Source organism: Aquarana catesbeiana, linkage group LG12 (assembly GCF_042186555.1).
Source record: "Aquarana catesbeiana isolate 2022-GZ linkage group LG12, ASM4218655v1, whole genome shotgun sequence".
Taxonomy (NCBI): Eukaryota; Metazoa; Chordata; class Amphibia; order Anura; family Ranidae; genus Aquarana; species Aquarana catesbeiana.
The window spans coordinates 198,990,810-199,062,898 of record NC_133335.1 but is presented as its reverse complement, the minus strand read 5'-3'; the positions used below and the strand labels follow the sequence as shown (position 1 = coordinate 199,062,898).

The 72,089-nt window shown below is 44.0% G+C and overlaps 1 protein-coding gene across 2 annotated transcripts; it reads left to right on the top strand.

Moving 5' to 3' along the window:
- Positions 1 to 32,410: 32,410 nt before the first annotated feature.
- On the top strand, positions 32,411 to 48,210 carry FAM83D (family with sequence similarity 83 member D). Of its 2 annotated transcripts, none has more exons than XM_073606406.1 (4): positions 32,411 to 32,923; positions 44,003 to 44,170; positions 45,236 to 45,360; positions 45,762 to 48,210. In XM_073606406.1, the coding sequence occupies exons 1-4, from the start codon at positions 32,471 to 32,473 to the stop codon at positions 46,735 to 46,737; spliced, it is 1,722 nt and encodes a 573-aa protein (XP_073462507.1). In that variant the 5' UTR covers positions 32,411 to 32,470; the 3' UTR covers positions 46,738 to 48,210. The 2 variants fall into 2 exon arrangements, with proteins under 2 accessions (XP_073462507.1, XP_073462508.1); XM_073606407.1 differs by having other exon boundaries at positions 45,792 to 48,208.
- Positions 48,211 to 72,089: the final 23,879 nt, after the last annotated feature.

The window sequence follows — 72,089 nt, the reverse complement described above, 5'->3', positions numbered from 1 at the left end:
ATCTCAGACTCCGGTAAGTATGAGGTCTCTGCATCAGGCCTCTCTTGCTAATCATTCCATCTGCCCCATTTACCAACCACATACATTTATTGATCTTATTACTTACATTGCAGATACAACATTCATGCATCCGCCCCTGAAGAGCGAGCAGGGTCTCGCAAAATGCATAGGGCTTTATTGATGCTTATTTTATGCCGGTACATGCTGGGTATTATTGATGTCTGCATTATGTTTACATACTTCCCTGTCCACATGTATGTACATTTTATCATCTTATGGGCGGCACAGTGGTACAGTGGATAGCACTTTCGCCTAGCAGTAAGAAGGGTCGCTGGTTCGAATCCCACCCACGACACTACCTGCCTGGAGTTTGCATGTTCTCCCTGTGCCTGCTTGGGTTTCCTCCCACACTCCAAAGACATGCTGGTAGGTTAATTGGATCCTGTCTAAATTGTCCCTAGTATGTATGAATGTGAGTTAGGGACGTTAGATTGTAAGCTCCTTGAGGGTAGGGACTGATGTGAATGTACAATGTATATGTAAAGCGCTGCGTAAATTGACGGCGCTATATAAGTACCTGAAATAATAATAATCTTATTTTGTATGTGTATTTACTGACCCAGCAATTTTCAAGTTTTATTGTTGCTCATTGATGTATAACATTTGTAATAAATCTTTGTATATTTACGTTCATCTGTGTTGTGTACATTGGCTATTATGCCTGGTAACTCACAATCATTGTTGTTACCGCTCCGTTACATAACATTTTGAAATGAATAAATTGATTTTGTCTCAGTGTTCACTATGGACATTGGCTAAACCTCTCTCACCTCATCTAAAGTCCCAGGGCTATTTTTCTTGTTCTCAAATGCTGCCACTGTGCCATCAAACGCTGCCACTGTGCCATAAAATGCTGCCACTGTGTGAAACGCTGCCAGTGTGCCCATCATATGCTGTCAGTGTGCCCATCATATGCTGCCAGTGTGCCCATTAAATTTTAAAACTTTCTAGTCTGTTCCAGTTCTACACATGGGGTGCAGCGTGGGAGCCAGGGGAGGAGAAAAAATACCTACCTTGTCTTCCTGGCCAGCTCAGCTCCGAATCCGCGCCGCATTCTGACTCCTTCTTCCGAGGCCTCCGCGCTCCTCCGAGTCTGGTCATGTACACACGCTTGCAGGCAGCATAGCAAGGGGTGGGGTCAGAGAGTCAGTGGAGCTCAAGGCCCCGCCCAACCGCGGCCCGCTTCTTGACACTGGAACTGCTTGCTGCACTGTGTGTGCGTACTGCTGAGCTGATGCCTGTCTGTGACAGACAGACAGTGTGGGGTTTTCAGAGCTGAATTGCGGGCAGCGCATGGGCTTAAGGGGCAGCTCTGCTTTGGTCCCCAAACAGTGAAAGGGCACTGGGCAGCTGCCCCGTTTGCCCTGCGGTAAAGACAGCCGTGCCCAGGCCAAGCACACAGCCTGGGCTGGTGTTCTATCGAATAATGCCTCCCATCGAAAAATGCAGACCAAAAAAGAAAAGAGTGTAACCCTGCGCTTACCCTACGGGAAAGGATTTTGTCAAAATTACAATGTATAGACAAGTGTAGCGCTGTGGGTTTAAAAACTCTTAAAAATATAAGAATACAAAATAAAGAAAAACGTCTATATCAAACAGCAAAAATTGACAGCTTAACAGATAAATAGATAAAGTCTCTGATGTTCTTCCGATGTTTTAAGGGCTGAAAAGGGACTGATGTTAGTCCAAAAGTATGTATAGTTCCTTATTCACCACGTGGATAACACATGCAAAAGTGTGATGGACCCTCCACATAGAGAAAAAGTGAAGGCTTACCAGAAGGATTGAACTCATAAGAACGTACGTTCAATGAGTCAATCAAGCTTGTAACCCCAACGGGCAATCAAAAGGAGGAACCTCACGACTGGATGGCATCAAAACTTCAGAACATATCCAAACTTCTGACGGAACTTTAAAATGAGTGGCAAACCTTCCCACGGATCATCTTGGATTCTCCATTACACAGAGCCATGGGTGGCCGCGGTCTGAGCGGCTGGTTGTGCGGATGGCCATCCAGTCGTGAGGTTCCTCCTTTTGATTGCCCGTTGGGGTTACAAGCTTGATTGACTCATTGAACGTACGTTCTTATGAGTTCAATCCTTCTGGTAAGCCTTCACTTTTTCTCTATGTGGAGGGTCCATCACACTTTTGCATGTGTTATCCACGTGGTGAATAAGGAACTATACATACTTTTGGACTAACATCAGTCCCTTTTCAGCCCTTAAAACATCGGAAGAACATCAGAGACTTTATCTATTTATCTGTTAAGCTGTCAATTTTTGCTGTTTGATATAGACGTTTTTCTTTATTTTGTATTCTTATATTTTTAAGAGTTTTTAAACCCACAGCGCTATCATCGAAAAATGCATACTACACACTGCACATACGCAGTACGTCACGTCACTCCAGCTGATATCCTGATCAGCTGGCGTAATGTATTGACTGGGCATGCGCAGTTCGTCTGATGCATTTTTCGAAGAGAAGCATGCCACGGGGAGCGCGCAAAGAGAGAATTTTAATTTAAGATTCTGCCTCGCTCTGTGTGCATCTCAACACTGATGTAAGGGAGAACTCCGCTGGGAACACTGAGGTAACGGAGAACTCCGCAGAGAACACTGATTTAAGGGAGAACTCCGCAGAGAACACTGATTTAAGGGAGAACTCCGCAGGGGTCACTGAGGTAAGGGAGAACTCCGCAGGGAACACTGAGGTAAGGGAGAACTCCGCAGGGAACACTGAGGTAAGGGAGAACTCCGCAGGGAACACTGAGGTAAGGGAGAACTCCGCAGGGAACACTGAGGTAAGGGAGAACTCCGCAGGGAACACTGAGGTAAGGGAGAACTCCGCAGGGAACACTGAGGTAAGGGAGAACTCCGCAGGGAACACTGAGGTAAGGGAGAACTCCGCAGGGAACACTGAGGTAAGGGAGAACTCCGCAGGGAACACTGAGGTAAGGGAGAACTCCGCAGGGAACACTGAGGTAAGGGAGAACTCTGCTGGCTACACTGATGTAAGGGAGAAAATTGGAGGGGTAATAATAAATAATGTAAAATAATAGGGGGGTTAACAATAAATAATATAAAATAATAGCCGGGGGTAAGATAATATAATATGTGGGAGGAGTAATAATAATAATAATAATAATAATAATAATAATAATAATAGGAGAGTCTTCATCCTTCCAGGTGATATTGTTGGACTGATAATGATGACATAATAATAGGGACTGCGGGGAGAACTCCCAGTGTTTATACCGAAATAGGTTTCCCCAGAAAACCAGGGATGCGCACGGGGGGGCAGGGGCGGTAGAAGGATGATTAGCATTCCGGGTAGAGTAGGAGGAGCATCAGTGCAGAGGGCTGGAGAGGCGGATTTCCGATCTCAGCCGAGAGCCAGGGGAAACAGATTTCGATGGGAAACCGTTCTCGGCACAACACCGGTGTTGTGCTGAGAATGGTTTCCCATCAAAATCCGTTTCCCCTGGACAGAAAGGGTCTGGGGTAAGAAAAAAAAGTGAGGATGATTTATGCAAAGAGTAGAGCAATCAGAGAAGTCATACACAAGTGTTTTTAACCCTTGAAGTGCTGTGGAAGCTATATTGGGAGGGGGAACCAGATCCGATAGCAATAGTCAGCTCGCTATCAAAATCTGCTTCCCCAGGACATAAAGGGTCTGGGGTAAGAAGGAAGAGTGAGGATGGTTTATGCAAAAAGTAGAGCAATCAGAGAAACAGATGGCACACTGGCTGCGTTTGATGGTACAGTGGTGGCAATTGATGGCACAGTGAGGCTGCAATCGATTATTTTTTTTTCAGAATTGTTTGTTTGCGCCCTCCCAAAAATTTTCAGCACCAACTGCCACTGGGAGGGATTAATAATAAATGAGATAAAATAATAGGAGGTGTAATAATAATGTAAAATAAGATAATAGGAGAGGCAATAAAAAATGAGATAAAATAATAGGAAGAGATGATAATGATGACATGTATACTGATGATAGATAGATAGATAGATAGATAGATAGATAGATAGATAGATAGATAGATAGATAGATAGATAGATAGATAGATAGATAGATAGATAGATAGATAGATAGATAGAAGGGACTGCGGGGAGAATTTCTAGTGTCTAAAAATAATAGCAGGGATATCATTAAATAACCCTGTCACTGTCACCAATTGAAGTTTTCAGATTTTTCACTGATCACTGCATTGGTGTCATTTGTGACTTCAATAACTGTTAGGGCAGTTAGTAGTAGCCCCCGTTAGGTCTAGGTTACCCCCCTAATAAAGGTTTAACCCCTTGATCGTCCCCCAGTTAACCCTTTCACCCCCTGTCGCCAGTGTCACTAATCGATCGCTGTATTTGTGTCATTGGTGACGCTAGTTAGCCAGTTAGGTAATTAGTTTCACCTTCAGGTTTTTATAGCCTCAGGTACTCCCATATATTACCTAATAAAGGTTTTAACCTCCTGATTGCCCCTTAGTCAACCCTTTCACCCCCTGTCACCAGTGATCACCGTATTAGTGTTATGGGTGACGCTGGTTAGTTTGCTTTTTATAGCATCAGGGCACCCGCCGTATATTACCCAACAAAGGTTTAACCCCCATGATCGCCCGGCGGGTGATATAAGTTAGGTTTTAGCATCAGATAGGGTCTGCGTCGCCCCAGGCAGCGTCAAATTAGTGCCAGTAAATTAGTACCTTAAATAAATAATGATATAATAGATGAGTATCTTAATGAGACACAATGTACAGGGATAGGGACAATTGTAGACACTCACTCAGATTGAATTGGATCGACTGGTGTCTTTATTCAACCTTACTAACTATGTAACTATGTAACCACTTCAACCAACGTTTTGCAGCCTTGTTTACTCCCCATCAAGTTGTCTGCGTTAATGAGTCCCTGATTAAGTTTTCTGGCCGCTTGTCTTTCAAACAGTATCTTCCCAGCAAGCGTGCCAGATACGGGGTGAAGATGTATAAGTTCTGTGACAGGGCCACAGGCTACACATATACTTTTATGGTTTACAAGGGAAAAAGATAGTCACGTAGAGCCGGAGAACTGCCCAGACTACATAGGGAGCGCTGGTAAGATTGTGTGGGACTTGGTGTCACCCTTATTCAGAAAGGGGTACCACTTGTATGTGGACAATTATTACACGAGCGTGCCACTTTTTAGTCACTTGTTTGATCAACAAATTGGAGCATGTGGCATCGTGCGATCTAATCGCCGAGGCTTTCCCCAGCAGCTTGTAGATTCGAGTCTTAGGCCGGGGGAGAGAGCCTGCTTGAAGTGTAATAACTTACTCGCTGTGAAGTGGAGGGACAATAAGAATGTTTTCGTTCTTTCCTCCCTTCAAGCAGACACAACAGTCCAAATTCCTACAGCGACTGGTGTTGTGGAGAAACCCCTCTGTGTCCACGAATATAACTTTAATATGGGAGGGGTGGATCTCAACAACCAGTTGTTGGCGCCGTACCTAATTGCCCGTAAGGCCAGACGCTGGTACAAAAAAAGTGTCTGTTTATTTATTTCAATTGGCTTTGCTGAACGCTCATGTGCTATACAGAGCTGGATCCTTCCTTAAATTCCAGGAAGAGATCGTCAGAGCCCTTCTGTTTCCAGACGGTGCTTTGGCACAACTTCCCACCGCAAATGCAGTAAGCCGGCTGCATGAGAGCCATTTTCCGTATGTCCTCCCTGGTACCCCTACCCAACGAGCCCCCTACCCAATGTCGTGTCTGTAGAAAGCGCGGATCACTGTGGTGGTTATCTTGACAGCAACAGCGTTTGCTCCCACGATATGTAAAGCCGTGACTCCAGCGCTGTCGGAGGTGATTTCACCACCACAGTAAAAAAAAAAAAAAAAAAAAAAGCATATATGCCGAAGCATGGGGGCAGGGGTGGAGGAGCGATTTGCTCCCCACATTAGGGGCGGATGCCCCCATGCTTTGGCATATATTTTTTAGGCACAGATTACGTTAAACAATGTTTTATTTTTACTATTTTTTTTGTATTTGCTTTGCAGGTGTGATAAGTCTTATGCCGCGTACACACGACCGGTTTTGCCATCGTAATAAACTACGACGGTTTCTCCAACAGAACTCCAACATAATTCCATTCAAGCAGTCTTGCCTACACACGGTCAACCCAAAGTCCGACCATCCAGAAGGCGGTGACGTACAGCACTTACGACGGGACTAGAAAAAGGAAGTTCAATAGCCAGTAGCCAATAGCTTCCGTCCCGTACTTGCTTCAGAGCATGCGTCTTTTTTGGTCCGTCGGATCAGCATACACACGATCGGTTTTCCCGATAGGAATTGGGTCCTTTGGAGATATTTAGAACATGTTCCATTTCTAAGTCCATCAGAATTTTCGAAAAAAAAAGTCAGATGAGGCCTACACACAATTGGTATATAGGATGAAAAGCTTCCGTCTGACTTTTTCTGTCGGACATTCCGCTCGTGTGTACGCGGCTTAACTGTTATACTGTAATGTTAACTTTGTTTTATTGTTAACCATCATTTGCTTAGCAGATACGCCATTCAGCTGCAGCACTGATTTATTTATCTTGACAGCAACAGCGTTTGCTCCCACGATACGTAAATCAGCGACTCCATCGCTGTAGGAGGTGATTTCACCACCACAGTTAAAAGAAAATGGTGCATGTGTGCCCATCATTAGAAGTGGGTGGATGAAGGGCGGTATTATAATGGTGGGCATACCCACCGATCAGTCTCTTTTTTGTTCAGCCCACAGGCTGCATGAAAAAAAAGAACATTACAATGTATGCCCAACAAGGACAAGCAACGTACTGGTATGTTGCTGGACTTTGAGTGGTTATACCAGAATGATGCCTGCTGGTTTAGGTATCATCTTGGTATCATTCTTTTCAGCCAGCGGTCGGCTTTCATGTAAAAGCAATCCTAGCAGCTAATTAGCCTCTAGACTGCTTTTTTAAGCAGTGGGAGGGAACATCCCCCCCTCCCTCTTACATGGTTTTCTCGGGGTCTCCTGTCCCAACAGGGAACCCGAGAATGCAGCCGGAGGTTCTGCCAGCTGACCATAGAGCTGATCAGAGACCAGAACGGCTCCAATCATCTCTATGACCTAAGAAACCGGAAGCTACGAGCATTTCATGACTTTGATTTCGCCAGATATAAACAGCGCCACTGGGAATTTGGCAAAGCATTTTATCACACCGATCTTGGTGTGGTCAGATGCTTTGAGGGCAGAGGAGAGATCTAGGGTCTATTTACATTCCCTGAGATAACATAAAAAATGATTAAAAAAAAATTGAAATGAACAGTTTAAAAATATAATAAAAAAAAGGTAAAATAAATGATTAAAAAAAATAATAAATAAATAAATAAAATGCAAAGGCGAACGTAAGCGTCGGTCTGGTGTCATATGTAAACAGCAATTGCACCATGCATGTGAGGTATCACCACGAAGGTCAGATTGAGGGCAGTCATTTTAGCAGTAGACCTCCTCTGTAAATCTAAAATGATAACCTGTAAAGGCTTTTAAAAACGTATGCAGTTTGTCGCCGCTGCACGTTTGTGCGCAATTTTAAGGCATGTTGTGTTTGGTATCCATGTTCTCGGCATAAGATCATCTTTTTTATTTCAAACATTTGAGCAATATAGTGTGTTTTAGTGCATTAAAATAAAAAAAAGTGTGTTTCCCCCCCCTACAAAAAAAAAAAAAAAAAAAAAAAAAAAAAAAAAAATCGCTGGACAAATACTGTGTGAAAAAAAAAATTGTAAAGTAGACACCCCAAGCTATTTGCCAATAGGCATGTTGAGTTCATGGAATATTTTATATTTTGTCATAAGTTTCGGGAAAATTACACTTTTTTTTGCACAAAGTTGTCACTAAATGATATATTGTTCAAACATGCCATGCTTATATGTGGAAATACACCCCAAAGTACATTCTGCTGCATCTCCTGAGTACGGGGATACCTCATGTGTGAGAATTTTTGGGAGCCTGTACAGGACCCCGAAAACCAATCACCGCCTTCAGGATTTCTAAGGGTGTAAATTTTTGATTTCACTCCTCACTACCTATCACAGTTCTGAAGGCCATAAAATGCCAAGATAGCACAACCCCCCCCCCCCCCCCAAATGACCCCATTTTGGAAAGAAGACACTTCAAGCTTTTTGCTGAAAGGCATGCTGTGTCCATTGAATATTTGATATTTTGCCACAAGTTTCGGGAAAATTACGATTTTTTTTTTTTACACAAAGTTGTCACTAAATGATATATTGTTCAAACACGGCATGGTTATGTGTGGAATTTCACCCCAAAATACATTCTGCTGCTTCTCCTGAGTACGGGGATACCACATGTGTGAGACTTTTTGGGAGCCTAGCCGCGTACAGGACCCCAAAAACCAAGCTCCGCCTACAGGCTTTCTAAAGGCGTAAAATTGTGATTTTACTCCTCACTACCTATCACAGTTACGGAGGCCCTGAAATGTCCAGATAGCACAACCCCCCCCCCCCCCCATTTTGGAAAGTAGACACCCCAAGGTATTTGCTAAGAGGCATGGTGAGTGTGACAGACCTAGCCGGGAGAGAGACTTTTGGAGGGGACTGTATGCTAGCCTCTTGCCGATCGATCGTGGGCCCTTGAATTTGGGGTAACGGTGCTCTTTGTGAAGGGGCTCGTTACAGTGAGTATTTTGCAGATCACATTTATTTTTGAAAATGAAGAAAGAAAAAAATTTTTTTTTTTTTCAATACTTTGTGACAAAAAGCAAGATCTGCAAAATACTCACCATACCTCTCAGCGAATACCTTGGGGTGTCTACTTTTCAAAATGGGGTCTTTTGGGGGGGTCTTGTGCTATCTGGGCATTTCATGGCCTCTGAAACTGTGATAGGCAGTGAGGAGTGAAATCACCATTTTACGCCCTTAGAAAGCCTGAAGGCGATGATTGCTTTTCAGGGTCCTGTATGCAGTTAGACTGCCAAAAAGTCCCACACATGTGGTATCCCTGTACTTAGGAGAAGCAGCAGAATGTATTTTGGGGTGTAATTCCACATATAACCATGCCATGTTTGAACAATATATCATTTAGTGACAATGTTGTGTAAAAAAAAAAAATTGTAATTTTCCTGCAACTTGTGGCAAAATATAAAATATTCCATGGACTTAACATGCCTACCAGCAAATAGCTTGGGGTGTCTACTTTCCAAAATGGGGTCATTTGGGGGGGGGGGGGTTGTGCCATCTTGGCATTTTTATGGCCTTCAAAACTGTAATAGGTAGTGAGGAGTGAAATCAAAAATTTACACCCTTAGAAAGCCTGAAGGCCGGTGATTGGTTTTCGGGAACCTGTACACGGCTAGGCTCCCAAAAAGTCTCACACATGTGGTATCTCCGTACTCAGGAGAAGCAGCAGAATGTATTTTGGGGTGTAATTCCACATATAACCATGGCATGTGTGAGCAATATATAATTTAGTGACAACTTTGTGTAATTTTTCTTTTTTTAATTTTTCAATCACTTGTGACAAAAAAAAAAATATTCAATGGGCTCAACATGCCTCTCAACAATTTCCTTGGGGTGTCTACTTTCCAAAATGGGGTCATTGGGGGGGGTTTACTGCCCTGCCATTTTAGCACAAAAATTAGATAGGCAGTCATAAACTAAAAGCTGCGTAAATTCCAGAAAATGTACCCTAGTTTGTAGACGCTATAACTTTTGAGCAAACCAATAAATATACGCTTATTGACTTTTTTTTACCAAAGACATGTGGCTGAATACATTTTGGCCTAAATGTATGACTAATATTGAGTTTATTACATTTTTTTATAACAAAAAGTAGAAAATATCATTTTTTTTTCAAAATTTTCGGTCTGTTTATATCGCAAAAAATAAAAACCGCAGAGGCAATCAAATACCATTAAAAGAAAGCTCTATTTGTGTGGAAAAAGGACACAAATTTAGTTTGGGTACAGCATTGCATGACTGCGCAATTCAAAGTTAAAGCAACGCAGTGCCAAATTGTAAAACGTGCTCTGGTCAGGAAGGAGTCTCTGACCATGTCCTGTATCATCTCTGCGGTCTCTGACCATCTCCTGTCTGCATGTCTGCAGTCCCTGACCATCTCCTGTCTCCATGTCTGCAGTCTCTGACCATCTCCTGTCGCCATGTCTGCAGTCTCTGACCATCTCCTGTCTCCATGTCTGCAGTCTCTGACCATCTCCTGTCTCCATGTCTGCAGTCTCTGAACGTCACCTGTATGATGTCTGCAGTCTCTGAACGTCACCTGTATGATGTCTGCAGTCTCTGATCATCTCTTGTACCATGTCTGCAGTCTCTGATCATCTCTTGTACCATGTCTGCAGTCTCTGATCATCTCTTGTACCATGTCTGCAGTCTCTGATCATCTCTTGTACCATGTCTGCAGTCTCTGATCATCTCTTGTACCATGTCTGCAGTCTCTGATCATCTCTTGTACCATGTCTGCAGTCTCTGATCATCTCTTGTACCATGTCTGCAGTCTCTAACCATCTCCCGTAGTGTGTCTTACACCTATACAACTCACATCACTCACACACACAGCCTACATAGGCTGTGTGTGAGTGATATGAAGTGTATATGTGTGACATAGGCTGCATGTGAGTGACATTATACACACACAGAAAATGTTCACACATATATATTAATGTGTACTTTGGGGGGTATATTGTCGCGTTGCGTCACCTCCCTGAAATGAGTTTGCCACCTCCCTGAAATGTTTTTGCAGGTTGGGATGTCTATTACCTCACACCTCATTATATCACATCATACCTCACGCCTTATTATACCTCATTGTACCTCACATAATACCTATACCTCACTGTACCTCACATACTGCATTAAACCTTATTATACCTCATTGTACCTTACATAATACCTCACTCCTCATTGTTCCTCGCATACCACCTCACACTTCATTATAACTCATTGTACTTCACATAATACCTTGCACCTCATTGTACCTCATTGTACCTTGCATAATACCTCACACCTCAAATACTTCACACACCATTATACCTCGTCGTACTTTGTATAATACGTCACATCTTATAATACTCCACATCGTATGTAACCCTCTTTAGTATACCTCACACCTCAATATACTTCACATAATGTGATACCTCACACCTTCTTATACCTCATAGTATATACAACCCTCTTTAGTACATATCACATCTGATTATATCTCCAAAAATATAATACCTCACAGCTTATTATACACCACATTATAATTAACCTTCTAGAATATACATCACACCTCATTATACCTCATATATGATACCTTGGCTTACACCTTCTTAATTCTCCACATCGTATGTAACCCTCTTTGGTATACCTCACACCTTATTAGCCCTGGTTTACATATATGTGTGCATATTTGTGCATGCATTTTGCGGGTAGAGCAGCCCATTCATTTCACTGGGCTGTCTACCTGCAAGACACGTGGGGAAAGAAGTCCCTGACCCCAATATTCTACATGTTCCCCAACCATGGAGATTTGAACCTAGACTTATACCTCATATATGCAACAAGCTTGTGGAGAGAAGATGTTGATATGTCAAGAACTATAAATTCCCCAAAAATCTAACGTCAATAAACTGAGATCCTTACTGTACAACACTTAAGAGGACCAAATACTTATAACAAAGAGTACATGATACAGATCGCAGTCGGCGGGATTTGAACCTGCATGAGGAAACCCCAATAGATTTGGAATCCCTCACCTTACGTCCAGTGCAGCATCTGTAACACTTCACCTCTAAGACTGAGAACTGAGCAATCAAAGACCACTGATCGTTCAGTTCCTGGTCTTCAGTCTGTAGAGAGCCAGTGACTGTCAGTCACCGGCACTCTGCTCTGCCCCTCCAGCACTTACTGGAGCTCCGGGCTGAGGTGGGGGCATGAGTGGCTGGCTCAGACTCTCAGTGGCCTGCTGAGAGGCCGAGCCAGCTGCCGGTCAGGCTTCTGGGCAGATCCCAACAATATAGTCAGGATCTTTCCAGAGCCTGTCTTACAAAGTCTCAAGGATGGCATCATCCAGTCCTACCTTGTTGTTAGGACATAGCTAAGACCCTCCCAGCTGATTCAGACTCCTTCACATACAGTGGGGACAGAAAGTATTCAGACCTCCTTAAATTTTTCACTCTTCAGACCTTTTGCTGTGACACTCATATATTCAACTCAGGCGCTGTCCATTTCTTCTGATCATCCTTGAGATGGTTCTACACCTTCATTTGAGTCCTGCTGTGTTTGATTATACTGATTGGACTTGATTAGGAAAGCCACACACCTGGCTATATAAGACCTTACAGCTCACAGTGCATGTCAGAGCAAATGAGAATCATGAGGTCAAAGGAACTGCCCGAAGAGCTCAGAGACAGAATTGTGGCAAGGCACAGATCTGGCCAAGGTTACGAAAAAATTTCTGCTGCACTTAAGGTTCCTAAGAGCACAGTGGCCTCCATAATCCTCAAATGGAAGACGTTTGGGATGACCAGAACCCTTCCTAGACCTGCCGTCTGGCCAAACTGAGCTATCGGGGGAGAAGAGCCTTGGTGAGAGAGGTAAAGAAGAACCCAAAGATCACTGTGGCTGACCTCCAGATGGAGTCGGGAGATGGGAGAAAGTTGTAGAAAGTCAACCATCACTTCAGCCCTCCACCGGTTGGGGCTTTATGGCAGAGTGGCCGACGGAAGCCTCTCCTCAGTGCAAGACACATGAAAGCCTGCATGGAGTTTGCTAAAAAACACCTAAAGGACTCCAAGATGGTGAGAAATAAGATTCTCTGGTCTGATGAGACCAAGATAGAACTTTTTGGCCTTAATTCTAAGCGTATATGTGGAGAAAACCAGGCACTGCTCATCACCTGTCCAATACAGTCCCAACACTGAAGCATGGTGGTGGCAGCATCATGCTGTGGGGGTGTTTATTTAGCTGCAGGGACAGGACGACTGGTTGCAATAGAGGGAAAGATGAATGCGGCCAAGTATAGGGATATCTTGGACGAAAACCTTCTCCAGAGTGCTCAGGACCTCAGACTGAGCCGAAGGTTTACCTTCCAACAAGACAATGACCCTAAGCACACAGCTAAAATAACGAAGGAGTGGCTTCACAACAACCCATGACTGTTCTTGAATGGCCCAGCCAGAGCCCTGACTTAAACCCAATTGAGCATCTCTGGAGAGACCTAAAATGGCTGTCTACCAACGTTTACCATCCAACCTGACAGAACTGGAGAGGATCTGCAAGGAGGAATGGCAAAGGATCCCCAAATCCAGGTGTGAAAAACTTGTTGCATCTTTCCCAAAAAGACTCATGGTTGTATTAGATCAAAAGGATGCTTCTACTAAATACTGAGCAAAGGGTCTGAATACTTAGGACCATGTGATATTTCAGTTTTTCTTTTTTAATAAATCTGCAAAAATGTCAACAATTCTGTGTTTTTCTGTCAATATGGGGTGCTGTGTGTATATTAATGAGGAAAAAAAATGAACTTAAATGATTTTAGCAAATGGCTGCAATATAACAAAGAGTGAAAAATTTAAGGGGGTCTGAAAACTTTTTGTCCCCACTGTATGTTCTCTCTCATTGCACAGTGGAGGAGATAATGGACCACACTTGCTGGAGTTTGAGAGCTCACTCCTGTCATTGTAGGGGTGAGCAGTAATGGCAGCTGAAAAAGGAAAACTAATGGATTGATTGTTTAGAAATGTCTAGTTGGGCCCTATGAGCTCTCCAATAACAGGGGCCTTGTTGTAATCTGATATCCATGCCCTTAAACTGCTGTCTAGAGGTCCTCACAATATGACTTTAGAGGGCCTGAGCACAGTCCTGAGCGTACAGGAAGCTTGTAAGACTCAAAAAAAGCAGATGTTCAAGACTTCCTCCACCTATCATCATCACTGACCAACATGTCCTATGAGTGTGTAGGCCAGTGGACTCTACTCTCTCCACTGCAGGTGGTGCTCGTCCGCAGCGACAATGCAGGTGGAGTAGGAGGTCAAGAGGAACCTAGTTCCTCTATGGTTTCCCTGGTCACAGAGAGGCAACATTCAACTGAATGCTGGCACCCCATATGACTTTGATGGCCATCTTGTGTAAGGCAGAGTTTAAGACCCTGGCTCCCGGATTTCTCTTGCTAAAGTAAGAACAGGTCACCCATCTTTCAGGGACAGTACTTAGCATCAGGGAGAGGTTCCAGATGAAAGTGCAGGGATATGTCATCCTACCTAGAAGCCTCCCCATTTGGGTACGGACTGGCCAGGCTACAGTTTGCCCCCTCGATACAGATGCTGTTGGCACACCTGAGATCCTCTGCTATTTTTCATCACTGCTATTATCTGTGGGTGTTCCCGGTCTGGTGCCCTCTCGTCGACATTGTTGTGTATTGCCAAACTTTATCTTCAATACAGTTCTGTTTTCTGCAACTGGATTCTGAGCGTCTTCTTCCGCCTCACAACACTGCACCTTCCCACAAGTGGATTGGGTGACTCTTGTATATTCAAAGAAAGACATTCTCATAACTGATTGGTGGCCTCACTGCCATAGTCTTGCAGTGGTACCTGGGTACTGCACTTCTGCCCTGGGGTGCCACAAGCGTACCCTCTACAGCTGTAGTGTGTGATGGACCATCTCCAGAGATCTGCAGCATCTCAGAATGATGGCCTCTATCATATATTATACCGTATAATTTTTTTTTTTTTTTTGCTCAGAATTCCACTCCTCCTTCAACCACCAGCCCGAGGGCAAGTGGTGCAATGGATAACGCATCTGACTACGAATCAGAAGATTGTAGGTTCAACTCCTACCTGGCTCATCCTATGTGCTGTAATCATACAGCTAGGTGGAAGGAGGAGGAGCCTGAATATCTTATCTGCACATGTAAAGTGCTGTATGACTCACTTAGCAATAAGAGGTCATGGAAATTGGGTTGAGCCTTTTATTTATTTACTGAGCAGGAAGTTGGAAGAATTCAGTTTTTTTATATAGTTTCATAGTTGGTAAGGTTGAATAAAGACACCAGTCCATCTAGTTCAGGAATATGCAATTAACGGACCTCCAGCTGTTGCAAAACTACAAGTCCCATCATGCTCTGCCTCTGGATGTCATGCTTGAGGCTGTCAGAGTCTTGCTATGCCTCATGGGACTTGTATTTCTGCAACAGCTGGAGGTCCGCTAATTGCATATCCCTAATTTAGTTCCATCTATGTAGGTGTGTGTGTGTGTCTGTGTTAATGTCAATACCATTTCCCATATGCCTGTATATTGCATCAGCTAAGATGTTTTTTGAAACTAGACACTTCCCACTGACACCACCGATTGTGGAAGGGAGTTTCACATCCTTACTGCTCTAACAATAAACAGATATAGGAAGTGTAGAACGAATTTTGTGATTTAAAAAGTGACACATGGACCTTTGGAACAGAGACCAGGAAGTGACACCATACACATCGCTTTCAGGTCCATTCACAGGAGGGCTGGTCTGCAAACAGATATTCAGAAGAGCCCCCACCACCTTTCCCAGGGATGCCCACTAATACCACACCAAAGGGTGGTTCTCTCCCCCTGGTATAGGCACTATAAAGGAAAGCCAAAAAACAAAATGGGGTTAGGTAGGCTTAGTTGGTCCCCCTATAATAAAATAAATGCAGTGCATTATATCCTATCCTGCCTATCCCCCCCCCTTTTTTCTGCCTTTCCTTTGTAGCATCTCTGTCAGGTTGAGGACCTTTTGGTGAGGTATTGGTGGTTTGGGTTGGCCAAGTATTGGAATGCAGTAAGCACTCCCATTGTAATATTGGGTTTAAATTGTTTGGCAAATATTTGCATTCTAAATAAGAAATATATTTGCTGTCATTGCTGTCTCAGACAAGGAATCAGCTATCACATAATAATACCCAGTGCCAGGCATAAGACCTGCAATTGTTCTATCATCAAAGTTTGTGGTGAGAGGCGGAAGAGTGTGTGTCCTCCCAAGGGGCGTATGGAGACCACAGCCGCTGCCGCCCCTGCTGGCTTCCCACCTCTTTATGTCCCCTGGTATGCACACCACTGAACACCTCTAAATGATATTGAAGCGTTTGTTAGCCCAACACTTCATATTCCTGATATGTGCCCGCTGTACCATGTACTTGTATGAGAAAGTCTCCTGTTCTCTTTGTATTGCTTTCTTTGTGTGAATTCCCTGGTGTTTCTGACAGTCCTGCTTTCCTATTAAAAACTGACCACACTAAGCAGGACATGACAGAATGGTCAGCTCTCTCTCTAGGTATGCTGGGAACTCAGTGTACTCTCCTCCAATGATCATATTTGACCAGACAACCCCCCGCTGAACAGCCATTTACTGGGAAGCTCAGTGTGCTGTTGCTTCTCCTCCCCCCAGCTCGTATGCAGCTGAGAACATAGGGAATGTAATCACTTATAAGAAAGAGAATAAAAAGGAATTTATAATGTTTTAATCTATACACAAATATTTTGCCTTTCATTTTAAAAACTGAATGGGTTGTTTTATAATGTGATAGTTTACAATTACTTTAATACAAGATTTTTGGTTGAAGATGTTTTAATACGTGTCCATTAAAAATGTTAATAAAATATATTTTTGGTGAAGATCTTTTAACATGTGGATTTTACAAGATAATAAAAACCCAGTGAACTCTGCCTGCAACGCCATGCGTGCGTGACAAGGCATGCGGACGTAAATGACGCTCGCCGCCAAATGGGGGCACGTTTCTGCAAATGCGCCCAGTCGAATGTGCTGACATACCACACAATAGCGAGCTGACGCTGTGAGCGTGGTTGCATGGTGCCAATGTGTAGGTGGCCCCGCTCGTCCAGACAGGGCTGGGGGGGAGGGGCAACAGCAGGAGGTATGAAAACCTCCCTTTTACACATTGCAGCTCCCGAGCCGGACGGTAACCAACGCCACCAGCAGGGAACAGCACCAAGAACCTAGATCAGCCCATGGGAGATGTGGTACCTGAGTGTTGGACAAAATGGCTAAAAGAGCTACGGAATAGAATAATTGTATGTAATGAATAATTGGCTAATGGTGGCAGCAGACCAGGTTTGGGCTAAATGGGTGTCTTCCACCCGGGTTCAATAGACAAAAAGGAAAAGGTCTGGTGTCATCCGCAAACTACCTCCATCCCAATATATGCAACAAAAAACAGGAAAATCACTCTGGGACTTTAACCACCTCAATACAGGGCACTTAAACCCCCTTCCTACCCAGACCAATTTTCAGCTTTCGGTGCTCTCACACTTTGAATGACCATTACTCAGTCATGCAACACTGAACCCAAATTAAATTTGTGTCCTTTTTTCACACAAATAGAGCTTTCTTTTGGTGGTATTTAATCACTAATGGGTTTTTTATTTTTTGTGCTATAAATAAAAAAAGACCGTAAATTTTGTGAAAAATTGCTTTTTTCTTTGTTTTTGTCTTAAAAATTTTGCAAATTAGTAATTTTTCTTCATAAATTTTAGCCAAAATTTATACTGCTATATATCTTTGGTAAAAATAACCCAAACTAGTGTATATTATTTGGTCTTTGTGAAAGTTATAGAGTCTACAAACTATGGTGCCAATCACTGAAAACATCTGATCAGGCCTTCAGTACATCAGGTGAATCTCATTTCTTGAGGTACAAGTCAGAAAAGTACAAATACCCCCCAAATGACCCCTTTTTAGAAAGTAGACATTCCAAGGTATTAAGTAAGTAGCATGATGAGTTTAAGTTGTAATTTTTTCCCACAATTCTTTGCAAAAGGAAGATTTGTTTTTTTTTTTTTGTTTTTTTTTTTTTTTTCAAAATTGTCATATTAACTAGTTATTTCTCTCACAGAGCATATGCATACAACAAATTACACCCCAAAATACATTCTGCTACTCTTACCGAGTATGGGGATACCACATGTGTGGGACATTTACACAGCCTGGCTACATACAGAGGCCCAACATTGAAGTAGCACCATCAGGCGATCTACGAGCATAAATTGTACATCTCATTTCTCAACCACCTATTACACTTTTGAAGGCCCTGGAGCACCAGGACAAAGGAATTGCCCACAAAATGACCCCATTTTGGAAAGCAAACACCCCAACGTATAATCTATGAGGCATAATGAGTCTTTTGAACGGTTATTTTTTTTTCAGATGTTTTTGGAAAATGTGGAAAAAAAAAATGAAAACGCATTTTTTTTTTTTTTTTTTTTTTTTTACACAAAGTTGTCCATTTATAAGATATTTCCAACACATAGCAAATACACAGCAAAAATGACACCCCAAAATACATTCTGCTACTCCTCCTGAGTATGGCGATACCACATGTGTGGGACTTTTACACAGCTTGGCCACATACAGAGGCCCAACATCCAAGTAGCACCATCAGGCGTTCTAGGAGCACACATTACATAGATAATTTCCTGGCAACCTATCATTTTTGAAGGCCCTTCATATTTCTAACACATAGCATGTACATACCAAGAATTACAATCCAAAATAAATTCTATTGCGGAAAGGATAAAAAAAAGTATTACCTGTGCTTTTAGTAGTGTCCACAGAAGAGAGCACTGGTCCAGGCAGCAGTCAGGGATGTGCTTAGCGACAGCAATAGTAATTATCCAGGCAGCAGGCAGGAATATTGTCTATAGTCCACACAAAGATATTGTCAGCACAGCCAAAGCATTTGTCCATAGAAATTGTCCAGGCAGAGACAGCCAGCACAGCCATAATATTGGTCCTGGTACACTGTTACCTGCAGACACTCATTATTGTACTGCTCTCCAGCCCTTCATAAACATACTGCCTCTTGCTACAGCGAATTATTTGCATAGTCCAGGTAGCGGGCAGAGGTGTGGTCCGTTCATGCGGCAGGCAAAGGCATGATGGCAGTAAGTCAGCAGAAGGCTGAGGGCCGTAATTGGGTAAGACCTGTGCACAGGGGCACAGGGGTAGAGGCTTCAACCCACCCAAATCTCTATGAAGCCTCCGGACTCCAGACCCTTATCCGGAAATTACAAAACCCGGAGAAAACAAAAAAATGTTATCTCCATCCGGAAAAACTATTCTGGAGCCCCTCACATATGCGAGACCCCTGTGTACTATAGTAGCAGGGCAACAGATCAGTCCAAGCGGTAGGCAAAAGCATAGTCCATAAAACAGGCCAGGGTCAGTTCACGGGTAAGCAGTCCAAACGGTGGGCAGAGGCATAGTCAAAACAGGCCAGGGTCAGTTCATGTGGAAGCAGTCCAAACGGTAGGCAGGGGCATAGTCAAAAAGCAGGCCAGGGTCAGTTTACGTTGAAGGCAGTGGCATGGTTATTTGGGGAAGCATGGAAAATGATCAGCGAAAATGGGGAAAATATGGGCTAATAATCTAGGGATGTATGATACAGTTTGAAGCATTCACCAATGCAAAGGCCAGGTTGGGAGGGACACTGGGGACAATGGAAGCTGGTATCTATTCGAAAGCCTCTTCTGCTTCACACGCGACATCTTTTTTGCCGTCTTCGGCCTGCTTCCGATGGTGGAATGTTGTACGGGAAGTGGCGTTCATGAAGTCGGCTAACCGCATCAGAACGAAGTCCTTCTGGGGGGGGTCTTTGTTGATAGATGGAGGGACGTGACTACTACTTCTATGAATTTTAGGAAGGGGGCGGGGCTTTCTGTGGATTTTGTGTAGACTATGTAGGAATTGTAAATGGCCAAATGGATTAGATAAATTGTTACCTTCTTGTACCAGAATCGGGACCTCCTTATTGACAAATAGGGATGAATCATTTGGTCATTGAAATCCACTCCCCCATGTAGAGATTATAGTCTTGGACACATGTCGGTTTTTCAATGGGACCTCGTCTTCGCTGAACTACAACTGTAGTGTCATCATGAATTGTGGACATCATGTGCATGTTCCTGTTATCCTTCCACCTCAAGGCCAGCACTTCATTGCATCTCCGTGTTGCTCTTTCCCCCTTTGCAGCTTTTTGTTCACTATGGATTGTGGGAAGCCCTTCCTATTTCCGCAGGCCAGGGTTTTTTCGATATATAGGTGTCTGAAAAGAGGCAGGCTGGTATAAAAGTTGTCCAGGTATATATGATAGCCTTTTTTCAGAAATGGGTAAGCCAGGTCCCATACGATTTTTCCAGTTGTGCCCATGTAGGCCGGGCACTCAGGGGGCTGGAGTTGGGAATCTCTTCCCTCATATATGCGGAACGCATATAGATATCCCGTGGCTCTCTCACACAGCTTGTAAAATTTGACTCCGTATTTGGCCTTTTTGCTAGGAATATATTGTTTTATTCCTAGCCGGCCTGAAAATGGTACCAGGGACTCATCCACACATATATTCTTCTCGGGGACATAGAGTTCTGCAAATCGTTGGCAAAATACATTTATCAGTGGGCGAATCTTGTATAGCTTATCGGAATTTGGATGATTGTGGGGAGGGCACTGGGTGTTGTCATTAAAATGAAAGAATCTCATAATCATCTCATATCGGGACCTGGACATTGCGGCAGAATATATGGGCATATGGTGGATGGGGTTGGTGGACCAATAGTATGTCCTTCATTTTTTTTTGTATGCCCCATATTTAGGGTGAGGCCCAAAAATAATTTGAACTCCTCCAAATTCAAATCTCTCCACTCAAACGGACGGGCATAAGATGATTGGGGGTTGCTGGCAATATACTGCTGGGCATACAAATTTGTCTGGTCCACAATGAACTGCAGCAAAGTGTCGGGCAAAAACAGGTGAAAAAAAATTGATCTTTGTGAAATTTTGGGTGTTGGCCTGCACACCTGGCTGTGCTGTGAAAGGGGGAATAATTGGTGATCCCGAGTTGGAAGGCAGCCATGTTGGGTTGGCAAGACCATCTGGCATGTATGTAGCGGCCCTGGCTCTTGGGGGACGTGACACTCCAGTAGTTGGGGGAGTTGAATTTCCTGTGCTGGTACTCAGGTGTGATGTGGCAGCACTGGTACTGGGCATTTGTGCGCGGGGCATATCTCTGGTGGCAGCACTGGTACTGGGCCTTTGTTCCTGGGGCCTATTGCTGGCGGTAGCACTGGTGCTGGGCCTTTCTTCCTGGGGCCTATTTCTGGCGGCAGAGCTGGTACTGGAATATAATCCTGGTTGCTGGCAGCTTCCTGGTTTCCAGAGTGTCGTGCCCTTTTAGGAGGGACCCATTCTTCATCCGAATCATTGCTACTCTCGATCGGTTCAAATGCCGAATTGGATTCGGAATCAGAATTGGACTCTGATGAGAACTCCCCGGTGCTCTCATCAGTCATAGAGAGGATCTGGAATGCCTCCTCACTAGTATATCCTCTTTTGGACATGGCTGTGTGGCGGGTAGCTGTGCGACGGGTGACAGATAGGTGGCAGGTGACGGTCACTGATGGGCTGTGCGATGGGTGGCAGGTGACGTTCACTGAGCGGTGATGGTGTGATGGGCGATGGTCACTGATGGGTGACAGGCAATGGTCACTGATGGGTGACAGGCCACGGACGGTGACGGGTAATGGTCACAGATATTTGACAGGCGACAGTCACTGATGGGTGACAGGTGCACCGCTGATGGTCACTGATGGGTGACGGGTGACAGGGCAAGGTCACTGATGGGTGACAGGCCACGGACGGTGACAGGTGATAGTCACAGATTGTTGACAGGCGACGGTCACTGACAGGCGACGGTCACTGACAGGCGACGGTCACTGACAGGCGACGGGTGCACCGCTGATGGTCACTGATGGGTGACAGGTGACAGGGCACGGTCACTGGTGGGTGACGGGTGACAGGGCACGGTCACTGATGGTGACGGTTGCACCGCTGATGGTCACTGATGGCAGTCTCTTATGTGACAGGTGCACTTTAATGGGGTGACTGTTGGGTGACAGATGACAATTGGGGGGGCGATGGGACAGGTGTGGTGTTGGTGCAGACACTACAATACATAGATCTGTAACTCACTGCTCATGGCTGTTCTCTCCTCACACTGGAAACGGTGTGTGAGGAGAGAAGGGCTAGTAACAGCTCTTTGTTTACAGTTAGTGATCGGTTGTGAATGGATCACAGCCGATCACATGGTACACAGCCCTGGCCAATGGCTGTGTACTATCGTCGGTGACGAGCAGTGTTCCCGGGAACACGCCGCCACCGACGTGCACGCGCTCACAATCGCGCGCATGCGCCGTGCAATGCGGGGATGTACCATTAGTGATCGGCCGTGACTTCATCACGGCCGATCACATGGTAAACAGCCATGCCCAGTGGCTGTTCACCCCTGTCGGTGATGAGCAGTGTCTCGGTGACACGCCGCCACCGACAGTACAGGGCTGCGCGCTCACGATCGTGCGCATGCCCTGTTTAAATGGGCTCACATCATATGACGTCCGCCCAGAACAAGAGGCTTACCGTCCCGCCGTCATATGACGGTGGGCGGTAGGCTAGTGGTTAAATGAGGTGAAAACGGTTAGCCAACAATTGACAGAGTAAATGCAGTCTCGAAATGTATTAAAATTGTCATGCAAACATAAACATGAATCATAGCCAAACCACTGAAATAATACATACAATAAAAAATGTAATTACACATAACATGGTATAAAATGTAAATTGCAAAGTACACAGGCATTAAGAGTAACCCAACACGTTTCGCAAGATCATGCTCGCTTCATCAGGGGTAGATGCGTGTGTAGTACATCTGTAGGGGGTATAATGAACCAAATAAGTATCAACACAGAGATGGTATTGTGACAATTAGTCAAGAGGGTCCAAAACGCATGGCCCTATACCCACCAAAGGCTGGATCAGACTACCAAATGCTGAATATCAGAGGCGGCAGTAATGAGCGTCCGGCTTGGGAGCTGAGGAGGCAGAGGAAAAACCAATCCAACAGAGCACAAACGGGGGGGCAGACATGGCCAGGATGGGGGTGTGTGTCACCAAAGATCTCCCAGTATCCATTAATAATGTCAACTGAAACATAAATGCATATGTTTCAATAGATGCTTTCAGAACAGCATAGAAGTAAAGTGTATATATGAAAGTGCAATCCCTCCTTTGCACTTGAAAAGCCTTCAAAATGCCAAGATCGACGTTTTAGAATACATTTGATTTCCAAAAAAATGGCGCCATTAAGATATAGGTAAACCAAAAGTGATATCATTATCCCCCTCTGCCCACTAACTCACTCACTGCCCAAGAGATTGCCAATCACTCCAAAGACAAGATTGATGCAATTTGTGGGGACACCTCCACTGTCTACAACCATCTTAGCTCCTACCTCAGTGAAAAGAACCTTCTTAACCCCTTACAGTCTGGCTTTCGCTCGCAGCACTCCATAGAAACTGCCTTACTAAATCTCACTAACGATTTACGAACTGCTAAAAACAACGGACACTACTCAATACTCCTACTACTTGACCTCTCTGCAGCCTTTGATACTATTGACCACCCGCTCCTTCTCAATCATTTCCATTCCCTGGGCCTCCAAGATTCTCTTTATCCTAGCTCTCTGCCTACCTATCACAGCGCTCCTTTAGTATTACCTACAAGTCTCCTTCTCTCTATTGCCCCTTTCTGTGGGAGTCCACCAAGGCTCTGTTTCTGCACCCCTTCACTTCTCTATCTACACCTCCTCCCTTGGTCACTTGATAGACGCCCACGACTTCTAATACCACTTATACTCCGATGACACCCAAATCTATCTGTCTACTCCTCACCTTGCTCCATCAGTCTTCTCTCGCATTACTAACTTACTGACATCAGCATGGATGTCGCACCACTTCCTTAAACTAATTCTCTATAAAACTGAGCTATTAATATTCCCCCCCACCCGTGCCCCCTCCATGAATTTTCCATAAAAATCAATAATGCAACCATCAGTCCACCCCTCATGCCAGGGTACTAGTTGTAATCCTAGACTCTAACTTGTCCTTTCAGCCCCAAATCCAATCGTTGTCAAAAGTTTGTAGAATTCACCTCTGTAACCTCTCTAAAATTCACCCCTTTTTAACAAAAGAAACCACCAAGCTCCTCATTCACTCCCTTGTTATCTCTCGCCATGACTATTGCAACTCCCTTCTCATTGGCCTGCCTCTCCATAGGCTCCTCCCCTCTTCAGTCTATCTTGAATGCTGCTGCCAGGCTTATCCACCTTACCCACCGTTCAGCGCCCGCCAACCCTCTCCTTCGATCCCTACACTGGCTCCCAATCGCCCAGCGAATTAAATTCAAAATACTAACCACACTCCCCCGAGCTACATCACCAACCTTGTCTCCAAATATCAACCAAACCGTCCTCTTCGCTGCTCCCAAGACCTCCTACTCTCAAGCTCCCTCGTTTCCTCCTCCCATGCCTGTCTCCAGGATTTCTCCAGAGCCTCTCCCATCCTCTGGAACTCGCTACCTCAACCGGTCTAGCTATTCCCTACTCTTGCTACCTTCAGGCGATCCCTGAAAACTCATCTCTTCAGGAAAGCCTATCAAGCCTCCAACTAATCTTTTACCACTTCCATCAGCTCATTCCCCACAGTTACAACCTTTTGTACCACCTGCCCCACCATATTAGATTGTAAGCTCTTCTGAGCAGGGCCCTCTTAATCCTCTTGTATTTTTTTTATTTTTGTATTATAACTGTATTCTCTCTTTTTTATATTGTAAAACTCTGCATAAACTGTTGGCGCTATATAAATCCTATATAATGATAATAATTGCTTCAGGGTTACCATAGCGGCGACCGAATCAAAGCTGATTCCGGCTTTCTTTGGGTCTCCCATTAGCCGGCGGACATTTCAGCTATTAGCTCGGGTCTCCCAGTGGGATGGGAGAGCCTGAGCGAGCCACGGAAAGCTGCGGGAGGGAGGGGACACCCCCTCACCCTGTTTGTAATAACAATCAGCTCTGCTCCCTTGGGTCATGTGACCACTGTGTGATGTCATAGTGAGGCCAAAGCTAGGACAGCCGGTAACTGCAGGCAGACAGGCAGTTTACACAGGATCTTGTAGTGCTGCTTTATATAGCTGAAGCCGCAATCTTTATTATTGTATTTTTATCTGCATTTAAGTGCTCTAATTATTAAATGTATCATCGATTGACCACAGCTGAAACAAGTAAGTAACTTCATCCATATATTTCCATATTCCGAACAAGCAGTATTTTTTTTTCTCATTCAGCTCAACCTTTTTTTTTTTTTATTTTGAACAAAAGAACACCATTATAACCATTTTTTTTATTTTACAGCTATGCAAAATCTATCTAAATCACACACCTCCTCTTATCTTCGCCACACTATTCAGTGTCTGTCATCCTCTATGATGGAAGAGGATAAGGAGGTTAAAAAGGATATGGAAGGCATCGAAAAAACAAAAGAGCTATTTTTCAAAAACAATGACGATGCCATTGTAAAAATAAGGTCCGTCGTCGGGAGCGGACATGCCAGACAGCTTTTCAAGGATTTGCTTGGCACAAAAATTCCATCCGTTCGTGTCAGCCAAAAGGAATCCCATTTCTTGGGCCCCTTGGATATCGCTTTTCACCAAGGGTCGCTGCTAAATGACCTAAAGGGTGACGTTTATGCTAAAATGAACGCCATCCAAAAATTAAAAGAGGAGTTGAATACCTGGGACCAGAAAATAGCAACTTTTGTAAGTGGCAAACAGATCCTAGAAAAGCTTGTGTGCCAATACCCTAAACTGAAGCTGGAGAACAGATCTCTCATTGAAGAGGGCATGTTCGTAGACAGGCGACACATGCTTGAGCTGCAGAAGAAGAAGCAGATAATGGATCCCTATCAGCACTTCTTCTATTACTTACAGACCCAACCAAAGTACTTGTCCAAGCTTATCTGTCAGATGTCGGAACGTGACTATACCACTCTTACAGAAGGGCTTCTCCCCAGACTGTACAATAAGGCCTCAACGCCACGAGAAGAATATCATCTTGTGAAGCTTTTGGAAAATGCCATTCAGTATGAGGTCAAGCAAAAATGTACTAATATCAAGGATATATTGGAAGAAAAATTTATGAGCATTAAGACAGCCTTTAGCTTTTACAGGCAGGCTGCAAAATGCAAAGTCCTCCACAAGAATCTCACTCCAGTGGTAAAGGAGATCGTTCAGTTACAATACTGGTTAATTGAGAAACCTTTAAACATACCTTACATGGCAGGCCGAGTCTTACGCTCAGTATTCTCAGATGTGCACAGTATACCTTATGGAATTAGGTATGTGGCAAAAGTCTTAAGACAAGCCCTGCACAAAAAGTTTCCCCAGGCAACTGAAGATGAAGTCCTGGAGACTCTTGGCTTTTTCATGTACCAGTATTTGCAGCCAATCATAGTTTCCCCAGGTGAAGCTGGCATAATTCAAACCAAAGTGGAAGCGGATTCAGGGCAAAAAGAGAACCTCGTGGTCGTGGCTGCTCTTGTCGGTCACACCATGAGTAACATTCTCTTCCCCATGGAAAATGCTAATGCTGTCATGAAAAATAACTATGTGGTAAAAGACTACCCACATTTCAGGAGAATGTTTGAGGATGTTTTTAAAATTCCAAAACCAGAGGAGCAATTTGGCTTCAATGAATATTCTGACTTTATTTCTCTGAAGAAGCCAAAGATAAAGCTCCCTGTAACAGAAATTGTAGGCACACTGAAGCTGCTTTTAAAATATAAAAAAGTGGTCTTCCCAGACCAAAAGGACATCCTTAATAGCATTGTCAAGTCTCTTAGACCAGTTCCTCGTATTAAAGAGCTTCTTTTTGGTGAGGACGCAGTTGCTGCTTACAGAGGTGAGGATCTGAGGAAAATTGAAGCCTACCTCTCCTTGGGCAGCAAATATATTCCACATAAAGAAAGGCATTTGACAAACCCAAAGGCTTTAAAGGATTTTAAGCCAAACAATTTGACAAACCCAAAAGCTGGGCTTTCAAAATCAATGGACTTTCAAGATATCCGGAGCAATATTGCCAAGGATATCCAAATGAAAAACAAACTTCAATCGCAGCAACAAGCTGAAATAACGAAGCTCAGACAGGCAGTGGATGCCCTCAGCGCCAGATCTACATACTACCAGGACCAGATAGATCAGTATCAGAGGTTCTGGAACAGCTGCCTTGAAAACTTAGTAAGCCAAAAGTCATCCAATACTGGTATGACCATGAAGGAAAAAGGCAACACAAAAACGCAGAAGGAGACAGAGAAGCAAGATGAGGTTAAGATATCGGGGCTGAAGGAGGAGAGGAACGAGGGGGAGAAGCAAAATAGGAAGAAGTGGACCTGGCTTCGTAAACTGGTCAGCCCAAAGTCATCCACTAACGTCAGAAAGATAAAATATACTGCAGCAAAACTGCAGAACAAAGGTGTTATTACTGGCACCACAGGTAAGGAGACCAAGAAGCTGATGAGAGAACGGCTGACGATAGAAATTGAAGCGGATCACCAAATTAAAGTCAGCATCGGCGAAAGGTCTGTTCTTATTCACATTGCTGACATCGTAAAGCATCATTATACCAGACCACCAACCATGGAGATATTCTGCTATCATGTTAATGCCAGCATGTTGTTATTTTTGGTGTACAGCAAGCTGTATGTCAGACCAAACAACGCATAACTCACTGTAGCATCTGTGATTTACACTGGAGGGATTTCATTGGGGACATTACACTTGGAGGATTACACTGATGGGGGGGTGGGGCGATTTACACTGGGAGATTACACGAGAGGGATTAAGGGGAGGATCCCACTGGGAGAATTTACACATGGATATATAAACTCTGGGGGATTCACACTGGAGGGATTACACTTGGGGGATTCACAAGAGGGGGGATTTACACTGGAGGGATTTCATTTGGGGCATTACACTTGGGGGATCACAGTGTGAGGATTACAATGAAGGGATTTCTTTGGGGGCATTACACTTGGGGGATTACCCTGGGAGATTACACCAGAGGGATCCAGGGGAGGATCCCACTGAGAGGATTTACATGGAGGGGGGGGGATACACTCTGGGGATTCACACTGGAGGGATTACACTTGGGGGAATTAACACTGGAGGGATTTTATTGGGGGATCACGCTGTCAATTACACAAGAGGGATCCAGGGGAGGATCTCACTGGGAGGAGTTACATGAAGGGGGGGATACACTCTGAGGGATTCACACTGGATGGCTTACACTTGGGGGATTCACAAAAGGGGGGATTTACACTGGAGGAATTTCATTGGGGGCATTTAGACTAGGAGATTACACCAAAGGGGGACAGTGGGATAGCACTGGGAGGATTTACATGGAGTGCGGGGGGATTTACACTGGAGAGATTACACTTGGGTGGGATTTACACTCGAGGGACTTCATTGGGGGCATTACACTTGGGGGATTAGATTACACCAGGAGGATCGGGGGGGGGGATTTACACTGGAGAGATTACACTTGGGGGATTCACAAAAGGGGGGTTACACTGGAGGGACTTCATTGGGGGATTACACTGGAGGGATTTCATTGGGGACATTACACTGAGGATTACATGGGTGGGATACACTGCAGAGGATTTACACTTGGGGATTCACAAAAGGGGGGTTACACTGGAGGGACTTGATTGGGGGATTACACTGGAGGGATTTCATTGGGGGATTACACTGAAGGGATTTTTGAAGGGATTTCATTGGGGGATTACACTGGAGGAATTTCATTGTGGGATTACACTGGAGGGATTTCATTGTGGGATTACACTGAAGGGATTTTCGAAGAGATTTCATTGGGGGATTACACTGAAGGGATTTCATTGGGGGATTACATTGAAGGGATTACACTGGGAGGGATTTAGACTAGGAGATTACACCACAGGGGGATAGCACTGGGAGGATTTACATGGAGGGGGGGGGATTTACACTGGAGAGATTACACTTGGGGGTTTCTCAAAAGGGGGGTTACACTGGGGGATTACACTGGAGGGATTTCATTGGGGGCATTACACTGTGAGGATTACATGGGGGGGGGGGGGGCAACATGTTTTGAAGGAATTTGCCTGTGGGAGACATAGTCTTGACTCATTATTTTAATTAGCATTTTAGTCTTACCATTGTGAATTAAGAATTTATTTGTACAGTATACATAATTCTCAATCATACAGTACAGGACACAGGCTCTATAGTTTCATATGGGAATGAAGGACAGCTAATAGCAAAAGTGTGTAGACATACTTCAAAGAGAATTATACAGAAAAAAATGATTTGTTAAACCCACAAGTGCTTTTTTTTTACCACTACTATTCCTTTATATTGGCTATTGAAATGTACAAATGCAGCAATTTGGGAATTGGATGAAAGATTTAGCAAAGGGAAACACTTTTTGAAAGACAAAAAGTGCATTTTATATACAACTCTATAGATCAGACCAAAATGAGGAGGAAAGAGGGACAGAAGGACTTTTTTTCCAAATCAGGGACAGTTGGGAGCTATGTAATTTTAACCAGGGACGTGCGGTGAGGTCAGTGGCTGGTGAGGCACTGGCTAGTATCAGAGCCAGATACACACAGGTTACATACGCCGCGATCGTTAGAGCGAGAGCAATAATTCTATCACTAGCCCTCCTCTGTAATTCTAAACATGTAACCTGTCAACATTTTTAAAGCTTTGCCTATGGAGATTTTTAAGTACTGAAGTTTGGCGCCATTCCACAAGTGTGCGCAATTTTAAAGCGTGACAAGTTGGGGATCTATTTACTCGGCGTAACATCATCTTTCACATTATACCAAAAAATAAATTTAAAAAAAAAAAAATTAGGCTAACTTGGGCTAACTTTAGTGCAAATACAGTGTTACGTAAAAAGTTGCAATGTGTCAGGTACCTTTTCCAAGGCCAAGATGCTGAGAGAGGCTCCCCTTGTGGCTAAGCGCAGTATACCCCTGAAGGTGGTACAGGGGGTATAGGGCTCAAAGAAGCACGGGTTGCCAGCAGGTTGAGAAGGCTTGAGATGATGATCACTTGTGGACTTTGCTTGAGAAGACGACAAGGAGTAATCTGGACACTAGTAAAAGCCTGGCTAAGGGTACAACACAGGAGAGCAGATTGGAGGCCAGCTGAGGGTCAATCACAGGTAAGTGATAAGCCAAGCCGGGGGGTCAAACACTGGTAATCAGGCAGGTGCAAGTATAGCAATGTCCATGAGCCAGGCCGGGAGGGTCAAACACTGGAAAGGAGATCAGAGCAGGTCAGGAGGCAAGCCAAGGTCACAACAGGAATGACTTGAAAGTATAACACAGGAACAGGGAAAAGCTGAAGACAATCCAGCAACTTGGGTCAGACAAAGGCAGCCTTTTATAGGCCAGCAGGAGGAGCCATCTATCACATGATGCGCCTATGGCGCCCATTTCTTCTACTGGCAAGATTGCCAGTACTTCTACGGCCTATTCGCTGAACACTATTTCTCTGACACAATGACAGCCATTTTATTCCCTGGGGTGTCTGCTAAAAACATATATATATATATATATATATATAATGTTTGGGGGTTCTGAGTAATTTTCTAGCAAAAAAATGATGATTTTTACATGTAGGAGAAAAGTGTCAGAATTGGCCTGGGTGGCAAGGGGTTAAATACCATAAGTAATATACAAATAATTATTATATATTATTTTTAAGGTAATTTACTATATTTTCAAAAACTGTACTCAAGCAGGTGGCTTAACGGACAAATTACTGAAGTTGGAAGTTATAACTTCAAACCAGTAATCACAGTAAATAGATAAATAATAAATTATTATCTTATAACATATAGCATAATAATAATATATGATTTAGCTTGATTATAACAGTATCTTTTCAACAGCAGCAGATTCTCATTCTCCATCTTAAAGTGGTGTTCTGGCCGAAATTATACTTTTTAAATAAAAATACCCCTATAATACACAAGCTTAATGTATTCTAGTAAAGTTAGTCTGTAAACTAAGGTCTGTTTTGTTAGTTTATAGCAGTAGTTTGTTATTTTATAAACTTACAGCAGGCCGTGGCCATCTTAAGTGTGGGCATCTGAAGCCAGACTGTATAAATCATTGGTCTCGCCCTGGAGACTGATTGCTCCTCTAACGAACCCGACCGCCGCGGGCACAGGGAGGGGGGGGAACGACGTACAGGTACGCCCCTTTGCCCACCCGTGCCATTCTGCCGACGTACATCGCGTGCGGCGGTCGGGAAGGGGTTAACTAGAAGGAAAAAACATGTTTATGGGTATAAGATTTAACCATAATTCCATGTTTTTCTCACAGAGTTAAAGTGGAGTTCCACCCACTTTTACAACTCTTCAGCATCCCTCACTAAACTGTGCACTGTAAACAAATTGGATATTTTTTTATTTTTTTTCTCAGCACCTACTGTATATCTGCTGTATTCATTTTTCACTTCCTCCTCCCTGGCCGCGGCCCATCACATCATTTCCTGTTTGCAATGCCTTCTGGGAAGGGGCGGCAACTTCCTCTGAAACTGCCGTTGCTATGGAAACCTGACCTGAAACCTATTACACTGCTTGTGCTGCACTGAGCATGTGCGAGATCTGCAAGGATAAGATCCAGGAAGAAATACAGTCTGGCTTCAGATGCCCACACTTAAGATGGCCACGGCCTGCTGTAAGTTTATAAAATAACAAACTACTGCTATAAACTAACAAGACAGACCTTAGTTTACAGACTAACTTTACTAGAATACATTAAGCTTGTGTATTGTAGGGGTATTTTTATTTAAAAAGTATAATTTCGGCCGAAACACCACTTTAAATCACCCTGACACCAGATCAACCATTATGCCATGGTGATTGAAGTGGCAACACCAGCCATCGCCCGTGAAAAATTGCTTACCACCAGTCTCCCCCTACCCCGCGGGCATGCAAAAAGGTTGGTGACCGCTGCTATGGGCTCTAGCCCCAGATCTTTTGCAGACGGGGGCGGGGCAGTAGAAGGATGATTAGCATTCGGGGGTAAAGTAGGAGGAGCATCAGTGCAGAGGGCTGGAGAGGCGGAGTTCCGATCTCAGCCGAGAGTCAGGGGAAACAGATTTCGACGGGGAACCGTTCTCGGCATAACACCGGGGTGAGTATATCTATCTATCTATGCACCTTGCAGACACACTCATACGCCCCGCCCATAAGTCAGTGTTCAGCCAAACAGTAGCGTTTGGGCGTGTCTCGCTGTGACAATCTTAAACTCAAAAGGCGTGGTTTTGCTCCCATCTCTGTAACTCCCATCCTATCACTAGTCGGGGGCGTGTTTATTGGACCAATGAGCGGCCGCCCCGGGCTTGTTTGGATTTAAATGTCCTATAACTAGTCGTGGCAGGGCTCCGGTAGTGTTCAGTTGCTGGGACTCTCCGGCTCTCTCCGCCATGGCGAACCTGTCCCAGTGTCTGGATGACTTCACCCCCCTGGGCTCCCGCTGGCCCGCCGCTCCCCCCGATCTGTACAGCGAGGCTCAGCGGCTGGCCCTGGAGGAGCTGGTTTCCGGGGGCCCCGAGGCTCTGCGGGGATTCCTGCACCGGGAGCGGGTCCCGGGCTTCCTGTCTGAGCCGGAGGTCGGGGAGATCCTGAACTCGGCCTCCAGCCTGCAGTGCGGGGAGGAGGAGGTCTCTGTGTCCGCCTCCGTGGACTGCTCTACGGTCACTTACTTCCCCGAGATCTCCGATGTGGAGCCCCCGCTGCTGGAGCTCGGCTGGCCGGCCTTCAGTGCGGGATCGTACCGGGGGGCCACCCGGGTGGAGGTCCATTTCCAGCCCGGATTCGGGGAGACCATCTACAGCTGCAAGGAGACGGTCCGGGCTCTGATCAAGGGCGCCCGGGAGGTGGGTGTACCGGGGGGCTCCATAGGGGGGGACATACACTGTACAATCTGATTGTATCATCTCCAACAGGCCCACCTATCACTGGGCAGTGCCAGATCCGACCTGATTGGGTACTAATAGAATGGAAGTCACCTAATTCTAAAGGGAATTGTACAATCAGATTGTATAGTGTGTGTAGCCAGCCATAGGAATGATGAGAATCAATAATAGTTTATGATTAATAATTACTGATCAGACCGTGTCTACATTGTCGGGCCGTGAATGACTCGTCTGTACGCCGTACAATCCATCTACATAGATCTGACCAATCGTGGGAGTGTACACAGCACAATTCATCTATCTGAAAATATTTTATATTATTATTATTATTAATAATAATAATAATATTATTATATTTTTTTTTTTTTTTTTCAGTCTGGATCCAAGAATGAAATGCTGCCCCCCCCAGTTGTCATGACACACAACTGCCGGGGGAAAAAAAAAATCTTGGTCGTCAATTTGCTGGGTGAATAGAAGAGAGGGGGGGGGGGGGGGGACGTGGTTCAATTTGCTGCCCCTCTCAAAGTGCTGCCTGGGTCCAATGGACCCACTGGGACTCCTGGTAGGACCATCTCTGCAATGTAAAGGCCTCCCTGATTGGGTAGGTGCACCTATTACATTTTTGGTAATTCTAAAGTTGATTTGGTCAGATTATGATATGCATGGTGGCCCTTACATCTCTGTTGGGTAGCTACAGTGACCCTGGTCTTTAGGTTGTTGCATGAAACTTGTAAGCGTTCTATGTTGTCATTGGTTCCTGTGCACACACCAAACATTGGGATGAGCTGGCATTGGAGGTGTGGAAGTCCCTTCTTGGACAGTCTGGTCTTATTACCTGTGAGATTAGTACAGCTGGTGAAGCAGTCAGGTTAATGTTGGATCATATATCAACATGTATGGTAAAATAACCTCACAGTAATGGTGGTCATGCAAGCTTCATATTAACAAAAAAAAAAAAAAAAAAAATATATATATATATATATATATATATATATATATATATATATATATATATATATATATATATATATATATATATATATATATATATATATATATATAATTTTTTTATTTTTAACCAATTAATGTGCAATTCAATCAACTTTGCAAAAAACTGAGTAGCCATAACTTCCTTCCGATTTTGCTTTGGACTCGTTAGCTTGAGTTCAATCAAAGTGAGTGGAGTGCCCAAGGCAAAAAAATCATTGGCTTGTGGGGTGGCTAGGGTTGCCACCTCATCCCATTAAACCCGAACACATATTAATTACACAGGTTCTGTGGCTGATTAAGGTGATAATTAAACTCAGGCGGTGCCTTATCTTTTAGCCACAGAACCTGTGTAATTCAAAGGTGTTCGGGTTTAAAGGGATGGGGTGGCCCTATTGACTTGAATGGGCTGGTTTGCCTGTCAACTCAACAACATGCCACTTTAAATTTGACGCAATTCAAAGCATTGTGGCCATGGCATGTGAACAGCCCCTTCCCAGCTGTATTGTGGGCAGTCAAACCGTAGCCCAACTGTGTGTGTTTTTTGTTTTTTTTTTTTTTTTTTTTTCCCAAGCTGTCCCTGTGAAAGCCCTTGATTTGTAATCAGTGGGATGAATGGCCACTTAGAGTTGTGGTCAGAATACCACATTTACAGGCCACTAAAAACAGTTTGGTGTTATGCAGTGGCTTTGCCAAGTGGTGTTTGATCTTGGAACTGTGCAGCCTAGGGTTGCACTGATACCAGTTTCTGCTAATAGTGCGCCGAATTGAAAATTCCGGTGCCGAAAACCAAAAATTCAGGATGCCGAAAACTGAAAAGGGCAGTTAAAAAATAAATAAAAAAAATTCCCCACCCCCTGCTGGGATAAAATCACTTAGTTCCCCCATCAACAGTCAGTGTTGATTGGGGGGATCCCTCCAACAGGGAGAGTGAAGCCTTCCCCCGCTGGGGTAACACTTGGGTACAATCAGCCTGCCCATGCATGGCTTGAATCTCAGCCGGTTCAGCAGTCTATGGCTGGTTTAACCGATCATAATGCGCAAGTCTTTCCCAATGGTGTTCTGATAGAGGTTGTGTCTCTAGAGTAGCCTTTCTCAACCAAGGTTCTTTGGAACTTTTGGGTCCTTTGAGCAGTTACTAGGGGGTTACTCAAGCTTTGGATGAATTATGTCCCAACTGAACCAAAACCAATTGGCAGAGCCAGTGACGGGACACCAATGATCCCATTTGTCTGTAAGGGTGATGTTCTGATCACCAATATAAAGGGCATTTTTCTCACTGACACCTGATAAATATCTTTTAGCAGGTGTTCCCCAAGATCTGAAACTTTTTTCATTGGGGCAAAAAGGTTGAGAGATTGCATCTCCAGAGGTGCCTTTTTCAACCATGGTTCCTTCAGAGGTAGCTGGGGGGTCGAGCGGTGTGCAGCTTTTGCCTCTCAGGTAAAGTGGTTGTAAACCCTTACATATACCCAGTGAAGGGAAAATCCTCAAGTGATACACATAGATTAAACTAATTCTCCTGCATGAGGTGTAACTGTTTATCTGCAGTGTTCTCCTCCTCTATAGCCATTCAAAGTGCTGAATGTATAAAGCTTGTCTGAATACTCAGAAAAGAGGTGGAAAGCTGAAGCTGCACTCTGCAGAGCTCAGCGAGGAGAGTTCTGAAAGCTGATTGGAGGGAAGAGACAGGAACAGAGCTTAGGCTGTCAATCAACTGGGGCTCCCTCCCCTATCACCATTTTTCTCGGTGTCATGAAAATTTGTCAGAAGTGATTCATGCTGATGGCAGAGGAACAAAGCAGCAGACAGAAATTACATTTAGTGCTTTTAATTGAGACAAGTACACACTATAGAGGGATAGGCTTTGCTCTTATTTCATGTCTGAGGTTTACAACCACTTTTAAGTAACCACTGACAGCATAGATCCTTTTTAGCTATTGGGATTCTTCTCACTAACCATCACACCAATATACAGTGTATGTATATCTAGTAATTAGGTGTTCCCTGAGCCCCAAAAGTTATCTCAAGGGTTCCGGTGTTAAAGAAATACAGCCAAAGCTCGTTTGGCTAAACTTCTCAGTTTGTTTTGCACTCCTGTGACTTGTTTTCAGCAGACAGCGGGCTCAGCCCGCTGTCTGCTGACGTCACAAAGCCCGTCCAGGGCTCTGGCAAGAGTGTGACAATGGAGTCGTGATCTGCCCACATGACTGCTCCTGTCTCCTCCATAGCCCAGCGCTCCAATGAGCGAGGAGGGGGCAGAACATAGAGCCGGTGACTGACAGTCAGCAACGCTTGCTCAGGGAGCTTTGAGAACCGAGCGATCAGCAGTGTTAGATTGCTCGGTTCTTGGTGTTGGAGGCCCCGTGAGACCGATGCTGGGATCCATCTAGGGAAGTAAGATTCTTAAAGCAGCGTTCCACCCAAAAATGGAACTTCCGCTTTAAGGCAGGTGACCCCCTAAAGTGCCATATTTGGCATGTCATATTTTTTTTTTTTTTTTCTCTCCCCAGAGAGTCCCAGCTCCCACTTCCTCCCAGTGTACCGCGGCACCGGAAGGGAGATCACCTCTCGGCAATCATCTGGGACACGTCACAGGTCCCGGATGATTGCCCAGCCAGTCACGGCTTGCTCATGCGCAGTGGGTGCCTGGCTGTGAAGCCACAGCCGGGCGCCCACATTTCCAATGCCGGCGCTGCAGAGAGGAGGGGGAGACGAGCGCATCGCTGGACCCTGGGAAAGGTAAGTGACCGATTTATTCAAAGTCAATAGCTGCAGTATTTGTAGCTGCTGACTTTTAAAATTATATAATTTATTTAAATTTTTAAGCAGAACTCCACTTTAAGAAAAAAAAGTTTTAAATGGCTTGAGAGGCTGGTCTAAAAAGTTGTATCACTATAATTTCCTTTAGTGGTGCAATGAAATTAAAATTTGGCACCTTTTCTATCCGCAAAACGCGGATAACCCTATTTATTTTACTTATTTTTTGGCCGCTAATATTCGGCGGCAGATATATCGGTGCATCTCTACTTTCCTTATGTCTAGCCAAGCCAGTAGGTGAGATCAGACTTGGGTCATTCACTTCCTACAGCCCAACCTTTACGTCTGCTCATAAAATGAGTCAACATTGACTTCAGCCACTGAGTTTGTAATCTGACCAAGACATTTATCTTGTGGAATGAGATGTTCTATATCCTGTTAAATAGTCTGAAAATTCCTGTAAATTTTTTTTTTTTTTTTTTTTTCTTTGTCACCAGTCTGATGGCTTTTGCACAACTAGTTAGCTGTGCAAATAGTCTAGGCGGATAAAATGGTCTAGGTGGACCTTAACAGGCTGGCAAAAAAAAAAAAAAAAAAATAAAAAATCACTTTAATTTTTATTAGGCTTGTGATTTACAGAAATGTTAAAGGAAAACCAGTCTTTTCATGGGAAAATGTTCTGCTTCAATAGATACTAATCTTCTACCTCTATGAAGTGATTTATGAAGGTTGTTTTGCTGAGCTGTGTTGGTGCATATCATCCTGTTTTGGGTCTTGTCTTAATGCTGTAGAAGGTAGTTGCTTTGAAGATGGCTTGTCTTTACCTCCCATAAATCAAAGTCAAACATTGCGGCTCCAATGAACTCTCTGCAACTCCCTGTTTGCTCAAACTGCTACTTTTGCCCTGAGCATTTATTATCAGTCACACCGAGTTGGGAGGCGAGTGCGATTTATTCTCAGCTGGTGCCTGGAGATGTTTGCATAGGATTTATAATTCTATTCAATGACGAATATAGATTTGCCCAAGGTTTGCCTGGCTTTCTAAGTGTTTAAAGCGGTGTTTGATTTTTGATTAGGCCCAGTTATTCCTTATCGTTGTTTAAGTATGACTGATGGAAATCTGCTGGGACGGTAGTAAAGCTACAATATAAACTGGCCATATGCTATTTGAAAATTTGCCTGTGGGTGGTCATGTTGGTCTCCTCCCATTTTAACATCCCCGACTTAAAAAAAAAAAAAAAAAAAAAAAAAAAAAAAAAACACCCTGCAAGACAAAGGCATAATGAGCTAGTATGCATAGCATACTAGCTCATTATGAAATACCCGAGATCGAAGCCCCGCAGCGGTCCTTGTTCACCGATCTGGTGGCCGACATCTCCCCGGGGAGGGGGGGTTGTTACTTCTGGGTATCGCTGCTCCGGCACTGTGATTGGCCGGAGCCACCGGTAACGGCACGGTACAACTGTACGTGCCATTGCTTCAGTTTGCTTAAGTGCGCATGTCCCGATGACGTCGGCAAATACAGGGTTATCTCCTAAACCGTGCAGGTTTAGGAGATATACAGTGTAGCTACAGGTAAGCCTTATTATCAGCTTACCTGTAGTATAAAGTGGTTGTAAAGGGTTTACAACCACTTTAAAGTGGCTGTAAAGGCAGAAGGTGTGTGTGGGGTGTTTTTTTGTTTTTGTTTTTTTTTTGTGATTTTTCTCACCTCTAAATGCCTGTTAGGGGGTCCCCCGTAGTCTGCCTTCTTCGGTACCTGAGCTCCTGACGTCCCTTCCCTTGGTGCAGGAATGGAGATCGCCTCTCCCCTCTTCCTCTTGTCAATCATCTCGGACACATGCGCAGTGGGTGCCTGGCTGTGAAGCCACAGCCGGGCACCCACAGTTAAAATGCCGCTGAGCAGAGGGGGGGGGGGGGACAAGTGGGGCTTCGATACCCTGGGACAGGTAAGTGTCCGATTTATTGACCACTTCCCGACGGGCGCACGCCGATGTACGTCGGCAGAATGGCACGGCTGGGCGTACAGGTAAGTTCCCATTGAATTCCCTGCCGTGCCATTGCGTGCGCGCCGGCCGGGAGCTCCGTGAGTCGGGTCGCAGGTCCCATGAACCCGATCGCCGCGGGGATACCCGCGATCGCCTCATGGAGAGGACAAACTGGGAGATGCTAAGGTAAACAGCATCTCCCCGTTCTGCTAGTGACAGTGTCACTGATCTCTGCCTCCCTGTCATCGGGAGCAGAGATCAGTGACATGTCACAGCTAGCCCATCCCCCTACAGTTAGAAAACACCCCCTGGTACTGACTTAACCCCTCCCCTGCCCCGTAGTGGTTAACCCCTTCACTGCCAGTGTCATTTACACAGGAATCAGTGCATTTTTATAGCACTGATTGCTGTATAAATGACAATGGTACCAAAAATGTCCATTGTGTCAGACATAAGTCACAATAAAAAATGCCATAAAACTATCCCCCTATTTTGTAAACGCTAATACTTTTGCGCAAACCAATTCAAACGCTTTTTTACCAAAAATATATGTAGAATGCGTATCGGCCTAAACTGAAAAAAAATGTGTTTTAATAATTTTTGAGGCAATTTTATTATAGCAAAAATTAAAAAATAATTAGTTTTTTTTTTTTCTCAAAATTGTCTATTTTTTTTGTTTATAGCGCAAAAATAAAAACTGCAGAGGTGATCAAATACCACCAAAAGAAAGCTGTATTTGTGGGGGGGGGGGGGAAGTCAATTTTGTTTGGGAGCCACGGCGCACGACGGCGCAATTGTCAGTTAAAGCTACCCAGTGCCGAATCGCAAAAAAACGCTCTGGTCAGGAAGGGGTAAATTCTTCCGGGGCTGAAGTGGTTAAAAGTCAGGTGTGTGTGTGTGTGTGTGTGTGTGTGTGTGTGTGTGTGTGTGTGTACACCGCTTTAAAACCAACAAATGTCAGAAAAAGGTTTACTGCTTAAAGTGGAGTTTCACTCATCAGATTCCTTTCCCCCCCCCCCCCCACCCTCCGTTGGCACTTTTCAGGGGGGAGGGGGGTGCAGATACCTGTATATTACAGGTATTTGTACCCACTTCCTGCATAGATAGCTGCAGAATCTGCGGTTATTTACGCCACTTCCTGATTCCCGTACTGAAGATGGAGGCGGCAGCACCCGAGGACCGAGAGACGGTTCGGCCTTGGGTGCCGACATCGCGGGTGCCCTGGACAGGTGAGTGTCCATGTTTTAAAAGTCAGCAGCTGCAGTATTTGTAGTAAATTTCGGCGGAACTCCACTTTAAGTGGTTAAACTTTCTTCATTTACACACGACGTCTATTCCATTGACAAATTGTTACAATGTTTACACTTTATTTCACTGCTAAAGAATATTGTGATTCTTGGCACACTGCCCTCCTCCAGAAGAGCAGAGAGAATTTTTTTGCATAGACAGAATAGTGAAACACTTTTGTCAAGATCGCAACGGGGGAGGGGAATCGCGATAACGATTCTTGTTAAGCTCTAATGCACACTTTTTTTTGCTCCCCCCCCCCCCCCCCCCCCCCCCCCCCAGTCTGCCCTGATGTGTTTACTTTTCTCAGGCTGACAGAGCCCTTTAGGCTTTCCCTGAATTCTGTCAGATTCACCTTGTATCCTCTACATGGTAAACATCACATGTGTCTTCATGGTCCTCCCTCGAGGGACTGCTGACTCAGCTGGACTTTACCACTTGACATAATTCCTATATCTCCACTCCGTCTCTGCCCTAACATGTTCAATCTAACAGCAGCTAGCACCCCCTCGCAGGATTGTGCATCGATGCGTCACTTTGTGTGCGATGGCGCACATTCTTCTGCTCACCTGTCCCCTTTTACTATATCGGACTTGAATGATGGCTATTTTCTGGAGGGCAGAAATATCAACCCCCCCCCCCCCCCCCCCCCAAAAAAACAGATATGTGAGCCTGAAAGATCAGCATTGTTCACATTCCTAGATTCTATAATCTACATGCAGGAGGACAAGACTTCACTTGTGAAATTAGGACTTTGATATCTTAACCTGGCTATCTGCGTTCATGGATTACCAGAATTCTTTCTATTGGGGGGGGGGGGGGGTGTTATTGGATATCTTTAAACATTTACTATACAGCATAGTTTTCTGAATGGCTTTTGGGTAAGATCTGTTATATGACATCTGTTAGGGGTGGGGGGGAACGTGAGGCTGTAATTTCTGAGTGCTAGTTGCCTGGTGTTACTGGTGCTCGTACGTCTATTCTTGAGTCTATAGTTTGGCCTTCATCTATAGAAGAGGACTTGTCAAAGCTAAAAATTGTCCTTGTACTGCTTAAACACTTCCCTGCCCGGCCTATTGTCAAATGACAGTTGATCGGACATTCATTACTGCGGGATGACGTCTTCCCGGAATGCGCCGGACACCTTCCACACCTTCCACATTACCATGGAAGAGTATAGATTTATCTGGAGAATAGCTGTGGTCTCTTTATTCTCATACCACAGAATGCCACACGTAGCCTAGAAAACACCAGTTTAGCATGCCTGTTTTACTGGTTTCAGTACTGCTGGATAGGACATTAAAATGATACTAAAGTCTGGTGTTTATATTGTGTATATATTTTTTTCTTGTTATACTTGCCTGCTCTGTGCAGTTGCTTTTACACAGAGCAGCCCCGATCCTCCTCTTCTCGGGTCCCTTGCTGTCGCTCCTCCGTCCTGAGTGCCCCCACAGCAAGCTGCTGCTCTGTGTCCCCATTCAGGCACAGCTGTGGCCAAGCCCCCGCCTCCTTTCTCTCCTCATTGGCTCACTTTGGCAGGAGCCAATTGAGCCCTGTTGCCGTCTAAATGAGGAGCGGGAGTCCTGGACAGCTGAGCCTCTTGTGCTGGATCGAGGTGAGCTCAGGTAAGTATTAGGGGGGCTGCTGCACACAGAAGGTGGTTTGTTTTTTATCCTAATGCATTAAGATTTAAAAAAAAAAAAAACCTACTACCTTTACAACTAGGGCTGAAACAACTAATCGATTAATCGACAACTAATCGATTATGAAATTAATCGATTACTATTTTCATAATCGATTAATCGGCCAGTAACATAATGGGGTTAAAAATAATAAAATTAGCCCTTTATAGTAGAAAAAGAGCAAATAATCGCTACTGTAAATATTACTTTCACAGTTCTACAGTAAAAAAATGAACCCCTTACAGTAGTGATCATTTGCTTTTTTTTGTACTATAAAGGGCTCATTTTAGTTTTTTTTTTTAACCCCATTATGTTACTAAACATTTTAGACCTGTATTACATCTTTGTGTTTTTTGGTGCTTTTTGCAGAAACACACTACAATTCATTTAACATGGTTTTCTATGGGACACTTTCACAACTATACTTTTTTTCAGCCGCTGCATATTTGGAAAGGGTCAGGGACTTTTTTTTTTTTAACGCAAAAACGGTGCTTTTTTTGGGTTCAATATACTTCAACGGAGAAGCTGCAGAAAAGCATGTAATTCGTTTTTGCAACAAATTGGCCAAAAAACTGTATTTCTCTTCTAATAGTGTATATATAGTATATCTCTTCTGTCTGTTATTCTCAGAGTGGATTTAATATTTTGCTCCCTAACCATATAGTTGGTTGTTTATATTTACCACTGCATAGAGATATTTAAGAATACATCGTTTTTTTTTTTAAACTTTACATACAACTAAATTATACACCACACTTTTTTTTAAGGTTATTAACCGATTAATCGATTAATCGAAACAATAATCGACCAACTAATCGATTATGAAAATAATCGTTAGTTGCAGCCCTATTTACAACTATACAATAAATAATTTAATAAAAAACTAATCTAAATCACCATGCATATAATAAATTAAATCATTTATTTATTTTTGGCAATAAAATGGTGTTGATGGATTTCAGCCAGTCACAGGTTGTTGCACCTCTCCAGCCTGTGTCTTGGGAGGTGAAGGCTTCATCAATCAAGAATATACCACGCCCATTGTGTTTAGCTGGCTAGTGTGCATGGAGGAGGGAGGGAGGTGGGCTGTAATTTTACCATGGTGTATTTGCCCACATGTGTGACTCTCTAGTCACATGGGCTACTCGGATGTGATGGGGAGGAAATGCTCAGCATAGAAACTCACTGAAAAAATGTGCAGAGCTACCAACACTGCTCTGCGAAAACCCCAACTGCATTGGGGAACATGAACAGAAGGCAAAAGGTGGAGATGGAGAACAGCAAGATCAACCGGGTATATTTTTTGCAGGATACAGAAAATCTCATAGTGACTGAATGGGTGTAATGCACCATTTAGTGTGTGTGTGTTGGTTTAATGACACTTTAACCACTTCAGCCCTGGAGGAATTTACCCCCTTCCTGACCAGAGCACTTTTTGCGATTCGGCACTGCGTTGCTTTAACTGACAATTGCGATGTTGTACCCAAAAAAATTTATTTTATTTATTTTTTTTTTCCCCCACAAATAGAGCTTTCTTTTGGTGGTATTTGATCACCTCCTGCGGTTTTTATTTTTTGCGCTATAAACAAAAAAAAAAAAAAGCATCAATTTTGAAAAAAATGCATTTTTTTTTTTTTTTTTTTTACTTTTTGCTATAATAAATATCACCCAAAAATATATTTAAAAAAAAAACTTTTTTTTTTTTTTTTTTTCCCTCAGTTTAGGCCGATATGTATTCTACATATTTTTGGTTAAAAAGAAAAAAAAAATCCCAATAAGCGATTGGTTTGCGCAATAGTTAGTGTCTACAAAAAAGGAGATAAATAAAAAATGTTTTTATTTTTTTGGAACCATTGGCATTAATACAGTGATCAGTGCGATTAAAAATGCATTGATTACTGTAAAAATGTCACTGGCAGTGAAGGGGTTAACTGTTCCCTGGGAAGTGATTCTTCTAACTGAAGGTGGAGGGGACTAACTACAGGAAGTGACAGATCGTGGTTCCTAGCTAATAGGAACACACGATCTGTCAGAACGGGCAAGTGTGTGTTTACACACACTCGTCCCTGTTCTGTGTCTCCTGGTCACGATCGCTCGTGGCTGGCAGTCATCGCGACCGTCGGCCATGAGCATCGGCACCCCCCGCTGTGCAGCGGGCAGGGCGCGCACTATCTGGACCCCGCAAGATCACGTACAATAACGTGGTTTTGTGCAGGAGAGCCAACCTGCTACAGTAAAACTGCGGCAGGTGGTCCGGAAGCGGTTAAAAGATGTCGGAGCTGAGAGAGACCTCAATCAGGTGATGAATAATTTTTTATTTATTTTTTCTTCCACAGGTAATTGCAGTGGTCATGGACTCCTTTACAGACAATGACATATTTCGAGATCTTCATGAAGCTTGCAGAAAACGCCGCGTTCCAGTCTACATCTTGGTGGATGACTCGCAGCTGTTGCATTTTCTTACCATGTGCCAAAATCTTGGAATTTTAATTGAAGCAGAACCGGTAGGTGTAAACTGGACTAAATTGTAGTAAAAAAAAGTTGAAGCCTGGAGTGGAATTTATTTGTAAGATTCTCCAGACACCCAGTCCCAACAATTAAGTATTTCATATGGCTTTTTGATTATACAAAGAAAATACACATCTTAAATGTTTTCCCTGCTGGGGCAAATGGTTTTCATGCAAGCACCAATTTAGGTGTAAAATTGGTCAAATGTTTTACATTTGCCAGCTTGTGTTGTAATAAACCATTTTTCTTTATGGAAATGACCCTTGAGATTTGATCAATTGTGGTGGATCCTCCTTGATGATGCTAGCCTACAATATACATTCTTTTGTATGTATATGTCAAATAAAACCAATAGAGATGTTTTCAGGTGCTACTGGCAATTACTCTTGAGTTGGAGTGGGTTTGCCCCTTCAGTTGAACTGGAATGGACTCTTAAAGAGAACCACTTTGCCAGTTCCAAGCAAAATACCAGTCTTTCCTCCGCTCTTGCCTCTTCGTTCCTCAAGCCAGCCGTAGATGGAGCGATTCTTCTTTCTTGCAACTGGGTTGCAGCAAAGAACATATTCGGGGAGCTGTCCTGGCCAGGATAACAGTGATTTTTATTAGCGGCTATAATTGTTCAATCACCTTGGGTACAATCAGCCTGCCTGTACATGGTTTGAATCTCAGTTCAATGACTGAGATTCAAACAGTCTATGGCCAACTTCAGTAAGTCAAACCGTATGTAAGCTCTGTCTTTTAGTCTGTTAGCTTACATGAGGTTGATGATGTTGTCTCAAGTATTTGACCCTGACACTTGGTTGCTTGAGCCATGCAACATTGGAGGAGGTCACATGCCCCCAACATACCCAGAGGACTGACTATTTGTGGTGGATTCAACAATACAGCAGGATACCACTGAATGTGTATAAGTGGCTCGTATAGGTGGGCTAGAAATAGACACACTCCCCCATTCACGTAAAAGTGAGCTTCTTTATTTTTGCATTGTATGATACAAATATCAAAATGTACATCTTGTATTTGAGTTCTATATCTTATGATTGTCAGTACTCTTGTTTCAGAATATGCGGGTTCGTACCTTAACGGGCAACAACTATTATACCAGGTCTGGTGCCAAGATTGTTGGGAAGGCTCATGAGAAGTTCCTGCTTGTGGATGGCCTGAAGGTTGCCACAGGAAGTTACAGGTATGGTCTTGGCATGTGTACCTTAGCTAGACTATATTATGATATCGGTGATCTAGAGCAGTGGTCTCCAAACTTCCTAAAGAAAGGGTCAGTTTACTGTCCTTCAGACTTTAGGGCAGCCGAACTGTGCCCAGTGGGAGAGGTATGGTGACCCATTGTTGGTGTCAGGGAGAGAAATAGTGCCTTAAGGGCTGGATAATGGCAAGCAAAGAGCCAATGTGTGGAGACCACTGATCTAGAATGTCAAACGTTTGCTTTGTGTAAGCATAATACCCAATTTGCTACTGTAGTAAAATATCAAAAACAACTTCACTGTCAATAAAACGAAACATTGATGACTGTTTTAGTCACAGCTCGTGTTGATGACTATTATCAGCATCTATTTCTTTGCTTCTTTCCAGAAATGAACTTGCTATGTCATCTCTCCACAGCTACACCTGGATGGATGGCAAACTCAACAGCAGTAATGTTATAGTATTATCGGGACAAATAGTGGAGAAATTTGACCTCCAGTTCAGGATTCTGTATGCTCAATCCAAGCCAATTAGTACCAAGTTTCTGATGAGCCTACGGAACTCCACTGTAACAACAAATAAGTTGCCCCACGCTCTACCAGCCCAGAAGAAGCCGTTAATGACAAACCTCCTGCAGATGGAGATAGCAAAGTTGTCAAGCACCCCCAAGAGAGTGCCTGTGGAAATCAAAACCATATTTGAGAAGGATAATGGTACTCCTGGTAAGGTTAAAGCTTCTGAAGATGACTGGTTGCAGAATTGTGATATAATATCTGGTCTGAAGGAAACTGAAACTGTGGCTACTCAGACTGAGCCTAGTGATGGCTGGTGGAATCTTAAAGGAAAAGATGTAGCAACTCAGACACATGTGGGTACTTCAACTGCTGGGACTCAGACAGCCATTTTGGCTAGAATGGCTTCTACCCAAACTGTGACCTTTTCAAGGTCTGCAACTACCCAGACGACTCAAGTCCAGGAATCTTCAACAGAAATGAGCAAAACTGCATCTGTTTCCACAGGGACAAGGGTGTTGTCGTCTTCTACATCCTCCACATCTTCGTCTTCTTCTGCTTCCAGCACTAGCACGGCATCTGACACATCAATTCGCTCAAGCATTGGTTTGAACCACTCTGATTATACCATTCGTGACTCCTTCAAGAAACTTGGCAAGGACCGTCAATTACATTACACCTCTATCAGGTCTAAGCTTGATCACATGGTATCCATTCTCTCCAGGAGGAATCGCTTTACCAGTTCGTACTTTAACTGTGAGCCAACGGCGTATGGCTTTCAGAGAAGAGATGTAATGCATAGTAGTCTTCTTAATCTCCGAGATGGTGTTCGCTTTGCTCCTCATATGTAGCAGCCATTTCTTTTGAAATATGGTACGTCTTTGAGTTGAAGCCAACAGCTTGATGCATTTTATTATGTGAACTCTTAACACTATTGTTCCCTGGCTTCACTACTTTAAACTGCTGTAATTTTAGCACTTTATTTCTTCTGCATTGACTGAAAAGACTCAGCCTGTGTTTTATTGTTTTCAGAAAATGTAACACTATTTTTTTTTTTTTACTTTGCATGAGAGTGTTTTAATATGTGAAAGTGAAGATATTTTAATAGCTTTCTCAGTCAGCCTTAAATAAAAGCACAATATTCATAAAATAAGATCACACAACAGCTGGCTAGCGATGTGGAAAAAAAATGATGTGGTTGCAAAACATTCTAGATATATTTTTCAGTCTTGCCTGAAGCAATAGATGGTTGAGGCTTGGTCTTCAACAGACTGCAGAGTGATGAAAACACCATCAACTGTGAGATGCTCAGTGTCCCCCAAGGCATTGTTGGAGACACGTTTGAACTTCTTTCTCATTCCAGAATGCGGTGTGTTTTGTCACCTGCTGGCTTTAACAGTTGATCGAAACAACTGCTGCTTATTTTATACATCGTAATATATGATTTATCTTCACTGTGACTGTCTTAAGGTCTCTGCTGCTGCATTAGGTATTGAATTGGTACTTATTTAACAACAAGCTCATTGTGGTGTAATAGTAGTTTAATCAGATGCTTCCTAAGGAAGTTGTGTAAGGGCAAGCTAGCTCTAAGGGAATGATCACTTTTGGGCCCCTTTCACGTGGGGTGGATTTGCTTTGATCAGCAAGGGGGGGGGGGGAATCTGCCTGCAGGTTCTCCGTGGAGCAGAGTGGGTGGATGACAAGTCTGTATCTGCTTAGTTTATGTAGAGTAGACATGGCCAGAGTTCTCGTTGCTGTATGGCTGCCTGGCTATATATGGACCAGCTGTCCATTTACACCTGACTACCTCTGATCTGCCCGGGATGAGGGATGAATCCTCTTCCCTTTATTTCTGGCAGACTTGATTGGAGGTAGGTGGGTGTAAACGAACACAAGCCTATTTACACCTGCCAGTCTATGGGGGTACATGGACCATCTGATCAGGTCTACCTGAAAAACTGACAGGTGCACCTGCATGGATTGTCTATGTGAAAGGGGGCTTACGAAGGCTAAAAAAAAAAAAAAAAATTTCAACAGTAGAGGAAACCTTTTTAATGCTTATCTTTTACAGTATTTACCAAATACACTAGATTACCAAAAGTATTGGGACACTTGCTTTTACACGCACCCAAATGTTATAGGCATCCCAGTCTTGGTCCATAGGGTTCAATTTTGAATTGGCCAACCCCTTGCAGTTATAACAACTTCAACTCTTCTGGGAAGGCTGTCCACAGGGTTTAGGCGTGTGTCTATGAGAATGTTTGTTTGATCATTCTTCCAGAAGCGCATTTATGAGGACAGGCACTGATGTAGAAGAGAAGGCTTGTCTTGCATCCTCCTCTCCACTTCATCCTAAAAGTGTTTTACAGGGTTGAAGTCAAGACTCTGTGTAGGCCAGTCAAGTTCCTTCACCCCAAACTCTCATCCATGTCTTTATGGACCTTGCTTTGTGCACTGGTCCAAATCATTTTGTGGGGGGGGGGGAAGAGTTAGATTATGGTGTTGGTTTGTTTTTCAGGGGTTGGGCTTGACCCCTTAGTTCCAGTGAAGGGAACTCTTAAGGCGTCAGCATACCAAGACATTTTGGACAATTTCATGCTCCCAACTTTGGGAACAGTTTAGGAATGGCCCCTTCCTGTTCCAACATGACAGCGCACAAACCAGGTCCCTAAAGGCGTGGGTGAGAGTTTTTGATGTGAAGGAAGTTGACTGGTCTGCACAGAGTCCTGACCTCAACCCTATAAAAACACCTTTGGGATGAATTAGACCGGAGGCTACGAGCTAGGCCTTCTCGTCCACATCTGTGCCTGACCTCACACATGCACTTCTGGAAGTATGGTCAAACTTTCCCATAGATTCTCCTAAACCTTATGGACAGCCTTCCTGGAAGAGTTGAAGCTGTTATGGCTGAAAAGAGTGGTCCAACTCAATAACTCCATATTGAACCCTACAGACTAAGAATTGGATGTCATTAAATGAGTTAAAAAGGCAGCAGGTTTTTTTTATCTAAATACATTCTATGCATTAAAGTGGATGTAAACCTGGGAAAACCTTTTTTTTTTTTTTTTTTTTTTTTTTTTTTTTTTTTTTTTTTTAAATTAAGGCTTGCACCTTGTACAGTATAGGATTTCATGTCATCTGTGCCCAGTCTTGCCATGAAGAGTTAATCCAGCTCTGAGCAATCCTCTTATCTTTTGTTAAGTAAGATGAAAACTGACACACACAGAACTAGGAGTCGTTCTTCCCCCTTGCTAGGACAGACAGGTGATTTCTTTATCTCATCTCTGGATGTTAGAGATCATATCAGAAGTTCAGTGTAAGAAATACACAGGAGAAAATGCATGTTGGCAAGGGGTGTAGAGGTGGGCGGGGAGTCTACTGACATCACGACTCCACCCATCAAGCTTCGGACAACAGACCCACCCACAGAATCTGCAGTTTTTTTTTGGGTCTCATAAGAGACAGAGGGGGAGACATTTGACAGGTAAGGATGCATGTATATCCTTATAGACAACTACTATGGTAGTAGTTTAGAAAGGATGAGAGTGGGTTTACATCCACTTTAAGATAAAACAAAAAACCTGTGTGTAGAAGCTGCCCCAGCACCCCCTGATACTTACCTGAGCCCCATCTCTCTCCAGCGATGTCCACGAGTGTCTTAGCTAAGACACAGCAGTGACGCCATTGGCTTCCACGGCTGTCAGTTAGCCAATCAGGAGAGAGGGGGGGCGGCTCAGGTCAGGGCTCCGTGTCTGCATGGGCACACGGAGCTGTGACTCGGCTTGGGTGCCCCCATAGCAAGCTCCTTGCTGTGGGGGCTCTCAACAGGAGGGAAGGGACAGGAGCAGCGAAGAGGGACCTGGGAAAAGGAGGATCCAGGCGGCTCTGTGTAAAACCCTTGCACAGAGGTAAGTATAACATGTTTGTTATTTTAAAGAAAAAAAAATCAGACTTTACAATCGCTTTTAAAGTTTGTGTGTATAAAGGCAGGCTTCCCAAAACTTTTGGTAATGTAGTGTATAAAGGAATGAGCTTGACTGTATTGGAATTTATAGCGTGAACTTTCTTGGTGTACCTGAAGTCAGAAAAACCTTTTTGTTCTACATGCTGTAGCAGGGACCAGGTGGAACCTGCTCATCTCCACTAAAGATCAGCCAGGGTGCTGTCCTAAAACTATTGATCTTGTCCCCTATGGAAAAGTGTGGCCCTTTTTTTTGTCTCTTATATACTTCAGATGGACCAGTGAGGCTGCAAATCATACACCAAGGGTGTTGGGTGGCCAGGGTAGCTGGTTGATATTTGAAATGACACTCATGGATAGACTTCAGGTGTGCTCTAGAGTAAAGTTGATAAAATGTAAAAATAAGGGAAGGGACTTCAGGCTTGTTTTAAGGGGCAGGGGTTAATGTCATTAACATATCACTAATTTAAAAAAAAAATGTATTTAGTTAATAATAAGGTTGGGAGCTTGTTATTGGTTGGTCTGCCTGTGCCATAGGAAGAGATAAAAAATCGTGCCAGTAGGCCGCAGCCAGCAAAGATTATTATTATTATTATTTTTTTTTTTTTTTAAAACCTTCCTTACACTATCCAAAAAAAAGGGGGGGGGGGGGTAAACAGCCACTTTGACTCAATACTGAGACCATTCAAACTTCTGCTTCAACTGCTGTAAGATTTTTATCTTTTTGACATGGTTGTAGTCTTGGCTTTGCCGTGGGTCACCTGTGCCTTGTTTTTACTTTTTATGCCGCGTACACACGGTTGGACTTTTCGTCTACAAAAGTTCGACAGACTTGGCGGACTTGCGGCAGACTTTCTTACGAACGGACTTGCCTACATACGATCACACAAAAGTCTGACGGATTCGTACGTGATGACGTACACCGGACTAAAATAAGGAAGTTGATAGCCAGTAGCCAATAACTGCCCTAGCGTGGGTTTTTGCCCGTCGGACTAGCATACAGACGAGCGGATTTCTGGGTCCGGCGGAGTTACGACGTAAAGATTTGAAGCATGTTTCAAATCTAAAGTCCGTCAGATTTGAGGCTGGAAAAGTCCGCTGAAAGTCCGGGGAAGCCCACACACGATTGGATTGTCAGTCAGCTTTAGTCTGTCGGCGTCCAGACTTTTGTAGACCAAAAGTCCGACCGTGTGTACGCGGCATTAGAGTTTTCGGCGCTGGACCCAACCAATCAATTTTTTGAGAGATTTCCCTCCACAGGGTTGACTTTCTGTTGGTAAGGCAATTTAGAGCTGGCCATTGACCAAACCAATTCCCCCTTCTTCTTTTTTTTTTTTTTTTTTTTTTTTTTTTTTTCTCCCAACCTGCTAGGATGAAGAAACATATGCTATTCTTATTAATAACCAACACACTGGCAAATATTGGAAACCGTCATTTTTATGACAATCTCTGCTGACCAGATAGCATTTGCAGGGATATCACTATTTTATAAGCTGCTATTCTTTTGTCCTGCTGTTATGTGAATTAACTCAGATGCTCATGAAGCAGCAAAAGTGAGTTTGGGTCTCTGTCATACACTTTTTTTTTTTTTTTTTTTTTTTTTTATAGTCTTTAACACTGGATCAATTATACACATTAGTCCTTTTGAAAAATAAGGACTTGTATAAGGATATTGGGACTTGTACATTATAGCCAGGCTAGTGTAACCAGTTTCCATCTGAAGCTTGATGCATGTATTGGACAGATTGTCTTTGTCATCAACTTGGCTCATTTGACTGACTGCTATGGCAGCAAGCAGCTCTAAACCTGATCTACACTACCCGTGTCATTAAATGGGACAATTCTGCTCTAAACTTTATCCAAAGCACAGTATTGGGACTTTTACGACCATGTGTGTTTTGTATGGAGATGATGTTTCCGTTGCGGCGGCTGTGAGGTTTTCTCTAAAGTGCACCTATCTTTTACATAGACCAGAAGTGGGCAAACACTGAGCTTGGTACAAACACTGAACTATGTGACTTACTAGAAATAGACTTGCCACCACAATTAGTGGGCTAGATTATTCAGCATATAATTGTAAAGAAATTTTTTTTTTTTTTTTTTTGAAACCTAAGAAATAATGTAAACCTGGGCAATTGAACGAGAGCTTTTCCTGGAAAATGCATAAGCAAATGTTGTCTTCAAGGAAACTGCCATTTCTGAACAATTGGTCGATCCAAAGAGCAAGGTAGCTGAGGTTAGGCAAAAGGTTGAGGGTTTTTCCTTTTTAAATTTTGGGTTTGGCCTACCCCTGAGCTTCCTCATTAGTCAAAGACCAGCCAACACCCTAAAGCAGTGATGGCGAACCTTGGCACCCCAGATGTTTTGGAACTACTTTTCTCATGATGCTCAACTATACTGCACAGTGAGCATCGTGGGAAATGTGGTGCCAAAACATCTGGGGTGCCAAGGGTCACTATCACTGCCCTACAGGATCTGTATTGAAACGTCTAAATCGGGGATATGCAATTAGCGGACCTCCAGCTGTTGCAAAACTACAAGTCCCATCATGCCTCTGCCTTTGGGTGTCATGCTTGTGGCTCTCAGTCTTGCTATGCCTCATGGGACTTGTAGTTCTGCAACAGCTGGAGGTCCGCTAATTGCATATCCCTGGTCTAAATGAACAACTGATGTATATACAATTTTGTAAAAAAATATATATCTAATCTCAAGATTACTTGGCTAGTCAAGTAAACCGCACTGTCACAGGCGGGGTTTTTAAACAGGTCAGCAGAAGAACCAAAAGAAAGTAAGTGTATTGGGTAGGGGCACTAAATTCAGATATATTACAAGCGTAAAGAGGAAGTAAACTTCCCTGTATTGTTTGTACCTATAGGTACTGTTAATATCTCCTAAACTTTTACCCTTTTGGGAGATATTTACTGTATATGCCACCGATGACGTTGGCGGCGCATGCACACTGAAGGACCAGTCACCATGTTTGTTCAGAGCCCGGTGCTGTCAGCGGCGGCTCTTGTGCGGGAGTGACATCACGCGGCTCCGGCCAGTTACAGAAGCCAGAGTCCGCGTACCTGGAAGGAAGACGGGTAAAGATGGATGCGGCCTCCGGCGGTGAGGAGGGCTTCGTTTGCAGGTAAGTTTCACAAAATGTGCTGATATGCAATGCATACTAGCACATTATGACTTTACTTTGCAGGTCTGTAAAAGGAAAACAAAAAAAAGGCAGCGTTTACTTCCTCTTTAAAATGAACCTTTGCCTTGTCTCTTTAAGGCCTTGTTCACACGTAATGTAGGTTGCAGTTTGCATATTCCAGGTGAATTTAGCATTTTTCAATACACGTTTTTGATTCATTGAAGTCTATGGACTCAAAAACCAGAAAAGTCTCTGGCCCTTTCCATAAAATGCACAGATGTGAATGTGACCCATAGGAAACCATGTTAAATGGACTGTAGTGTTTCTGCAATACTGAAAACACACTAAAAAATGCATAGGTGTGAACCAGGCCTAAGATGTCTGTATATCTGGATTCCATTGTTCTGATGTGGAAACTTCAAGGAAGGTAGCACTTTATATTAGAGTGTGTGTTTTAAAAAAAAAAAAAAAAATTCTCAGCTTCCACTTCCCAGTTTACGTTAATGTCTAAGGGTTTCCCTGCCTCTGTCTAGATTTGAGGATTATCAGGACTAACAAGAGGTAGGTAAGCCATGTCCTGTTACTGCTGATTGTCTGGTCCACTAATACCAGTCTTGCCAGTTGTACTGTAATATATATTTTTATTAACGCCATAGTCGCAATAAAAGTTAGTAACTTTAGTTGGTACTTTTTAAAAAATTTTTTTGTTTTTGTTTGTTTTTACTTATCGTGCAAGCATTGGTGAGGGGTTAATGGGCCAGTTGGCCTGTCAGGGAATTAGGGGTTTTGTTTATGCACTTTTTGGTATGAGTATTGTTTAACGCTCTGTATTGTGTTGGTGTGATTGTCTTTTTATGTCTATACTGTAAAGTTTGGCTTAATAAAACAAAGTGAGCTATGTGATCTTTTTCTTTTACAAAGCCAGGGAGACGCTATATAATAAAGTTTCAGAATTTTAGAAAACGCAAGGTCTATTCTGCAAGTTGTCAGAGTCCACTTAAAAGAGAACTTCTGGATTAAAAAAAATAAAAATAAAAACACATGCATGCTTACCTAGGTGAATGCAGATGCAGTATTGAGCTAGAGCTGCACGATTCTGGAACAAAAATGAGAATCACAATTTTTATTTTATTTCTTTTCTTCTTAAAGCGGAAGTCCACCAAAAAAAAAAATTAAAAGCCAGCAGCTACAACTACTGCACTTTAATATATGGACACTTACCTGTCCAGGGAGCCCGTGATGTCGGCAGCCGATCCGTCCGTCAGCTCTCAGCTGCTGCCGCCGCCGCCATCCTCAATAAGGGAAAAAGGAAGTGAAGCCGTGCGGCTTTACTTCCTGGTTCCCTACTGCGCAAGCGCGAGTCGTGCTGCGCGTCTTCTCTTGTCCCTGCTGTGTTCTGGGACCTGTGTGTCTCCCAGAATACAGCGGTGGAGGAGAGTGTAGGTGCTGGAAGTAGCGTAGGTCACCGCAAGTGCCGCGGTGATCTATGCCAGGAAGTGGGAGCAAATACCTGTATTATACAGGTATCTGCTCCCTCCTCCCCCTGAAAGGTGCCAAATGTGACACCGGAGGGGGGGATCCAAAAAGTGGAAGTTCCATTTCTGGGTGGAACTCCACTTTAAAATAAAGAACATGATTCTGAAAAACTTCTTGGAAATAAAAAAGATTTACAACCTCTGAACTTTTAGGTTATCAAATAAGATGGCAATAAAATAAGATCTAATACTCTTTGCGTCAAACAAATTTAAAGAAATGTTATGAAAAATAATGTAAAGATAGAGAGAGATATTAGTTATTTTAAAAATGAAACTTTTTTTTTTTTTTTTATTTTGTGCGTTTTTCAATGTGAAACGTGTAAAAAAAAAAATGAATGAACAAAGCAAACAAGTTTTAATTATTAATAGAACTAAATAAAAAAAATCAGCAGGAAAATAAGGAGTTAATAAGGCTGATTAGAGTAAATTCAGGGTTAATAAGTGGTTAAACGGAAGAACAATGTAATAAAAAAAAAACACAAAAAACTTTACTTTACAAGGTTGCTTTTAAACTGACTTAATTTGCAGACCAAAGTTCATCGCTTTGATCTGTAAATGAATAAACAGAAGGGCAAATAAAATACAATGTTTCTGTTATCTCTTTCAGCAAACCTTGCCAGCTGTGTTTTTTTTGTTTTTTGACAGCTGAGCAGAACGGCTCTGCACTTTTTACATGAATCGTGGAAATGCTGGAGTAAGATCGTGTGTGGTGGGGGAGGGGACCTGCACGATCTTTTAATGAGTAATCGTGCCATTCTATATTGGTCAATGCTGCATCTGTCCCCCGCCACTTCTACACTGAGAAATGAGCAATCAAAGACTGTTGACACTCAGTTCTCGGTCTTGTGAGCTGAGAGCCAGCGACTATCTCCGGCTCTCTCTCTGCATGCCAGGGTTGATTCCATAGGATGCTGCATAAGAAAGGAGCCACTCTGAAATGGGAAACCTGAGCCATCAGTCATGGCACCTGCATAAAACGGCAAGGGTTAAAAGATAAAGAAGCTGCAGATACTGTAAGTGATTAGACCAGCTGTTGAAAGCACTTTGGAAACTTCAAGGTTTAATATCCCTTTATATGCCAGGCTACCAATTGATTGCCTTTTCTACACTGGGCCAATGGAAACAATACTTCAGAATGGCTAAAGAAAATGCCAATACTTAACCACTTGCTTACAGGGCACTTAAACCCCCCTCCTATCCAGACCAATTTTCAGCTTTCAGCGCTGATGCATTTTGAATGACAATTGCACGGTCATACAACACTGTACCCAAATGAAATTTTTATCTCCCCCCCCCCCCCACAAATAGAGATTTCTTTTGGTGGTATTTAATAACCTCTGCAGGTTTTTATTTTTTGTTTAAAAAAAAAAAGTAAAACAACTGAATTTAAAAAAAAATTTTTTTTTTTTTTTTTTTTTTATATATTTTGTTATAAATAAATTTAAAACAGATAATTTTTCTCCTTCATTGATGTACACTGATGGGTGGCAATAATGGCCACTATCAGTTACATTGATTGGCACTACTGGTGGGCACTGTTATGTGGGCACAGATGAGGCAGATGTTCCTCTTCCACTTCGGGACCGATGTCCCTCGCATCCAAGCCGGTGATCGGCTGTCAGCGTTAGTAGTAAAAATAAGCCGATTACCGATCTTTTGTTTACATCATGTGATCAGTTGTCGTTGGCTGACAGCTGATCACATGGTAAGGGGCCGGGACCGGCCCCTTACTTGGATCGGTGATCACCCGAGTCTCTTAGTATAACTAAACTCATCGGGATCCAACTAGACCCAAACCTTGGCAAATTTAAACCTGAACAGTGTTTACCTACTGTGAAAACTGCATGCTAAAATATTCAGTAAATCAAGATAGGTGGCTAAATTTGCATGCAAATCTTGACTTATTCTCCAAAAAAGGGTGACCCTACCACTTCTTGCTGCCTGAGCCTCCCTAGTGATTAATAAAGGATAAGTTCACCTTTACAGGAAAAAAATTGTGCATTTATTAAATTTTTTCCTGTAGGAACCTGGAAATCATTACACCTGTGATCAGTAGATCACGGGTGCAATATGGGCTCTTGCAGACAAGTCCTCTGGCTTTCAAGCTGTACTGGTGCTCCAGTAAGCTGGAGGAGATTTATGTATGAATTACAGGTACTTACAGTATGTAGCGCCATCAATGTACTTTACATATTCACATCAGTCCCTGACCTCAAGGAGCTTACAATTTAAGGTCCCTAACTCTCATTCATACATACTCATATAGGCCCAATTAACCTACCAGCATGTCTTTGGAAAGTGGGAGGAAACCAGAGTACATGGAGAAAACCCACACAGGCACAGGAAGAACATGCCAGTGGACAATGGGAGCACTCATCAGCACCCCCGCAGCCCATTGAAAGTTCAAGTCCACCTGCTGCGGTGGAATATGGTACTTGTAGTTTAGTCATTCACAAGAATCTGTGAATGAATGACAAGGGTGTTTGGGAGGAGTCACATACAGCAGCACTGTTTGTAAAATGTGACAGCGGGCATAGGGAAAATAACCCCCGCCCGCTGTCACAGGGATAGGAGGATCATCGGGGGCAGGAGCTAAAACATTTTACATGTTCCATCATATTAGTGGGGTGGGTAAACTTAGCATTGCAAGTTTTAAAGGCTAAGTATTAGGGTTGCACCGATTACCGGGTTTCTATTGCCAAGTACGAGTACCGATACTTTCGGTCAAGTACTCGCCTATACCGAGTACCGATCATTTTGGTGCATCAATACAAAAAAAAAAAACATATCTGGCCACATACAAAATAATCTACATAGGTGTCCCGGTCTGCTGATGATAGCAAATCAGGGCTGCTTGAGGCGCTCATTGGAGAAGAAGTTCAGGAACCCCGTGGGTATAGGGTGGAAGTGATGGCAGCTTGAGGATGGGCCGCCTCTACATCTCCAGCTCTGTGATCACCTCCAGTGGCTCACACACACGGAAATCGAATGTGATTCAGACAGGAATCACACCCCATTCCTGTTTAATTCACATGCAATTCTTTGCAGTGCAATTTTGCACCCATTCATTTTGTTTTGATGCAAATTGCACCACAAAGTATCAGTTTAGGTATCTGGAGCATTTGGGCGAGTAACGATACTCCCGCAAAATGCTTGGTATCGATGCATTAATACCAAGAACTCATTGGACAGTGCAGCCACATGACCATACCAATAAGAAGCACATCTAAGGCTTCTTTCAATAGGATATCCTAGAAGAAAGAAGTGTTTCTCATTGGTCATTGTGGACACGTGGTTGCAATGATCAATGAGCGCTTGCCATTGCAAGCATTATGATCAATACTCACTGCAGGGCTGTGTAATACGGTGTATGGACTGCTACTCCAGCAGCACCGGCAACACAGATGCGACAGTATGTATAGCAGGGTTGGAAGGGGTAGCCAAGATCTTTGGAGTTCCTTCACTTTTTCATTTTTAAGGAAGCTCTGTTGGTATTTATATCGTGTTTGATATTTTTTTCATGAAGTGGCTTTTACCACGTGATAATATATGAAAATAGGTCATGTGCCACTAATCGTATGTGATAAATGTTAATAAATTGACCATGCTCTCCCAGCTTTTAACCACTTAAGGACCAGCCTCGTTTTGGAACTTAGGTCTTTACATGTTTAAAACAGTTTTTTTTTGCTAGAAAATTACTTAGAACCCCCAAACATTATATATTGTTTTTTTTTTCCTAACACCCTAGAGAATAAAATGGCAGTCATTGCAATACTTTTTTCCACACCGTATTTGCGCAGCGATCTTATAAGCGCACTTTTTTTGAAAAAAATTCACTTTTTTGAATACAAAAATAAGAAACAGTAAATTTAGTCCAATTTTTTTTTTTATATTGTGAAAGATAATGTTACTCCGAGTAAATTGATACCCAACATGTCACGCTTCATAATTGCACCTGCTCGTGGAATGGCGTCAAACTTTTACCCTCAAAAATCTTCATAGGCGACGTTTAAAAAAATTCTACAGGTTGCTTGTTTTGCGTAACAGAGGAGGTCCAGAGCTAGAATTATTGCTCTCGCTCTACCGTTCGCGTCGATACCTCACATGTGTGGTTTGACCACCGTTTTTATATGCGAGCGCTACTCACGTGTGCATTCGCTTCTGTGCGCTAGCTTATCGGGACGGGGCGCGTTATTGAAAAAAAAAAAAAATTCTTATTTATTTTACTTAATTATATTTATTTTTTCACTGTTTTTTTAGAAAAAAAAATTGGGTCACTTTTATTCCTATTACAAGGAATGTAAACATCCCTTGTAATAGAAAAAAAGCATGACAGGACCTCTTAAATATAAAATCTGGGGTCAAAAAGTCCTCAGATCTCATATTTGGACTTAAATGCAAAAAAAAAAAAAAAAAAAATGACAACAGAACAATGTGCCTTTTTAAGACGTATGGGCGGAAGTGACGTTTTGACGTCGCTTCCGCCCTCCTATGGTATAGAGACGGGTGGGAGCCATCTTCCCCTCACTCGTCTCCATACACGGACAGGTCCCGATCGCCTCCGCCGCTACCAACAGCTCCGGTAAGCGTCGGAGAGCGGCGGGAGGGGGGGTGGCACCTCTCCAGCCGCCGACAAAAGGTGATCTTGCTATGGGCCCCAGATTCGGGGCTATAGCCCCAATAGCCACCCCCTAGCAACGCCTCTGGTTACACATATCATCCAGATTACTTTACAGCTTAGGTTGTATTGATTGTTGGTTAGGAGTAGCGCGGCACATTTATATACACTCAATGACACAGAGCAGCAGCTGCCGACTCACACACATACAGAAGCATTCACGGAGCACCTCTGAACCCGCCCCTGCCTTCTTACATCCCTGTGAGTCGGCCGGGCCCGTCCAGACGCTCAGGCCCCTTACAAGTGTATGGGCTGTACCCCCTTGATGACGGCCCTGCTGGCTACCTATCTATAGCTGTGATGTGTGGAATGCAGGCACACTGCAGCTTCAGTCCGACCTCCGGGCATCCCATGCTGTCCCTGTACATTGTCACCGTGGCTTTGCTCCTCAATACCTCCCCGTCTAAGGAGACGGCCAAAAGGGTCAAAGGAGGAGGGACTTGAAGGAAGATTACCAATGCTCTGGCATGCTATGCTCATGGCTGGTGCCAACAGTGAATGGGCTGACAAAAGCTCAGGCGCTAGGCAGCAATTTCTAGTCGCATATGCGACTTGGCACCTGGGATTTGTTCTAGCCCTGCCTTAAAGCTTCTAGGCTGTAGCTTGGCAACTTGAAGTTTCAGTTTCCTCTTTAATTTGCTATTGGATTAAGGTCTGGAGACTGGCTAGGCCACTCCATGACCTCGATTTGCTTTTTCTGGAGGGACTCCTTTGTTGCCTTGGTGGTATGTTTTGGGCCATTGTCATGATGGAAGACCCATCCACGACCCATCTTCAGTGTTCTGGCTGAGGGAAAAGGGTTCTCATACAAGATTTTACAACACATGGCCCTGTCCATTGGCCCCTTAATGTGGCAAAGTCGGCCTGTATTGGCTGTAGGGATGCTGTTCTTAGGGTCATAGTCAGCATTTTTCTTCCTCCAAACACAGCGAGTCGAGTTAATGCCAAAGAGCTAACATTTGGTCTTATCTGACCACAGCACTTTCTCCCAATCCTTCTCTGAATCATTTAGATGTTTATTGGCTAACTTCAGATGGGCCTGTACATGTACCTTCTTGAGGAAGGGGACCTTGTGGGCGCTGCAGGATTTCAATCCATGGTGGGGTATTGTGTTACCATTGGTTTGTTTGGGGACTGTGGTCCCAACTGCCTTGAGATCATCCACAAGCTCCTCCCGTGTAGTTCTGGGCCGATCCCTCACTTTTCTCAAGATCATACTTACCCTATGAGGCGAAATTTTGCATGGAGGTCCAGACCGAGGGCAATTGATGGTTATTTTGTATTTCTTCCATTTGTGAATAATGGCTCCAACAGTTGTCTCCTTCTCACTAAGCTTTTTGCTGATGGTCTTGTAGCCCATTTGAGCCTTGTTCAGGTCTGCAGTCTTGTCCCTGACATTCTTTGACAGCTCTTTGGTCTTGTCCATGATGTTGAGGTTTGAATGGAAGAAAGAGATTCTGCGGACGGATGTCTTTTATACATATAACGAGTTGTCGTCAGGAGCACCTTCTTAAATTGACAGGACTAATATGTGTACTACATGAACGCATACTGTAGCCTTTCTGTGGGAGCCAGAATTATTGTTGGTTGGTAGGGGATCAAATACTTATTTTACTCACTGAACTGCAACTCAATTTATAACATTTGTATCATGTTCTTTTTCTGGATTTTTGGTTGATATTCTGTCTCTATCATTTAAAATATACCTATGATAACAATTATAGACCCTTCATTTCTGTGTAAGTGGGCAAACTTACAAAATCTGTAGGGGGTCATCGCGAGTATCTCTCTAATGACTCCAATAATCTTCCCTTATTCCAGGGTAGCTACTGCTACTGGCTTGTATATCTACAGATAGACTTAGGAACAATCACCCACAGTGCTGTGTGGGGCTGCAAAATGTATTTTTAAAGTGTATTTCCCTGCCCGGGAGCCACAGGTGCTGCATACTCCATAGACATGAATGGCTACGTATATGTGAGTATATGCTGGTACTTCCATGAACCTGCACATGCACATATTAAATCCTGAACTCAGCCAGCCATTCATGTCAATGAGGTGGCTCTAAGCAACACCTGTTGAAATCTGCAACAGTGGCACAGAGAGCAATAAAAAGCTGACACAGGGCTATAGCCTTCCCCTACTCTACTAACAAAGCTTTTTTCTTTGCCTGTATTGCTGCTGGAGATTTTTCCTCACTTCCTGTCTAGCGAAAGGCAGGCAGAGGACAGAGGACCAGGGCTGTGTTTTGGCCTAGGCCAACAAGGCCTAGGGCGGCACTTTGCGGGGGGCGGCAAAAAAAAGCCGCCCCCCCGCATGAGAGAAAGTCCCCCCACCCAATTCCCGGCTCCCGCGGCCGCCCCCCACACACATGCAGCCCACGGCGGCCGCCTTGCTGTAGCGGCGCTGCTGTGTATGGGCATGCTTGGTAGAGGGTGTATGGGCGTGTGTATGGGCGTGCTTAGCAGAGCTCACTCCCCTCCACCCTCTGCCAAGCACGCCCATACACAGCAGCGCCGCCCGCTACAGCAAGGCGGCCGCCGTGGGCTGCATGTGTGCAGGGGGCGGCAGCGGGGAATCGGGTGGGGGGACTTTCTCTCACGCAGGGGTGCGGCGTGTGACTCACGCCCCCATAAGCGGCCAGTGACTGGCGGAGGTGGAGCCTTATGCTCCGCCTACCCTCCTCCACACTGCTTGACTCTTCTCCTCAGTGGGGCAGGGTCTGGCAGTGATGTCAGGAGGAGAGAGAGAGAGGCACAAGGGAACCCCCCAGGACAGCATGTAAAGTTATTGAATAAATGATATCAGTGTTATGGGAACAGTGTTGGCATTTGATGGCAAAGTGGCTACAATTGATGGGCACAGTGACAGCGTTTGAGGGCACAGTGGCTGCAATTGATGGGGCACAGTGGCTGCGTTTGATGGTACAGTGGCTGCAATTGATGGGCACAGTGGCTGCGTTTGATGGGCACAGTAGCTGCGTTTGGTGGGCACAGGGGCTGCGTTTGATGGCACAGTGGCTGCAATTGATGGGCACAGTGGCTGCGTTTGGTGGGCACAGTAGCTGCGTTTGATGGCACAGTGGTTGCAATTGATGGGCACAGTGGCTACAATTGATGGGCACAGTGGCTGCGTTTTATGGGGCACAGTGGCTGCGTTTTATGGGGCACAGTGTCTGCGTTTGATGGGCACAGTGTCTCTGCGTTTGATGGGCACAGTGGCTGCGTTTAATGGGGCACAGTGTCTGCGTTTGATGGGCACAGTGTCTGCTTTTGGTGGACACAGTGGCTGCAATTGATGGGCACAGTGGCTGCGTTTGGTGGGTACAAGGGCTGCGTTTGGTGGGCACAGTGGCTGTGTTTTATGGAACAGTGACTGCGTTTGATGGGGCACAGTGAGGCTGCAATTGATGTCTTTTTTTCAGAATTTTTTAGTTTGTTTGCACCCCCCCAAAAATGTTGAGCACCAGTCACCACTGGCATGTGCAAAGTGCTCCATGCATGCTAAAATCAATGCAAACCCTTTAAACAGTCCACATTTAGTGAAAGTGCATAAATATGCAGATCATAATATTGCAATAAAGTGCTCCATCAATGCTGAAATCAATGCAAACTCATTAAAGAGAAGTCTCGCCCCCACCCCGTGAAAACATTAAAACTCAGCAGCTACAAATACTGTAGCTGCTGACTTTTAATATTAGGACACTTACCTGTCCAGGGATCCCGCGATGTCGACACCTCAGCCGATTTTCGGATTGGCTCTTGGGTTTTGCCACTATCATTCATGGTAAGGGAAACCGGACGGTTCACTACTGCACTTGTGCGAAGCGTGTTGCACTTTCTGAATGCCCCAGTGGAGGAAGGAGGAGGGGGGCCGAACTTCAGAGGGGGCGGCGCAGTCTCCAGGGAGTGGGGAAGGGTACCTGTCAAAAACAGGTACCTGTTCCCCCCTCCCCCCTGAAAGGTGCCAAATGAGCCTAAAGAGGAAGGGGTGTGGTTTACAGATGATAGGGTGGGTCTTAAACAGGAAGGGGTGTGGCCTCGGCAGCAAGGGGTGGGTCATATTTAAATTAGGGGGGGTGCAGGAGTTTAGTCAGGCCTAGGGCAGCACAAAACCTAAATACACCACTGCAGAGGACTACTAGTCACCAGTATTGCCTGGGGTCTCGCTGTAGCTGATTGTTCCCCACTACTGATTTACAATGCCTTGGTCTTCAGGTAGAGGTTGCTATATTTGTAGAGTTGCAGTTTTGCTTCCACATGTCCGAGCTTCCAGCAAGGAGAACAGTGGGCAGCATGGTAATGACATCACAAATCTCACTACAAATCTAGTGAGACCACACCTAATCAGTGACAGTAGTACTTTAGATGATCTCACACTGCAGGTATAGAGCGATGAGCTGTATGCAGAACTACAAGTCCCATCATGCCTCTGCCTGTGGGATTCATACTTGTAACTGTCAGCTTTGCAATGCCTCATGGGACTTGTAGTTCTGGAACAGCTGCAGGGCCGCCAGTTTGAGACCCCTGCTCTAGACACACTCACATTCTAGAAAGGGCACTGCTTATTTTTCAGGAGTAACACCAGACAAAGGGTAAATTTCAGAGTATTACTTACATACAAAAACATTTCCAGATGTTTCCTAAGGCTGCAATCACTTTCACGTAGCGGGAACAAGTGTTGATGCTTCTTTTTGGGTGACAAACATAGCGAGTTTATAAAACATTGCGTTGCATGACAATTGCAGCAGAATCGCGTTTGGTGTGCCAATAAAGAATAATGGCACTCAAAAGCGTGTCACGCATTCTGCCATGATCCTACATTGGGAGATGTAAAATGGGCCTAAACCTTAGCAGATCTTCACTTTTTCAGTTAGGGGACTTTTAGCGTAACCACCCCCCCTCCATTTTTTTCTCTCCCTGTTTACCTGGTGGTGTTGTAGGCACATTTCGGATAGTCACCCAGCCACCGGATCCAGTGTTGACCCACTGACATCCTTCTGTCAACAGACACCACCGGGTACCACGCCGCCATCCTACTTGTGACGTCATTGAGAGGACCGCCAGCTTTTCTAGGTTCAGCCTCTGAGGCCTTGTGATGACGTGCCGCTAGGCCCACCCCTCCCTACTTAATGAATGAATAAGGGCCACCTGGGGTATGTGACGTGCATATCCCAGGAGGCCCAGCGAGCACTATGCACGTTATTTGTCTAGGCCAGAGGGTAGGCAACCTTGGCCCTTGAGCTGTTTTGAAACCACAAGTCCCATGAGACATTGCAAGACCCTGACAATCACAGGCAGGACTCCTAGAGGCATGATGGGATTTGTAGTTTCACCACAGCTGGAGGGCCAAGGTTGGCTACACCTGGTCTAGGCAGAAGCGTGTGTTTTTGCACACATTTCCAAAAACTTGCATATTTCCATAAGCCCCGATAAAGGAATTGATGTGTGGCCCCCCATACACATTGGCTTTTGTATCCAATATATGTTTGAAATAAAACCTTTGGAATAAAACACTATCAGAACAGCATTGTTAAAAACACATTTTGAGTACTAAAGCATCACTTGGTTAAAAGAGAAATATGGGTCTGATGCTGCATCTGTCCCCCGGAGCCTCCAACACTGAGAACTGAGCGATTGAACACCACCGATCACTCAGTTCTCACAGCTCCCCGAGCAGAGAGCTGCAGACTGGCAGGCACAGCTCTCTGCTCTGCCCCCTCCTCGCTCACTGGAGTGCTGGGCTGTGGAGGGGGCGGGAGCGACCAGCTCAGGTTCTCAGCGGCTCGCTGACAGGCTGAGCCAGGTGTCGCTCCAGGGATCTGGGTGGATCCCTACCCCATGGTCATGATGACGCCGAGCCTGGACTGACTTCTGTGACGTCAGCAGAGAGTGGACTTCTGCCTGCTCTCTACTGAAAACGGGTCACAGGAGTACAAAACGAACTGCACTCCTGTGATCCATAGGAGGTGTACAGCCAAAGGAGCTTTGGCTGTACTTCTCCTTTAAGCAGTGGCAGCCCATCAATAGGGGGCGCCCCTGTCCCCCATCCATGCGTGCCGCCCCCTAATCTACATGCAGGGCACTGGATGCATGGATTTCAATGGCTTTTTTTTTTTAAGCATGTGATTAGAGCTTGAGGCTCTAATTGGCTTTAAAAAAAGGATAAGCTTGGGGCGCAGAGCACTGCACCCTGAGCCCACCCAGTTGTGGACAATAGAAAATTAATATTCGCTATTGTCTTCCTGCTTCTGGCCAATCGGGAAGGGGGTCCTCCTGAGACCCTATTGGCCGAGAGAAGAGGTGAAAGTATTGGCTGGGCAGGGGGGAGGATGTCAGGTGTAGAGGAGCGAGTAGAGTGTGTTACATAGTTACATAGTAAGGTTGAATAAAGACACCAGTCCATCCAGTTCAACCTGAGTGAGTGTGTGTCTACAACCCTGACCCTTGTCCCTAACCCTGTACATCGCACACTCACATCAGTCCCTACCCTCAATCCAAGGTCCCCATACATATACTAGGGCCAATTTTGGACAGAAGCCAATTACCTACCAGCATGTCTTTGGAGTGTGGGAGGAAACCGGAATACCCGGAGGAAACCCACGCAGGCACAGGGAGAACATGCAAACTCCAGGCAGGTAGTGTCGTGGTTGGGATTCGAACCAGCGACCCTTTTTACTGCTAGGCAAAAGTGCTAACCACTACACCACTGTGCCGCCCAGTGTGTGCACAGCCGGGACACGGAGCGCCAATAGCCCTTCACTCACCCGCCTCTCTGTGTGTGGACTGTGGATGTGACGGGGATCGCACAGTGCCCTGAGTGGCATGGCCGGCTGCTGGGTGTGGAGGAGCAAGCAGAGTGCGTGCAGAGCCCAATAGATATGGTAAGGACAGCCATATTACACTGCGGACCTTAGTGACACCCCTCTTTACTAACATGTATTCCTTGTAGTTGTAGCTGACAGAATGGAAGGATGGCTGCACACTGGGGACAGGGGATCTAATCCCTACAATTTATGAGCGAAAGGGGGCTGACCGACTGACTGGTCGACCGACTGGGGAGGGGGGGGATGTTTTGTGTGCCGCCCTCCTCAAAACTTAGAGCACCAGCCACCACTGCCTTTAAGGTTCCAGCAGCATCAGTTTACTACTCTAAACTTTGAATGTTACTGTGGAGAACCCTAAAGGTTAGGGGATGGAAACCTCACAAATAAAACCAAGGGGAGGTGGACCCCTACAAAGGACGAAAACCCATGAAGAGACTAGTCCACCAGGTTGGAGGATGGCATTGACCCAACAAGCCAATCACAAGATGAAAGAAGTATACAGAAACTAGTATGTAGTAAATGCTGATGGGTAAAACTTATGCAGGAAGCCCGAGCCATGCAAGGTCTTTAGTGCCTGTAAGATGGAGAGATGCACTATGACTATCAAAGGTCTTTCTTGTGTATAAATCCCATTATAAATAAAGCATTCTTTTCTTCCAATAAAATAAATTGTAACATCCTTTTAAAGGTACGTTCAGGTTTGAATAATACAATGCAAGCATTGTGTAAACCTAACATACCTCCTGTATGTAATAATCACATTTTAACATGGGTGGGTGTGGAACTCAAATGCAGCTGGATGCTTTGTAGACAGTTTAACGGTTGTGCCCACCCTTGGCTAATTAATGTTTACAGTGTTCCTCTTTCAACAAGACAATGTTCTGTTTGTGTAAACCCACTTTTATCTCATCCCTATATGCTGACAAGCCATGTCATGAATTGTTACTCTTGCTTACCCTTAAGAATATATAACACCTAACCTTTCACAACCCAATTAGACACCATTTTTTCAGCTATCTGAACAATTATAGTGTACAATACTGCATATCTTACTGAAACAATACACACACTAAATACAGTATCTCACAAAAGTGAGTACACCCCTCACATTTTTGTAAATCTTTTATTAGATCTTTTCATGTGACAACACTGAAGAAATTACACTTTTCTACAACGTAAAGTAGTGAGTGTACAGCTATAACCGTGTAAATTTGCTGTCCCCTCAAAATAACTCAACACACAGCCATTAATGTCTAAACCGCTTGTAACAAAAATGAGTACACCCTCTAAGTGAAAATGTCCAAATTGGACCCAAAGTGTCAATATTTTGCGTGGCCACCATTATTTTCCAGCACAGCCTTAACCCTCTTGGGCATGGAGTTCACCAGAGCTTCACAGGTTGCCACTGGAGTCCTCTTCCACTCCTCCATGATGACATCACAGAGCTGGTGGATGTTAGAGACCTTGCGCTCCTCCTGGAGGTGTGTTTGGGGTCGTTTTCATGTTAGAATACTGCCCTGCAGCCCAGTCTCCGAAGGGAGGGGATCATACTCTTCTTCAGTATGTCACAGTACATGTTGGCATTCATGGTTCCCTCAATGAACTGTAGTTCCCCAGTGCCGGCAGCACTCAGGCAGCCCCAGACAATGACACTCCCACCACCACGCTTTCAAGACACACTTGTCTTTGTACTCCTCACCTGGTTGCCGCCACACACGCTTGACATCATCTGAACTAAATAAGTTTATCTTGGTCTCATCAGACCACAGGACATGGTTCCAGTAATCCATGTCCTTAGTCTGCTTGTCTTCAGCAAACTGTTTGTGGGCTTTCTTGTGCATCATATTTGGAAGAGGCTTCCTTCTGAGACGACAGCCATGCAGACCAATTTGATGCAGTGTGCGGCGTATGGTCTGAGCACTGACAGGCTGACCCCCCACCCCTTTTACCTCTGCAGCAATGCTGGCAGCACTCATATGTCTGTAGCGGGCACCTACTTTTAAGAAGGTGACCTTTCTTGTTAATTTCTGTTGCAGGTAATTTAGACAGGCTGATGCTATTACAGCAGGCCTGTTTCGTTTGATTTATGTGTTGGTCTCGGCCAATTATTAACTTGCTTGGTAATCCCGGGACTCTCATATAAAAAGGGGGTCACGTGGTGTCCGGGGAGGTTCGGGTCCAGTCCAGTCCTGCTCTGAGGAGCGTGAGAGCCAGCCTGGCTCCCGGAGGAGAAGTTGGAGGTTTTCCCCTCCGGGGAGCCAACGGAGCTTCACCTTAGCGAGAAGGGTGGAGATCCAGTCCTTATGGAGGAACAGACGACATCCTGCCACGTGTAGTCGTGGATGTCGTAGGCCGCCCCTGCGGGGAGGGGAGCAGGCCACGAAGAGATAGAGAAAGCTGAGGATCATTGCGGATGAAATAGCAACAAAGCGGAAGGAAACTGGGCGGTTGATCGTTTTTGAGTGGCACATGGACTATCGATCACGTGAGTGAATGCCCAAGGGAAAGGTACTGCCAGAGACTGAGGGTTGTTGGTGCACAAATCAGTGAGATGGGCAGTAGTGGCCTATGACTTTGAGTTCAGCATTGCCCTGGGATTCCAATCAGTCAAGTGGGAGGAGTTATTCAGATTTGCTCTCCTTTAGCTTAATTTGGAAGTACCACGTCGGTGGGAAGTAGTGGTAAAGAGGTAGCGGTGAAGCTGCAAGCACACACATAGAGATATGGATCGTTCTTTTAAAGTTATCCAGATGAAGAAGTTATTCAGAGTGACTCTTTATCAAAGCATTCTCTATTACATCTACTTCCATCGTCCCTGATTGAAGAGATCATTGGAAAATGATTTCTTGACTACCCGCAATTGTACTCAGATTTTCTTGTATGATTCATTAGAAGATGACAATGTAACAGAAGAGCATCTCAAAGGAAGTCCTTCTCCCATCTTATGTTGATGAATAAAGCATTAAGAAAAAGCATTAAGGACTGTGACTTTTAAATTTATGGGCTGCGAGGGTTGAGTAGTAAACGTGAATTACAGATATAGCAAATATTCAGCCGCTCCTTTGGGGGTAAGCGCTACATGTCTATTTGCCAAAGACAACCTCTGGATATGATGCTGAGCACGTGCATGCAATTTGTGGCAAGTTATCCTTGCTATCTGGGACAGTGTGTTTCAAAAAGAATGACCCGAATTCAAATAGTTATATTTAATAATGAAAGTGCGTAGCAGTTACATAACAAATTACAAACTATTAAGTAAGTCCTCAAGTTTCACTCAATGTGTTATAAATGCTCTATGTGCCCTCCACCTGCTGCACGGATAACATTAAGACGATACCTGAATTCGTCCCTAACGCGTCTGAGAGTGTTCGTGCAACATTGCTTCATCACTAAAAATCAACCGCGGTAAGAATCTGTCATCCTCCATGTTGTCTAAAAGCATATGACAGAAATCAAAACGTTTTTTTTCTGTCACTTACATGAAGAGCTAGCACCTGTTGCAATCAGTATGGTCTCAGAAGCAAAACATTGTCTTAACACACGCCATATAAAATGAATAAAAATAACACAACCGGATCCAGGCTGGTTAGGTATTTCCCATAACCAATCAAGCAAGGAGTACCGACTCATCTATACATATAAAGAAAAAATTTGAAAAACTGAGCTTATTCCCACTTAAACAAGCGCTTCTGGATTAGGAAAAAATAATTAATTCCTCAATGGGAATAATATGTGGCCAATTAAGGCTAAAGCTGCTACCATAAGACCCAATCAGGGTAGGATAAACATATATATACACAAACACAGGCAGCGCTATAAACTCCAATAAATCAGTAAAAATATAAAAAAAATACAAATATTAAAGGTAAAAAAGGTGTTATCATGCAGTGTAATCTGATGATGTGACGTTGTTTAATGTTATGCCTGTTTGCAACGTTGTTCTTTAAGTGCAAGTCCTAAGAGGGGGTGTTTGTGGAAATAATAAATCGTTTTAAACTAGATTACACTATGGAATTTCCTTTCTTTTCGTTTTGATTTAAATCGAGTGTACCACTGTGTGATCCAACCCTCTGGCGCAGATCAAACCTGTGTGTGTTTTTTGCCTGTTATTTAAACAATTCCAGTAAGAGTTTAATTTGAAGGGGGATGTGAGTACCCCCCTGCTTCTGCACGTGTGGAGGTGTTGGTGACAGCTTATAATCTTGCAAGCACAAATTGAACTTCTTTCTGGACAGTCTCATGGAATTAATATAGAATCTAGCTGCAATATATTATGGACTCTCTTTTATATATATATATATATATATATATATATATATATATATATATATATATATATATATAATTGCACTGCATGATAACACCTTTTTTACCTTTAATATTTTTACTTTTTTTTAGATTTGTACATCTATACATATGGTGGGGCCCCCTCCCGAGGACACATGAACAAACCAATAATATCACACAAATTGGGGAAAGAACCCACTAGCAGTTCAAAAAAGAAAAAAGGGGGGGGGGGGTAACCTGCGGTCTCTCCTTAGAATAACTTTATTATGTATCAAATTTGAAAAAAAAGGGACATACAATAGGTAATTACACTATGGTATAAAAACTTAAATTTTGTCACGCTACCCTGATGAAGCCCACGTGACCAGTGGGCAAAACGCGCTTGTGTGATCTTCCCTGCACACCCGTGATTTTGACCATGCCATGCAGCTTCTAACATCCCGCTGCCAAGCGCCACTCCCCTGACCGGAAGGGAGTGATTCAACAGGAACTCTCTGAGTGAAGCACCGAGGCTCAATTTCACTGCAGTTAGCTAAAGAAGTAGGAAGCCAAACTGGAACGTATGTCTGAGAGTACTTGGTTCGTAAGGCATTGGACAATAGACAGCCACACTTATCTACCTATTTGTAAAAAGAACAACAGGCCTTTAACAGTACATATTTCGCTTTATATAGAGAATGATCTCTTATGGCCTCCCGGAGTGTCTAACCAGTTCTGTTTCAATGATACGGTCTGGTCTGGGCTTGTGTTGACGTTCTAAGGAATGGAGTCGAGCCAGCAGGTCGGACAGGGTTTTTTTGCGACGCTGTTTGGCAGCATGCCCATGTTTAAGTATGATTCCCCTGATATAGCTTTTATGTTAAGACCACACAGAAATTGGATTTTCCACAGAGCCCACGTTAGTAGAGAAGTCAAAGGTAATTTCCTTAAGAATATCCGCCGCAATTTTGGGATCCTCGTTGAGGCCCCATGTAGAAGTCTTGGGGGGCACTTGTGAGAGTACAAGTTCCAAAGTAATTGGAGCATGGTCAGAGAGAGTGATGTGGCAGATATCTGTCTTGGTGACTAGGGAGATTGCTGAATGTGAAGTGAAGGTCTGAGAATAAATTCCCTTTCAGAAGCAGGAATCTACCCTCCTGATCATGGTACTCATTAAGGAATTGCCAGGGAAGGGATTTGGATATGAGGATACTCGTCCCTATAGATTTAGAGGATGAGGATGGACTATGATAGGCCGTCGGAAAGTATTTGTTTGATAGTTTGGGTATCTTGTCTGCCCTAAAATGTGTCTCTTGGAGAAATGCAATTTGTACCCTGTGTCTCCAAAGCTCGGCTAGACAACTAGTGCGCTTCTCCACGGAATTCAACCCCTAATATTCCAAGAGAGGATCTTAACAGACATACTGCAGAAGATTCTGCTTCTACTGCCGTCTGCTACTGGGGTGTGAGGGGGGGTAGATAAGGGAAAGAAAAAAAGGGAGAGGGGAGAGGAGAGGAGGCCCTTTCCCAGGGGAGGGGTGAGGTGCTGAAGGTGAAAAGAAGAAAGGGCCTAGTTAAAAGGTAGAAACTCCGCAGAGGAGAGCTAATGCCACCAGGGAAGAGTATGCCTAGTGTGGGAAGCAGTAAGGCATGGATAAGCACATTCCCAGCATTACCTGGGAATGTAAGGTGATAATTTCAAACCCACAAACAAAAACAGATTGAATACATTAGCATTAAACTGAAAAACCCACAAGGGAAAGCTGAAATCAGCACTGGTCTAGTGCTCTAAGCTTGGGACAGG

Excerpts from the sequence above, each read along its gene's own strand:
- FAM83D (XM_073606406.1), top strand. The coding sequence starts at position 32,471 with ATGGCGAACCTGTCCCAGTGTCTGGATGACTTCACCCCCCTGGGCTCC. Across the intron at positions 32,924-44,002 it reads TGATCAAGGGCGCCCGGGAG|GTAATTGCAGTGGTCATGGA; the intron begins GTGGGTGTACCG and ends TTTCTTCCACAG. Across the intron at positions 45,361-45,761 it reads GTTGCCACAGGAAGTTACAG|AAATGAACTTGCTATGTCAT; the intron begins GTATGGTCTTGG and ends GCTTCTTTCCAG.